The sequence below is a fragment of the Prunus persica genome, chromosome G5 (genome assembly GCF_000346465.2).
Source record: "Prunus persica cultivar Lovell chromosome G5, Prunus_persica_NCBIv2, whole genome shotgun sequence".
Lineage (NCBI taxonomy): Eukaryota > Viridiplantae > Streptophyta > Magnoliopsida > Rosales > Rosaceae > Prunus > Prunus persica.
Window position 1 is genome coordinate 4,802,825 of NC_034013.1, and position 71,384 is coordinate 4,874,208.

General features: G+C 36.2%; 6 protein-coding genes and 1 long non-coding RNA gene across 9 annotated transcripts; 1 reads left to right on the plus strand and 6 right to left on the minus strand.

The window, feature by feature from the left end:
- LOC18777366 (probable inactive 2-oxoglutarate-dependent dioxygenase AOP2) lies at positions 6,812–8,566 on the minus strand. Its single transcript, XM_007211195.2, has 3 exons — positions 8,139–8,566; positions 7,716–8,037; positions 6,812–7,320 (listed from the first exon to the last, which is right to left on the minus strand). The coding sequence occupies exons 1-3, from the start codon at positions 8,552–8,554 to the stop codon at positions 7,084–7,086; spliced, it is 975 nt and encodes a 324-aa protein (XP_007211257.2). The 5' UTR covers positions 8,555–8,566; the 3' UTR covers positions 6,812–7,083.
- LOC18778062 (transcription factor bHLH82) lies at positions 26,215–27,065 on the minus strand. Its single transcript, XM_007208939.2, has 2 exons — positions 26,816–27,065; positions 26,215–26,723 (listed from the first exon to the last, which is right to left on the minus strand). Exons 1-2 carry the CDS (start codon positions 27,063–27,065, stop codon positions 26,215–26,217), a joined length of 759 nt encoding a protein of 252 aa, XP_007209001.2.
- Positions 30,560–32,823, minus strand: LOC18776634 (S-norcoclaurine synthase 1). Its single transcript, XM_007209229.2, has 4 exons — positions 32,309–32,823; positions 31,912–32,159; positions 31,200–31,524; positions 30,560–31,008 (listed from the first exon to the last, which is right to left on the minus strand). The coding sequence occupies exons 1-4, from the start codon at positions 32,597–32,599 to the stop codon at positions 30,763–30,765; spliced, it is 1,110 nt and encodes a 369-aa protein (XP_007209291.2). The 5' UTR covers positions 32,600–32,823; the 3' UTR covers positions 30,560–30,762.
- LOC18776157 (peroxidase 20) lies at positions 33,237–35,038 on the minus strand. The gene is made up of 4 exons (XM_007209294.2): positions 34,638–35,038; positions 34,209–34,400; positions 33,903–34,068; positions 33,237–33,789 (listed from the first exon to the last, which is right to left on the minus strand). The coding sequence occupies exons 1-4, from the start codon at positions 34,857–34,859 to the stop codon at positions 33,359–33,361; spliced, it is 1,011 nt and encodes a 336-aa protein (XP_007209356.2). The 5' UTR covers positions 34,860–35,038; the 3' UTR covers positions 33,237–33,358.
- LOC18776220 (type I inositol polyphosphate 5-phosphatase 2) lies at positions 35,567–41,466 on the minus strand. Its single transcript, XM_020563584.1, has 11 exons — positions 40,920–41,466; positions 40,691–40,814; positions 40,510–40,596; positions 40,077–40,164; positions 39,874–39,978; positions 38,800–39,631; positions 38,192–38,376; positions 37,793–37,901; positions 37,270–37,418; positions 36,457–36,684; positions 35,567–35,938 (listed from the first exon to the last, which is right to left on the minus strand). The coding sequence occupies exons 1-10, from the start codon at positions 40,947–40,949 to the stop codon at positions 36,471–36,473; spliced, it is 1,923 nt and encodes a 640-aa protein (XP_020419173.1). The 5' UTR covers positions 40,950–41,466; the 3' UTR covers positions 35,567–35,938; positions 36,457–36,470.
- On the minus strand, positions 53,214–61,420 carry LOC18777453 (tobamovirus multiplication protein 2A). Of its 3 annotated transcripts, none has more exons than XM_007209385.2 (7): positions 61,246–61,420; positions 60,414–60,728; positions 55,833–55,932; positions 55,541–55,621; positions 55,348–55,452; positions 53,913–54,125; positions 53,214–53,681 (listed from the first exon to the last, which is right to left on the minus strand). In XM_007209385.2, the coding sequence occupies exons 2-7, from the start codon at positions 60,650–60,652 to the stop codon at positions 53,574–53,576; spliced, it is 846 nt and encodes a 281-aa protein (XP_007209447.1). In that variant the 5' UTR covers positions 60,653–60,728; positions 61,246–61,420; the 3' UTR covers positions 53,214–53,573. The 3 variants fall into 3 exon arrangements, with proteins under 3 accessions (XP_007209447.1, XP_020419663.1, XP_007209448.1); XM_020564074.1 differs by having other exon boundaries at positions 60,414–60,673; positions 61,246–61,388; XM_007209386.2 differs by having other exon boundaries at positions 60,414–60,732; positions 61,246–61,388.
- Positions 67,339–70,603, plus strand: LOC18777396. The gene is made up of 2 exons (XR_002271563.1): positions 67,339–68,710; positions 69,796–70,603. It is a non-coding gene; the product is annotated as an uncharacterized LOC18777396 (long non-coding RNA).

Below are 71,384 nucleotides of genomic sequence, written 5' to 3' on the forward strand. Positions count from 1 at the left end.
TGAGAATTTGATTTTCTAGTATTTTTATTTGAATCCAAATGGGGGGTACTTCCGTATTTACATTGTAAACTTAAGTAAATGGAGTAATATAAAAATAAATGAAAATAAAAGGACAAAGAAATAAGAAACTCTGTATCATTCCATAACTTTCTACATACAAACTAATATAAATCTTAAGTGGCACGACGTTGTTTTGACATCAGGAAAAATAAAATTGAGGCATTAGGGCATTTCAACAAACTGGGTTGTGGCAACTACCTCTTTGGGGCATTTCATCAAACACCTTATGGGGCAATTTGCAAGGGTCAAGTTCTTGGCCTCCTATGCTGGATGGATTTTGGGTTTGCAGTGGTCAATTGACCCCCCTTGCCCCTATGTGGATCCACCATTGCTTAGGGCATGTTTACTTACTAGGCTGTGTCTTGGGCATGAGAAATCATTTGATTTCCCATATTTAGTAAGTTCAAACATGGGAAGATTTCCTAACTTATCGAAAAATAGGCAGAAAATGAAACCTCCATCCAAGACAAGAACAAAATATATATTTTTATGACCAATTTGCCTCTATTAACAATTTAAAATACCAAGGTAATCATTAGTTACATGTTATTGGATGTTTCTAATTTAGGGGTGTGATTGAAAAATTAAATAAATTTTTTTTCCAATTTCTACATAAACTAAACACGGGAAAGAAAATAAAATGATATTTTCTACTTACTTTCTTAGCATTACCAAACATAGGAAATGAATTTTCAATTTCCCTTCTCCTAAGAAAATATGTGGGGAATGATTTCTCATCAATTCTTTTTTGTGAACTAAATGGGACCTTAGGACTTGTTTGGTTCATGGATTGAATTTCCTAAGAATGGAATTCCCATGTAAAATCCCACGAGATAGGAATGGAAGTTGTTCATGTTTGGGAACGTTAGGAACTGAGGACCAAAAAGGCTAAAATGCGGTTTTCCTGAACTGAACCATAATTGTCAATTTATTACCCCCTCACTTTTTTTTGTGTTGGTAAATTAAGAACTTCATCTATATGAAAATAGCCAATTTGGGACTCGCCGTCATCCAAAATTCTGTCATGTGACTTGCACATGGTCAGTTTTTTAGTTTAAAAAAGAGTTTAAAAGAAAACAAAAGGTCAAAAAATGGGAAACAAAAGTACCCTGCCCCGAGCTTTGTTCCTTTAACCCCGACCAGCAGCCCACCACAGCCACAACATCAGCCCCCCATCTCCACCAACCTCCTCCGTATACAGGGAATTATTTACTCCGCCTGTAACACCCCACACCTATCTCATCCAATTCTCTCAGCCCACCCATATTCTCCTATCCCCAGCTCCGAGTCATCGCACCCACTTTGCATGAGCCTCATGTTGATGATTTAGCTCAACTTAAAGATTCCAAAAGTCCCTACCCAAAAAAAATAGATCCCAAAAGCCTATATGGACAAAATCCAAAGTACCTAGATCCCCACCTCCTAGTCATCGCACCCTGATGCAGGAGCATAGGAGTGGATCAAGATAGATATTAGCATTTAATTAGTTATTTCATGATATATTGTTATTTTCTTATTTAGGTAGTTTTAGAATATCTTTTATTATTTATGTGTGATTTTATAAATTAATTAGTTTACTTTTGGACAAAGTAACCTTGGTGCCCAAGTCTTGTAAAGCCTATAAATAAGGCTAATGTAATAGTTGTAGGAAGATATGTTGATGATTAATAAAATCGTTTATTTGTGGCATGGATTTGCTACGATATATGTGAGTTTGCACTAGCCCTAGATTTCGGTGCTCGTGTATGTGGTTGGTGACCTGTGTCCGGATCCCGATCCCCATCAATTGGTATCAGAGCTATGGCTCAAGATCTGCTTTATCGGGGAGGTTTTTGGATGAAGGGTCGTGTTAACAACTATAACAACATGGAGGAACTTAGGGGGATGCTACGGCAACTTACAGAACGCATTGCTCGCATTGAAGCTCGAACCCAAATAGGTAAGAGTTTTGACGGGGAGGGATGTGTGAACCCTTATCTGAACCGAGTAGCTCGCATCGACACTCTAAGCCGTGGGAGTCTCGACGGGGAGTACGAGGGAGATAGCCTTTTTCATTATTGCGCTCCACTGTGTGAGTCAAGTGAAGAGGGGCACGGTTATTCTCATTGTGTCTTTGAAGGTATAAATGAATTTGGTAATTTTGGTGCATCTTGTTATTCATCAAAGTTATTAAATTTGGATTTACCTCCAATATTTGATCTTTGCAACTGTGAAAATTGCAATGAAAATTGTTTGGGTGTTCAAAGCAATTTTGATAAGCAATTTATTGACAAGAACAGTGAAGAGATGAGAATTGAGAAAACTTTCGAAGATATTATTGATTTTATGGGCATTAATATTTTCACTTGGAAGGTTTCCAAAACTCTGGTTGATTTTTTCAATCAGTTGAAGATTCTAGAGAGAAACATTTGCATTGTTAGAGGGGGCAAGAAGAAGCCAAGAAGAATGAAATATTCCAAATATCTTTTTATTTGGAAAGGAAGGTTTCAATTGGATGCTAAAAGATCCAGAATTAATATGAAGCAATTGAAGATTCTATTTGGATTTTCCTCAATCAAAGGCTTGAATTCGAAGACGAATTCTTTCCAACCATGTGAGTCTGATGCAGGAGCATAGGAGTGGATCAAGATAGATATTAGCATTTAATTAGTTATTTCATGATATATTGTTATTTTCTTATTTAGGTAGTTTTAGAATATCTTTTATTATTTATGTGTGATTTTATAAATTAATTAGTTTACTTTTGGACAAAGTAACCTTAGTGCCCAAGTCTTGTAAAGCCTATAAATAAGGCTAATGTAATAGTTGTAGGAAGATATGTTGATGATTAATAAAATCGTTTATTTGTGGCATGGATTTGCTACGATATATGTGAGTTTGCACTAGCCCTAGATTTCGGTGCTCGTGTATGTGGTTGGTGACCTGTGTCCGGATCCCGATCCCCATCACACCCACTGTGCAAGAGCCTCATTTTATTTTCTCTTTTAAAAAGAAAATTTCCAATTTACCTCTAATACTGACGGAATATTGGATGGAATTCAAAAAAGGCTAAACTGCTGAATACCCACTCTGAACCATCACGCTTGTTGAAATCTCGACCATGAATTAATTTTTCAGCCAATTTAGCCATTGTATTAAATTTATTCGCCAATTTCACCCTTACTGTTAGCCTTTTCACAATTCCATCCAAATGCCTATCAAATATAAGGGTAAATTTGACATTTTACAAGGTATTGCATTAAGAAAAATAAGGAAAATGTAGTATAATATATTTAAAAGGTATAGCCGCCCGGCTATACTGGCAATTTCGTTGTACAGAGCAAACCTTTAAAGAGTCCCAGACGTACCTCCTGGATGGCTTATGCCAACCCCTAAGATTTCTCTCAAGGATTTCAAATCCCTTTTAACCCGTCGCTATATAGCTCTCTCTCGCGTCCGCTCCACCCTTCTTGCCACCTCCGCTAACCCTAACCCTAACCTTCTTTTGTTCTAGAACATCTCAATGAAGCACCAAAGGTGCACACTTTGACACACTCCAAGACTAAATTCGAAGCATCGAAGAATGTTGTTGCTAATTGCGAAGCTGGGCCTTCTGGGGTCGACAAGGATGAGAAACAATCGGGCGGTGCTGATTTTATGGTGAAACCCGTTGATGGGTCCGATGCATCTCCTGCTTTTAAACCCGATTTGCCTAAGAAAGGTTCGGATGTTGTGGATGTCGGTGCAAATTCACTAGCTGTGAAGGTTGAGAAAGTGGATGAAGTGGGGGCTGCCGTTGGGTATGTAGGGGGTGGGGGAGGGATGTGGACGAAGAGAAAGAGAAGAGAGAAGAAGGATCAAGAGATTTGAGTTGCAGGGTTGGCATGTGCCATTCACGTGGTATTTTTAACAGAGATTTGGATGGAAATTGCCAAAAACTAATAGTGGGGGTAAATTGACTATAAAATTTAGTACAAGTGCTAAATTGGCTGAAAAATTAATTTCTGATGTAGATTTCAACTAGCGTGATAGTTCAGGAAGGTATTCGGCAGTTTACCCTTCAAAAAATTGACAGCAAGTCTCAAATTGGCCATTTTTATATAGTTCAAATTGGGCAAAAAAACAATGCATTTAATTTCTTAGGTGCCAGTGGGAGGTGGGAATTTCGAAGATGAGCCAAAAGTGATATTCCCCATATTATACGAAAACACTCTAAGACATTGTCGTTGATGGACTATGCAACATGCACACAAAAACCCAAAGAATAATAAACGCACACACTACAAAGAGAAGTAAAGCAAACAAATAAGACCACAAAAATTTATAGAGGTTTGGTCTCGCGCCTATGTCCTCTTGGTGATCCACTTGAGAAATTCACTAGAATGTAAGAATAACCTCGGTTACAATCAAGAACCACCTTAGCTCTCACAAGAACCTAGCTCTCTTTTCTCTCAACCTCGCTCAAATCCTTTGATGCCCTTGTAAACACCCAATAATTCACCCTTTTGAATTCTCTTGTGTCTCTCTTGAAAATTCTTACGCTTGGATTTTCTCCTCTCTTACAATTAACCTAATCCTAAAAGTCATATTTATAATGCACATGACTTAGGTTACAAATTAACTAGGAATAGGAAACCAAAACCCTATTAAATTAGAGAAGTCTGGAAGCTTCTTGAACTCTGGAAGATGTTTCTGTATTAAAAAGAAATTCACTTTGCTGAGCATTACCTGTTATCTTATTCATAGGTCAAGATGATCTGGGTAGGAGAAGTGGGAAAGACACAATGAAGGAGAAGAAGACACTTTGACTTCTTTTTTTTATTTTTTATCTTATGTTAACTTTTGTTAATTTTAATTATCAAAACATTAATTTAGGGTGAGGATAGAATAAGAAATAGCAAGAAATTTTTTTATATTAAAAAGTATTAAAAAGCAAAAGAGAGAAAATGGAAGTGGAAAAATCAGCTCCCTAAATTAATATATTATGCAATAAAACTAAAATAAAATGATAACATATTGATTTTTAAACTAGTTTTTTTTTCTTAACTATTAGATTAGATCTAATGATGGGTGACCACAACTCCCTTAGACCATAGGGTCTAGAAAACGAGACTGTATATATTAGGTGGAACAATTAGGTGATCCTGGGATTTTGTGTTTTTTTTTTTGTTACATTGGCGTTCAACAGGGTCGGAGCTGCATTGGGACAAGAGCAGTCCCAGGCCGCCACTCAGTTTTTATTATAAAAAAAGAAAGTTGTATGATATTATTGGATAATCCATATTAATTAACATATTTATTTTAACACATGGAGCCTTACCCAGCCAAACCTACATTTCCTTCAAGACCGCCTATTCACAATCGCTCTAAAGCGATTCTTGCGATACTTGTTAGACACGTGTACACGCGTTCCCAATGTATCCTCCTTTTTATTTTTTTTATTCTTCTCTCTTTCGTTCTCTCAGTTGGCTCGCTTGCTCTCTCTCTCTCTTCTTCTCTCCGTCTCTCCCCCTCTCTCTCTTTTTTTTTTTTTTAAATTTTCCTTCTCTTTCTTTTTCTTCTCTCCCTCTCTTTTATTCTTCTTCTTCTTCTTCTTTTTCTCAGTCTCCATATCTCTGTGTGTGTAAATTTGGTTAAATGCCAGATGCCAGATGCTGGAGGCAATGATTTGGGAGGGAGGGCTTATAGAAACCCCCAAAATTTCACAACCTAGAAAGGTTCACGACTCCCAAATTTTTTGCCAATAGTGCGACTTTAGCCAAAAATGGTAGAAGAAAACTGGCGGAGGGAAAGAAGGGGAAAACTAGGGAAGAAAAAGAGAACAGAGAGATAAGAGATAAGGAAATAAAGGGGAAGATTTGTGTTTAGTTGTTCTGTGGGCTTAAGCCCCTTTATTAGGAAGGAGAAGAAGCAAGAGGAGGAGAGAAAAGAGGGAGAGATAGAGACAGAAGTAGAAGAAGAAAGAGAAAGAATTTATTATTATTATTTTTTTTAAAGAGAGAGAGTGACAGAAGAAGAAGAGAGAGCGCGATGCAACCAAGAGAAAGAAAAAGAGAATAAAAAATAAAAATAAAAAGGAGAATACATTGGGAATGCGTGTACACATGTCTAGCAAGTATTGTGAGAGTCTCTTTAGAGCGATTGTGAATAGCATTCCTCAAGTTTTAATAAAACTATTATTATTATTATATTACCTTTTAACACAAATATTATCTTTTTACACAAATTGCTAAAAAGCAAAGAGATTTTAATTCATTTTTCTATTTTCTTGGCGAGAGCAAACTTTCTCATTGTTTGTGAGTTTTTCTCTCAAACTCAATATTATATTATCATTTTAAAATTAGGTTAATTCATAGATGAATGATTGCTTGGTAGCATATATTAGAAAAATATTTTTAATAGTATAGATGACGTGGTTGTTATGTAACTATTTAAAAATAAGAAAACTCGTCGAGGACAATTATGAATTGTAATGATTTTTTTTTTTGAGTCAAAATTATGATTATAATGAATAGAGAATATTATTTTTGCTGTTTTGGTATGTCTTGAGTTCAAATTTTTTATTCTTTATATTTTGTGACAGGCCCCTACATACATAAAATCCTAGCTTCGCCACTGGAGTTCAACTTTGGAGTTCAAACTGGGGTGTCATAGGGGGAAGGAGGAAGCCACCACCACGATGATAGCAACCCATTGGCTTTCTTTTTTTCAATAATAAAAAAATGATAGAATTTCAAGACTTGGTCAGTCGAAGCACGCGTAGCTCAGTATGAAAAGTTCAATTCAAACCTGTCTAATATTCAAAGCAAAATTTAAAACTAAAATTGCTATAATTTGAAATATGCTATTACATCGATGTGGGGTTACCCATTCTTACTTTGTAACTTTTCAAACTCTTATTTAATTGTTATTGGCTAAGAAAAGAAAAAACCCATAGAGATCATGTGTTTCTCCTTTAAAAGAAAAAAGAAAAAGAAAAAGAAGAAGCTACGTGGAAGAGAGGAATAAAACCAAACGATCTGTGGTGTGGACTAAAGAAAACGATCAAATGGCACAATATGCATGTGCAGCATACTCAGTTTCACCGACGTCTTTATATGCCATAAGAAATTCTAGATGATTCAAAGGCTTATACCGTAAGGGGTGCTCCTTGTCCACGAGCTCATCTGGTACTCGTATCATCCCTTTATTAACTGAAAGTAGTTCGGACGAGTATCTCGCCTCATTTTCTCTCAGTATCACTCTATGCCTACATGGTCGAATTCGATCGTTGCTCCAAACCTAGGCAAATCAAAGCATGCAAATATTGTTTTAGTCTGTTTCCCAGTGCTTCTGACGTGACTAAAACTGTTTTTGGACAACCACAAAGTACTTTTGGATCATAAAAACGTTTTTTTTTGCCGAATAAACACTTCTAAATGTTTTTCAGAAAGCATTTGGATTTTTAATATGAATTCTTTTTAGGGTTGTTCCAACAAAGGCCCTTACAGCTACTATATTATAGACACATACCCATCTACTTTTAAATCTTTACATGGCAACTTATTTTAAATTTTAGTTTCAAGTAAAGATTTAAAAGAACATGGATATGTATGCGTCTATGATATAGTTAGTTGTAAGGGCCTACATTGGAACAACCCATATATAAATAAAGCATGAACTATTTGGTGGCATACCTGAAATCCATCACCTGCTATGAATATCACGGATGAAGGCAGAGGATCAAAAACTACCCACTCATCATTCTTTGTATTGATCTCCAGACCATTGACATGATTTTGATGGAGTATGGTGGAAAAGTTCTTGTCCGTATGACTGCGTAAACCCACATCAACTTCAAATTTCTTGGGTTCTTCGTATTTTAAAAATCGGAGAGTGTGCGAAGTCGACTGAAAATGATCGTCATGGTACTTCTCTACACCATAGTTCTCAAATACCATTCTTGTCACAGCATGATCTATTTCTGCCATCACTCTTGCATACAAGTCAGCACTCTCACTGTCCAATAACAAAGAACAAATTAATTAATATTGTAAACAAGCCAATTAGCTATATAGTTGTAAATGGAAAGGCAAAAATACAGGTAGAATAAATTATACCGAAATTGGTCGTTTCCATCTGGCCAAAAATGATGTGTGAATTCCTGAGTTTCTTTAGGGTTTGTGCCATTAACAATTCCAAGGCCTTTCTGCCTAGAACTTGAAGTTATGTAGCCAGCACGGAAAGGCTTCTCAGGAGTATCGACGGGGAAATTAAACAACTCGCCAAATGCATCAAAGAAGGTTTTTTGAAGTTCCGGAGGAACTTTGCTGGGTAGGATTGCCATGAAACAGCCGAGCTCTTCGAGTGCCCGGCAAACGTCTTTCCGTGCTGAGAGCCAAGAGCTTGTCCCCGGCTTCAAGCAGTCCGCGTTTGAGAAATCTACCACTGGAATGCCGGCCACAGTTTGCGAATATGAAGTCATACTTTTTTCTTTTTCACTAGCTGTAAGTGAGGTTTTGAGGGCTCTAAGCATAAAGTAGTGCAAGATGCATATTTTCTAAGTTGATATTTGTAGCTAGAGTGGTTCACTACCCACACACACACACACACACACACACACAAAAAAAAAAAGCAATAGTCGCATTTTTTAAGTAACTAATTTATTTTGGTTATAATTATCGTTGGTCAACGCTCTTAATTAAATAAGTCCCTATTATTTATGTCTAATGATTTAAATATTATAAATTTTGTTGTAGCTGACACATGAATAGTAATAATGTAATAAAATGTAAGAGCATATTCTTTCCCATAATAAAATATTTACAATGGTAATTTAATAAAAATATATGGATTGAATCTTTCTCACTAGCCAAGCTCTTTTCCCTTTCCTCTATATAATTAGTAATAGTTATTCTAAATAATAAATATTATAATAAAAAATGTGAGAGCATGCATGTGCATCGAAAGATGCGCCCAAACCAACCCCTCTTTTTCTTTCTTTTGTAATTTTTATTCTCCCCATATCTCATCTCTCCCTACGCCTTTATTTTTTTATTTTTTTTATTTTTTTCCAATCTTCTTCTTCCTTCCGTCACTTTCCATCTCTTTCTCTCTTTCTATTTTTATTTTCCTTCTTTCTCTCTCTCTCTCTCTTTCTTTTTTTCCTACTTCTTCCTCTGTCACTTTGCAATTTTTTTCCTGCTTCTTCACTTGAAGTTTCTTGGTTTGAATTATTTGGTTAAAATTTTAACTTTTATGGAAGGATGATATACATAATATGGGTCTTGACTAAGATTTTTTCATCTTTGATTGTGATTTTAGCAAAGAATTGGGTGATGGGTATTTTGATTTGAGTGTTGTAATCTGGTTTTCGGTAAGGGATTTGGTTTTCAGTAAGGGATCTGGTTTTCGATAAGAGATGATTTTCGGTAAGGGATCTGGATTTCAGTTAAAAATAAAAATAAAAAAGAATTGGAAATTATTATAATTGTGAAAAATATAATACACAAATATAACACAAATAATAATTGAAAGGATTTCTTAAATAAATAAAAAGATAATGAAATGATGTTGGACAACGCAGTCCAATCAAATAAAATAATAAAATATGAATATAGGTTGATTAGACATGATGTGGGGCTCACTTTGGAGTAATTGGATGGTCAACACAATTTGTGACGAAATGGTGTTTTTAATTGTGAGAAAACCCAATAGTTACGGCCACAAAAGTCACAGGATCAAAACTTGTAACTGCACCGTTACTAATGGCTTTAGTCACAAATATTCGTGGCTAATACTGTCAAAAGTCACGAAAAAAAAAAAGTGACTGTTGTGTGTGTTTTATGTAGTGCAAGGAATCTGCTTTCGAGAAATCTACCACTGGAATTCCGGCCACAGTTTGGGAACTCATCTTTTTCTTCTTGGTTTCTCACTAGCTGCATATGAGATTTTGAGGTCTCCTAATCATATAAGTAGCGCAAGCTTGGTGCACAATTTATAAAATGATATTTTATAGCTAGAGTGCCAGTTAAGGAAAATGGAACCTTCCCCAATTCATTCATAATAAGACCTGCATGATCTGCATATAATTTGTGTGAATTATTATGATGGTTCTATTAACTAATCAATAAAAGAAAGAGTAATTGGAGTCAGACAGAGTAAGAACCACAACGTGTGAACAGTGAACATGAATTATATTTTGTTGAAAATCAATAAACAATAGGACGTTGTGAAGATCGATAAACAATAGGACCTGTAATATCCACTTCACATGGTTATGGTTTCATGAATTCAGAATCTCCTCCACAAAATGAAGACTTTGATCTGTCATTTGGCCATACAATAAGACGTTGAAATAACAAGTAGTCTATTAATGCCTGGTAGAGGGCAACAAGCATTATTTGTTGGCTAAGGCAAACAACCAATAATGGTAAGCTTTAAAGTCAACGTTCATTTGTGTGTACATCTAAAAGTCACCATTGTCAACTCGACTCAAAGCCTTATATTAATGATTGAAAAAAGAAAAGCTTAAGAATATGATAGTGCTGCTAAACGAATTTTAAAATTAATTGAGTACACCCTATTACGAAAGTATTTATTGAATTACTAATTTACTCTAATATAAAATGATAAAAAAGAATACATGGAATTGTGAAACAAATATAATTTTAATAAGTAGGATTACTTAAGTTTCCTCCTCTCTTTTTTGTCATTAATTGACGTAGGATTAGAAGGGGACGTTAGGAGGCTTCACGACAACATTTAGTTATTTTAATTATTTTAATAGTTCTTTCTTTTTCCTTTTAAGAGTTTCTTTCCTTTTCCTTTTCTATTATCTATTTCATTAAAATTTGTCGATGCTATTTAAACAACTTTCTAGGGTTGTATTTTGTCGACTTTCAGATTACTATTCCCTAGAAAATTGAGAGAGTGTTCCAGAATTTTATGAAGGGAAATTGTTCGTGAACCCTTTTACTTATAACTTCCGTTGTGTCATTAATTCTTACCAAAACATTCTCTGCAACATGGTGCTTTTGATTGATGTTCACAATTTTTATTAAAACTGGAATTAATAGGAGCATATTGCAAGTAATATGGCCCTGAGTGTTCTCACTTTTCAGTTTTGTCTTGTCTCTACTATCTTCTACAGGAACAACATTCTGAACTTGAAATGCATTGTAAGCATCACGCAGAAAGTGGAAGCCAAAGGAGTAATTTGTGCCGAATTTCCCATTTGTCCTTTTGTGTTTTTAACGACACAGGTGGTGATTCAAGAACTTGGTGACTATACCCAGTAGTCTCATAATTATAAGACTCGTATATCAATGAAAAGTAAAAACAAAAATTATGAATTTGTGACAACCCAGACGACAAAAACACAAATTTATGAAGTAAAAGCTTTGCAAACACAGAGTAGAAGCATAAATCCATATGAAAAGTCAATGATTTATAAACACTATTAAAAAAGTTAAACAAAGAATCAACTATTAAGTAATGCTATAAGTATTATGGTGTTGTGTGATAGAGTGTATTAGGGTGTCTTAGGAGTATATTTGGTAGTTCAATAGGGTATACTAAGTTAAATTTACATTTTGATTAAAATATTATGATGTACTTAAATCATAGAGTGTACTCAGGATTCATTTAGGAGCACTCAAGAATATGTATGTGCGTTCTTTTTTATGTTTTTATGTATATATCTTTGGCATCATCTGAATGACTAGCAAAACGAACAAGCAAGAGGAGATGAAATAATTTGTTCTTATTTAACATTTGTGACTCTTAGGGCCTGTGGCGGATCCAGGAATTTTCATTCATAGGGTCAATCTTTTCCTAGTCCTCGAGCAAAACTAAAACTAAAACAAGACTCAAAACAATCTTTCCTAACATTTTCCACACAACCATAGAGGAGGCCGACAACGGACTCGTGATGCAAGGGAATGACAACACCTAACAACGCGCAATGGTGTCGGTCTCCTCAAACCGAAAACTCGTGAAGTTTCCAATAGATTCATACACTTACGAGTATTTATAGTTGGGTAATTAGCACATTAATTTGTGTCATTAAAATAAAAATAAAAAAATGACAAAAAAATGACAAAAATATTTATAAAACTAGAGGGAGAAAATGTAGAGAGAAGTGATATGCTAAAGATAAAGCTTCACCATGTTTATTCTTTACTTAATCTTTGGTAGAACCACCTATTTATAGGCTTACAAGATAGAAGATTGAATACCATCATTTACAATATACCTATAGGTTACAAGTACTAATTACAAAAACTTAATGCATAGGTTACATAAAATCCAACGATGGAATATTAATAGGTATGGTGGTCATCCACCAACTCATGCATTTACAACACTCCCCCTTGGATGTCCACCATACAATGACATAGTTCCCTCATTAAAAAACTTGCTTGGAAAACCTAGTGGGACAAAACCAAAGCGAATGGAAAAAGAGTGAAACTTTCTTCTGAATCATTGATATGGTGTTGGATGAGCTTATATTGCCTCGTTAAAACCTTGCTAGGAAAAACCCAGTGGGACAAAAACCTAGTCGAAGGGAAAAAGAGTACAACGCGCATCTGCCTTGAATGTAGTAGAATTGGGATGCTCCCCCTGATTGATATCTCCCCCTGATTAATATCTCTCCTTCTCTGATTTGAGCAATACAAGCAACATTGTCTTCATACATGATCATCTATCACACTATTCAACCTGCTTTTCTCTTTTCAAATGATTGAAATCTTTAGGAGTATCAACAACTAATTTAGTAGTTAGAATATGTTACAACAATATCAAATTTGAATTCAAAATACTCAAACTCTTAGTGTTAACTCTTAATTAAGAATATTGTGGTACTTTATATCCTTCAAGAAGTTGCTTCATCCGATATATCTCAAATATTTCATGAGCTTTGAGGATTTCCATGTACCATATAGTCTTAATAAATATGCATTTAACACATACTATAAGTTTTGCGTTAAAGTAACAACCGCACTTATAGAAATGTGGATGCATTTACGATGAGATTGGAGACTAAAACCACATGTCTCTCCCAGGAAACCTTATGTCATATTAGTGATCTTATTTTACTTCACAAACACCAATTCGTAACCTTCATACTGAACATTTGTAATTTGGTGTTTGAGTTATAGGTTCAATATCCAACTCTTCTTATTTAGTGATAAATGGAATTGCCTATTTCCATTTTTGGCCAATCACTTAACTTGTCGACATTCATGAAACGTGATTTAATATAATCATAGCCCTTGATGATTGTAATAGCTACTAATAAACCAAATGTATCATCAATTTGTGATCCCACAATTCTTATGTGCATGCACATGCATAATTTATAATCATCTCATTGCTTTGGGGTACCAATGCCTCTTCAGGGGCTTATGTTGTCACTTATGGGACAAACATCTCTTTTACAATGAATTATTTAGAATATGTGGATCATAACCTCCTATAGAGCGTTATTTTTTATAGGGCTTGAATTTTTCAAATAATCTCCATTTCTGAGGAGTTAAGTCTTTAGAACCTATATTTCTGACATGCTTCAGGCATGCATTATATATATAGTCACCATGTTAATGGATTGTGATACGAGAATATCAATCCACGTTAGCATATGTACAACTTATATATGCATTTTCTTGATGAGACAAAAGTGGACCGATTCAACACTATTTCACGACATTCTTTAGGAATTGTCATTTCTCCCCCTAACGGCGGGAAAATTGTCTCAAAATGTAGGAAAATAAACTCACAGTCGTTATCAAATATGTGACCATTTTAGTAGGCACATTCAGTAAAACTGGTGAAGTGATCCATAATTAGATGTTGTATAGGCTCACAAATATCCCCTTGAATTATTTCAGGAAAGATGGCTCAAAGTCAATTTTTGACTGAGATGATCTTATGACAGCTTTTATTTGTGAGCGTTCTTTGTAATGATATTGTTGGACAAGACAATAATTTGAGTCTTTAAACGATGTTCTTACAAATTTATAAAAATCTTATGCATCATTGTGGGACATGGATTGCCAAGATAGTCATGTCACAACATAAAAGTTATTCGGTCAATGAACTTCTAGTTCATGACATCATAATCTTCAACTATAATAGTTGTGTAACATTGGGGCCTCAAGAACCTTTGGTTCATAACATCATAAACTTCCTACCCACAAAAGAAAGTAGGAAGTTTCTCCAATAGACGCCTCTGGCTATCAATATTGGGGCGGTAATACAAAACATTACCATTGTAAAACGAAATTAATTAATAACCTAACATAAATAAAATAAAATATAATAAAATAAGTAAAGTGGTATAAACAAGGAATAAAATAAATCAATTAAAGATTATGAAATTCCAAGATAATCCAATATTAATGTGGATTCAATATGTAGATAAAACTACAAGTTTAAGAATTGGATTTCCAACCAATTCAGGTTCATATAGGCACAAATAAGTAATGAACTTCAAGTTCATATATAGTATTAAGATCCATGAAAAACTATGAACTTCAGGTTCATATCAATATATATTCGAAACTTCAGGTACGAATACGTAGATCTAAATAAATTGAATTAATAGTTGTGCTTTGAACTTCATACTCAAATCGATGTATATGCACTCGAAACTTCTGGTTCAAGTTCTTGACATATGTAGGCCTCATGGAATTCTGATTTTGATTAATACAAAATCAAGGAGTTTTATGTCCTTATGTGCTCTTTAAATTCGCGGAACTTCACGCCCTCAATTATTTGGAATCAAAGAACTTCAGGTTCTGATTCAATCAAAAGGACTCTATATCCTAATCTAGTTATATGATGAGGATCACGGAACTTCAGGCCCCTGATCTTTTGTATAATTCAAACTCATCATAATAATTAAGATCATACTTAAAATTAAATAAACAAACAAATAAAAACAAAAATATGGCATTATATTCATGTGTAATAAGAATGAGAATTTTTTTTCTTAAACAAGCATGATGAAGTCTAATGGTGAGTACAAAGAAACTCTATACCATGTGATGACTCTAGCTCATATAAGAAGAAAGAAAATTCAGAGAAAGAAAACATACCAAGAGCAATGTCGTGCTGATAACGTGTTATAAAACTAGAGGGAGAAAATGTAGAGAGAAGTGATATGCTAAAGATAAAGTTTCACCATGTTTATTCTTTACTTAATCTTTGGTAGAACCACCTATTTATAGGCTTACAAGATAGAAGATTGAATACCATCATTTACAATATACCTATAGGTTACAAGTACTAATTACAAAAACTTAATGCATAGGTTACATAAAATCCAACGATGGAATATTAATAGGTATGGTGGTCATCCACCAACTCATGCATTTACAACATATTTCACATTAAAAAAAGAGGAAACAGGGGACTACATTAACTTTAAAATTTTTTTTTACAAAATAATATCATGGCGCACTTCCTGATTCCACAATAGGAGCCTTTAGTTTGGTCCTCTGGAGGACTTCTCTTGGGTTTCATGCACAGCTTCTTAGGACTCATCACTTGAGCTCCCAAAGATCACACCTATAGCTTGAGCATAACTTGTGTCGTGATCTCGTTGCTTGCGTTTACCCTGTCGATCTAGGGCCTCTAGCTGCTTTTGCATGTCTTGGGACTAAAAATCTACCATCTTTGATAGCTTTTGATTCTCTTTCTGCAGTATTTCAAGCTAATGTCGATTTGCCTCCTCCGTCATTGACCTCTCCCTCTTCAAACTCCTTATAACATGCTGACAATCTTCAACCAAATTCCGCTCTGCAACCAACTGGGCTCTTGAGACAGATGAGGCGATGCCCCACACTTGTGACAGATGTCGCACTTTGCACGCTTAGTGACATGGCATCACTCACCACCCGGTTATCATCCATCATTCCCAGTATGCGCACATCCTTGGGAGTCACCAAACTCCTCGCAACTCCAACAGCAACTCCGTTGTCAAGGAGTAAAGAGTCGTTTACGGTAAATGGCCTCATGAGGAAGCAAATTAGGGCATCTATACTGGTGCAGCCCCTTGCCCATGCCTATGTTAGTGAAGCTAGGTTTAGGTCGAGAGAAAATGAGAATGAAGAGGCCATTTTATTTCTGAGTTTGAGGAGATAGGTTTAGATTGAGAGAAATAGGAAGAAAGAAAATTGGTGGAGCTAGGTTTTTTTTTTTTTTTTTTTTTTAAGTTATGATTTTTTTCTCCCCTTGTTTCCCTTTATAGATGTCCAATATGACACTCGTAATTTCTAGCTTTCCGCCTCCTTGATTTCCGCTTCGTGTTTTCCGCTCTATGTTTTCTTGCTTTCCACCTCGACCCACTTAATAGGCTTTCCATCTTGACCCGCTTTATTAAACGAGTTATAATAAGCATCTTCCGCTCTAAAAATTTATTTTATGTAAAAATATTGTGCAGCATTTCGGAATCAAAGAGTCATGGTGCTTTAGTTGTGGGTTAGCAGGGATAAATTAATTAATTTAATTAATTGTGAAATTTCAATTTTGCCCTTGGGGGTAGGGGCATTTTGGTCATTTTTTAATCCATGAGGATTTGGGGAAAATGAATGGTGCCATTACGTAGATCGTACCTAGATGAATCCGTAGACACATAGTGGACTCGAATTAGAGTTGTAATAAAGAAGTTACTATCAAAACAAACTCAATGGCACAATCGTAATTATTTCAAAAATGATTTTTAAATACCTGAAAAAACACACACACACACACACTCTCTCTCCCCCCCCCCCCCCCTGGGGTAACTGGTAAAACAGCAGCGGTTGTTTTCTGTCGCCATTTTTTAAGGCATCGGTCCCAAAAGAACTGCCTCCGCTCCCTTTTCCAGCCCCACCCTTCAGCCGCCACGATCCGCTGTCGCTGTAGCCAGAAATTGCAAAAAAAGACCAGATTTTTACATAAAATTTCCGGAGCTCGTTCGGACGTTTTCGGCAACCAAATTCTTCGAACTTGGTACGTTTTCTTATCTTCTCAATGTGTTCTAGCTACTGGTTGGGTTGTTTAGGATTACTTTCTGCTTTTTGAAACGAATTTAAGCGATAGAAGTTTTGGCCTTCAGCCCTTGATTCCGGCCACTTCCGATCACTTTTTGGGGTAGGTCCAAGAACAAAATTGCTCCACTCAATGTCGTGATCCTGTAGATATAAGTCTTGACCATTAGTTTGGAGTTTTTCCGATCGCCGAAAATCGCTTTGGACACCCACACGCTTCCTGAGCTTGTGGCGGCACGTGGGCCTTCGTGGTTGTCTTTGGGTTCTAAAATGATCCCCATGTCGTCCCGAGCACGACGGTATGCTCGAATGTGAATTTGGTTATCGTTTGATTATCGATCGGATATTGCATATTACGCGTTATCCGGGTTCGACATGTTTGGACCGTTGGATTGACTTCAATTTCATATATGTTGATCTAGGCATCCCAAGGATTATATAGGATTTCACAGATCGTGAATCGAAGCCCCGGACATTCCGATTCAATAACTTAAATTTGCGATTAAATGATAACCGTCCAATCGTACGGTCACGAGCAATCCAACCGTTCGATAAGGACCAAACTTGCAGGATGTGTATTCTAAATCTTGTGGAACCCATATGAACTTCCAGCAGTTTGACCCAATTTGGAAAGTTTGACTGCCCGGTTGACCGAGCGTTTTTCGAGGCTATTCCATCATCTGAAACACGTAGTTGGACTTTAGGAACATCTCGTTCCTCGTACACTTACTTGAAACCCCGAAAACTAGGATTTTAATTTAAAGTTTCCGTTCGAGGTGTTTTATATTAATCTCGTACTCGTATTCTGAAATAGGTACTCCGACCACTCGTACGCAGCAATCAAGACCCTCTCAGGGTCAAGCAGTGTGGGAGTACTTGTGAGTGGACTTTGTTTTCAAATAACAGGCATTGTTTTATGATGGAAAAACTATGCATAATGATTTAATGGTTTATTGAATATATTATATATTCAATTGTGGAATTTGATATTTTTGTAAAGTAATTGCATTATATTCGAGTTTTGGCATATTGCAAGTATCTTGAGTTGATATATAATATTTTTGAGAATTGCTATCTATGATTGGTTAGGTGTGGGGTATGTGGGATATTGGTTTGAGATTGTGAAAAGAGAGTAGATTTTAGTTATGTCAGTTTGAAGTGCTATAAGCACTACCCTATGTACCTCCCCTGATTTGGAACCTTGGATTTGGATTGTTGAGATACTTGGATATGTTGGAACCCGGGCACCCTTAACGAGGCGTTTCGTAAACCCTTATCGGGTAATCTGCCCGCGCAGGACTTGTCACAGGCATACGAGTATTGAGGGCTTCTGTTGTACGTACTGGTAGAGTCAGTCCGCCGGTTGGATAGCTCGTTCCCTAGCCACATGATCAATTGAGGATTCTTCCATGTGCACTAGTCAAACAATCCCCTGTTTGGATTGTTTCCCCGATACAAACTAGGTGATGCCATACCTATATATTTATTTATATATATATATTACGCATTATATACATATATATAACTATTTGTTCTTTATTATTTATGGTGAGGATACTTCCTCGCCGGCTGTGCCAATGGGCACGCTTCTCGAGTGAATGGTGTGGGATTAGTATGGAAGTTTTGATTGGGTTGAGAAGCAAATTATCTTTTTGGGACTTCGGATTTCGTTATGATTTTGACCAAATTATGTATACATATATATATCCTTGATGGTTTGATTGCATATGATTGCATATATATCCTTGATCGTTATATATCCTAAACGGAGGAGTTATATTGTGTTGATTTCATCTGTGAACTAAACTTTGGTGATCCACTTGAGAAATTCACTAGAATGTAATAACAACTTTGGTTACAATCAAGAACCGCCTTAGCTCTCACAAGAACCTTGCTCTCTTTTCTCTCAACCTTGCTCAAATCCTTTGATGCCCTTGTAAACACCCAATAATTCACCCTCTTAAACAATTCTCACGCCTGAACTTTCTCCTCTCTTACAATTAGCCTAGCTCTAAAAGTCATATTTATAATGCACATGACTTAGGTTACAAATTAACTAGGAATAGGAAACCAAAACCCTATTAAATTAGAGAAGTCTGGAAGCTTCTTGAACTATAGAAGATATTTCTATATTAAAAAGAAATTCACTTTTCTGAGCATTACCTATTATCTTATTCATAGGTCAAGATGATATGAGTAGGAGAAGTGGGAAAGACATGATGAAGGAGAAGAAGACACTCTGACTTCTTCTGTTATTTTTTTGGTTTTATTTTCTATTAACTTTTGTTAATTTTAGTTATCAAAACATTAATTTAGGGTAAGGATAGAATAGGAAAGAGAAAGAAAAAAAATTGATTAAAAAGTATTAAAAAGCAAAAGAGAGTATAAGTGGAGAAAATGGGAGTGGAAAGATCAGCTCCCTAAATTAATATATTATGCAAAAAAAACTAAAATAAAATGATAACATATTGATTTTTAAACTATTTTTTTTCTGAACTCTTAGATTAGATCCAATGGTGGGTGACCACAACTCCCCTTAGAACATAGGGTCAGAAAACGGGACTGTATATATTAGGTGGAACAATTAGGTAATCTTGGGATTTTGTATTTTTTTTTTTTTTGTTGTTACATTGGAGTTCAACGGGATCAGAGCTGTGTTGGGACCAAAGCAGTCCTAGGCCCCCACTCAGTTTTTATTATTAAAAAAAAAAGTAGTAGGCTATTATTGGATAATCCATATTAATTAACATATTTATTTTACAACATGGAGCCCTACCCAGCCAAAACTACGTTTCCTCTAAGACTACGCCTTCTTTTGCAAACCCATTCCCAAAAGTTTTAAGAGGAATGCTAGTCATAATCACTCTAAAGCGATTCTCGCGATCGGTTGGCTTGCTCTCTCTCTCTCTCTCTCTCTCTCTCTCTCTCTCTCTCTCTCTCTCTCTCTCTCTCTCTCTCTCTCTCTCTCTTTCTTCTTCTTCTTTTTCTCAGTCTCTATATCTCTCTTTGTGTAAATTTGGTTAAATGTCAGATGCCAGATACTAGAGGCAGAGATTTGGGAGGGAAGGATTATAGAAACCCCCAAAATTTCACAACTCAAAAAGGTTCACAACCCCCAAATTTTTTGCCGATAGTGCGACTATAGCCAAAAATGGTATAAGGAAACTGGCGGAGGGAAAGAAGGGAAAAAAAAAAGAGAGAGAGAGAGAGAGAGAGGAGAGAGAATAAGGGGGAAACTCGGAAGAAAAAGAGAACAGAGAGATAAGAGATAAGGAAATAAAGAGGAAGATTTGTTTTTAGTTGTTATCTCGGCTTAAGCCCTTTTGTTAAGAAGGAGAAGAAGCAAGAGAAGCAAGAGGAGAAGAGGAAAGAGGGAGAGATAGAGACAGAAGTAGAAGAAGAAAGAAAAAGAAAATTAAAAAAGAAAGAGAGAGATAGAGACAGAGAGAAGAAGAAGAGAGAGCGCGAGGCAACTGAGAGAGAAAGATAGAAGAATAAAAAAAATAAAAAGGGGAATACATTGGAAGCGCATGTACACGTGTTTAGCAAGTATCGTGAGAGTCACTTTAGAGCGATTGTGAATAGCATTCCTCAAGTTTTAATAAAACTATTATAATTATTATATTGTTATAAAACCAAAGAATTGAGGAGAGAATTTAGGAGCAGAGAATTGTTGTTCTCTCTTCAGTATTATCTGTATGTTTACAAAGGAAGGGTGTGAACCCTTTTGTAGGCAAAGCCTTCCAACATGTGGGCTCCACCTTATAATTTACAACACTCCCCCTTGGAGACCACAAATGATACGGAATATGTCTCGTTAAAAACCTTGCCAGTAAAAACCCAGTGGGACAAAAAAACTGGTCGAAGGGAAAAAGAGTACATAACCATGTGTAACATAAAATTCTGTGTATAGTGACACGCGTGCGACACTGCCTCATTAAAACCTTGCCAGAAAAAATCCAGTGGGATAAAAACCTGGACGAAGGAAAAAGAGTACAATGTGTAAAGTTCTTTCTTGACAGCACGCTCCCCCTGATGCTTGGCAAAATATCTTTAAGCCATTCTGTTGATCATCTTTCTGAATATCATAGTTGACACTGCTTCTGTGAGTCAATCTTGAGCGACACTGCCTCGTTAAAACCTTACCAGGAAAAACCCAGTAGGATAAAAACCTGGATGAAGGAAAAAGAGTACAGTGTATGAAGGTCTTTATTAATACCACGCTCCCCCTGATGAATATCTCCCCCTGAAAACTTCGTGACTAGCTTTTTCCAGTAAGCGACCATAGAGATTTCCAGAGTCCGCATATCTAATAACACTTGGGTTATTTGTAAGTTCACTCAAAAATATGCCCGTATATGGTGTTATGCTGAGATAGCATCAAATATGCCTCACATCATCCCAAAATGATGGTGATGGAGTTGAGCTCTATCTGGAAAATACGATGTACGGTCCAATATACTTCCGGAAAATCCTTAAAGTGTCCAACGGATAATCCTCATAAAAATGCTTCAATACTTTCTTAGTATAAGCAAGAATCTTGTTGGCATAATGCTCGATCTTTAAGTCGAGACAAATATTTCTTGTACTCACTGAGGCAATTTATGCACATTAGTATTGAGTACAGATTTTGTGCTTCAGGCACATGTCCTTCAGGGACTTGCTTCATGCAATTTCAATCCTTTCAAGGATTTTGTTTAAAGGGATTAAACTTTATGACACATTATATAGCTTTAACCCAGCTATTTATACATCTTTAGGGAATCGCTTCTGGCAATATGCTCCGTGCATTTAATAACCCTTAAAGATAACATGTTGTTCTCCGTAAATGTGCAATAAAGGGGCACAATTGAATCTATAAATATGGAGAAAACCCAACATTCCTTGTTTATGCCAAAAACATTGTGTCATACAAAGTAGGTATATTCCCTTCTATTCTGAACACCCAAGTATAAATTTCAGTATTAACATCTTTTGGGGTTCGTACTGTGGGTTTGTTCTTTCACGTTCATTCTCATCTATAATGGAATTACCTCATTCCATTTTGGCCAATGATATTGTCGACATTTAATAATTGAACGTGGTTCCAATTAACACAGCCCATTGATGATTTGAGTAGCTACTCCAAAACCAAAAATTGTCATTCATCAATTCATGATCCCATCATTCTCATTTGCACGTGCATGCATCAATTATAAGCATTTCTTTGCTTTTGGGTACCCAAGCCACTTCAGGGGGCTTTTATTATGTGAGAATGTGGATTATAACCTCCAATGGAGCGTTATTTTACATAGGGCGTGGAAAATCTCCATTTAGGGAGTTGGAACATTTAGAACCCATATATCTGTCTTGCTGCAGGCATGCCACTGATTAGTACATACATGTCAATTAATTTATGGGACTTTAACCCATATAATTTGCTATGCATTAGGCGTGCACAATATCAATATTGACATGTTAAAGGATTGTCCTTTCGGGACTTCAATCCACATCATTTGCTACGCAACAGGTGTGCATCATATTGATCACTGCTATACCCATATTCTGTTCTTATGGGACTTTAATCTGTGCAGTGTATTATCAATGTATCCAACTTGCAATCTGTAAAATTTGCGTTAATAATTCATGGATACATACAAGCCATTCTTTTGGAACGGACTTATCTCCCCATTTGGTTACCTTTCAAGATAAAATATCAAATAAGTATATAAGCATAAAACAACACAAGTATTGCTTACATCCTTAAGTGGGAGAAACTTTTCTCAAGTATCATTCAAGCTCGTATCGGCCCAGTAAATATAATGTAGCGCTTGATGATCTAGTTATATCCTGCAAGAGCAAAATCACAACTCTTTTCTCTGTCAAAAATAAATAACCCTCAGAGTTAGGATCACTCCATGGATTCTTTCTTCAGATGTTCATTCTAAAGAAATAAAATCTCTTATGAACAGAGAGTTACAAAAAGAGAAAAAATGCAAAAAAATTGTGATATTGATTGCAAGATAAGGTAAGCAATCAGGGAAGGAAGCTGGTGGGAGCAGACAACAAGCTCAGCAATCAAGGAAGGAAGCTGGTGGGAGCAAACAACAAACTCTCATTTCTTCTAGTCTAGAAGAACTTCCGGAGATTAGAGCATAAGGTTGCCTTCACAGTTCCCTGATGTGGCGGAAACGTGATCAGTGATAGTCTCGCTTCCTGAATGGATGATCAGAGATAGTCTTGCTTCTCGGGCATATTAAGTGCTCACTGATAAGAAAAACAAGTAGATATCGCATCACTAGGTATGGAGAAAACTGGATGTCTTCTGCAAAGAAAATTTCGTTAGTAACACATTTATACACAAATAAGAGGAATAGGTAGAACCGGTGAATTTCAAATTAACCATAAGAAAATTGCGAGATTCTCGGGGTGCTTTTGAAAAAATAGCTCCGTGAAATCCGCAAAGCAAGATCGGCTTTTGACGAAAATAATACTTTGAAAACGCCGAAAGTGCCGACAAACATTAATGGAGGCCACGTGAAGTTTTGGAATCTGGAAAAGAAAAAGAGAATATGGGGATCCGAAAAGATATTGGGATCCTAAAAAACTATAGCCATATTTCCTCCTATAGATATTGCCTAAAACTGTAGCCATATTTCCTCCTATAGATATTGCCTTTGCAAAACTTGATTGGAGCAACTGCGTTTCAACTTAACTTCCTTCATTTTCTGAAACTTTAGTTTTTTTAAGACTTTCTTCGAAACCTTCTTAAAAAATGGCTTCCTCTTCTTCCTGCCCAAATTATTTTAATTTAAATGATACTCCCACAACAACCAGTGACGCCAAAGTTTGGCGTCCATCCTTTGTATCCCAAAATCGTCATCTCACAGTTAATGATTCTGTGATGATGAATGATGCTACTGCTGTCATAGTAGCTAGGAATTTCATTACTCCAATGGATGAAATGCTGTTAACAGGGAGGTCTGAGGAAGAGGCTATTGATGACTCAATGGCTTTTAGCATTTAGAGTGCTGCTTCTGTTTCTAACATGGCTGATCGTTTGCGTGCTAGAGCAAACGAGGTTGAGAGGCTAACAACTGAAAATTCGTCTCTCCAAAGAATGCTTCATGAGTCTCAACAGGAGGTTGAGAAACTTAAAGGAGAGAATAATGCCTTATTGAAACTGGTGAGTTCGTACTCTGTTGATACACTGAGAAGGCTAGACATGCTGCAGGTCTCCAATGAAAGAATTTTGGGAGACCACGAGAGGCTCATGGCTAAGCTTAAGAGGCGTCGTCCTCTTCCTTCAGAGGCTTCCTGAACATAATGTATTTTTATAGATTTTACAGGGCCTGCACCTTCATTGCAGGTGGAAAAATCTATCTGTTGTATGTTCCTTTCATGTTATAATAATTGCGCACATTCTTAAACTTGCACTTGTGGTTTTTTATGCCTTTTCAAAATGACGGTTTGGAACCTTGTGCCTTATAGGTTCAAATAACCACATCGACTCTCCCAAATTTCATATTTCAATGTATGGAACTTTTGGCCTGGGCTAAACACAAACTCAGAATTTATTCGCCCTTTTCAAATGGACATGAAATATGAATGGAGTAAAAGCCACGCTAATATCTCATATATTTTTTACAATTTTCTGTACATATTTCTGGACTTCAAGCCCTTACATAATTGTCCATATTTTGAGGAACTTCTGGCATCTCATTTAATTGCTAATCCATGAGTTTAAGGAACTGCAGGTTCCCTTTTGAATATAGTGACGGTTTACCCAAAATGGTTAATATTTATGTATACGTCACTATTCATATATCCGGTACTATTCATCAAGTCATGAATACGTATCTATTCATGTGGACAGTACATTTGCCAGTACAGTTATCATCCATGTGTACGGCATTATGAAACAATACGGTACTGTTACATCATTAAGGAACCCCAGGTCCTTATTTACATGTTAGGGATCAAGGACCCTCAAGTCCAATCACATGTTTACAAATATAGTATCGGAGAGACTGCTAGCTCTCATATTAACATCATCATCAAGGATCTTCAAGTCCTGATGTAATTGTATGATGAGGATCAATGAACTTCTGGTTCTGATCTGCATACTGTAAAAACTCATCATACAGCACAATTAATCCATAAAATAAATTGCAGATAAATAAATTACTGGTATGGACGATAAACCCGCACCATACTTTAAATAAAATTAAATGTGCGGTAAATTAAATTCATAAAGTAAACGTGCTTGTATGGGCACTAATTCTGCTCCATACTTTTAAATAAAAGTAAAGGCGTGGACGATAAACCCGCACCACCCTTTTAAATAGATACTGTTATATGGGTAATAAACCTACACCATACAGTAAATAATGTATAGTAAAGTAATTTCATAAAGTATGAGGGTCAATTCCACATCATACTTTAAGTAAAAGTAAATTTGCGGTAAAGCAAACGTGCTTGTAAGGGCACTAATTCTGCTCCATACATTTAAATAAAAGTAAAGGCGTGGACGATAAACCCGCACCACCCTTTTAAATAGATACTGTTGTATGGGTAATAAACCTACACCATACAGTAAATAAAATAAATGTGTGGAAAAAGTAAAGACAATTATTTGTGGGTTCTTATCAACACCACGATCAAATAACATAGTAGATAATATTATTATCGTTTGTGGAAGGCATCATGCTTGTCTCTCAAATCAAATGCTTTCCACCTGTAATCTGCACACCTGCACCAATTGGTTTATTAAATACTGTAGAGAAATAATAAAGTAATAGAGAGCATAAGGGGCATAGAGCTTATTGGATTTTTCTAAGGACAGGTGGGTGGGGGCTCGTGTGCCTGTGCTACTGTGCTTCTATGGAGCTCCACGTGAGTGACCTTTTTTTTTTTTTTTTTTAAATTTATAATTTTTCTTTCTTTCGGTGGGTTTGCTGTTGGATCTTCTTTTGCTTTCATCATTGCTGCGTGATATTCCTTTTGTTGAGCACTGAGAATAAAGAAAGTGACAGTGCTTGAAAATGGACTCAACCATGGCAGTGACCTCATCTTCCCTAATGGGTCTGAGAGCCTCGATCCTCTTGGGAGAGAAAAGCTCCAGAGTGCACACCTTCCTCACTGCAAGAGGGATCTGATTTGCAAGAGGGATCGAACAAATCTATGAGCAAACTTGGTTCTTGTTCGCATTGGGAACCAGCTCCTGCAGAGCCTTCATTCTCTCTGCGATTCTCTTTCTCCGTAATCTTTCAGCGATGTTGTGTGGGTCAGTGGCTTGGCCTCTCCTCGCCCTGACTCTGGGTCTGGCTTGTGCGGGTGCACCCCCGCCCCCACCCGAGCCACTCGCCGGACCTTGGTTCATCGCCGCCCCTGGACCTCCATAGTTCTGTGCCTGCAGCGAGCCTCCCTGAGGTTGGTGAAAATGCTGATTGGGAGACTGAGTAGTAGCCCCCCCATGCAGTGATCCAGAGAACCAATTGAACAGGGTTTGAACAGAAGAAGCCCCCTCACCTCCCACAGGATTGGGAGATTTAAAGGAGGAGGAACCCTGGACGACGTCGTTGTTGGAGCGGTCAAAGTCTCCGTTGCCCAAAGACAAGGCCATGGGAACGAAGCCAGAGTTGGCGGACGTTGATCTGGACATCATGAGCTGGTGCTGGAGTGGCACAGCTGAGACAGGATTGGTGCAGTGATGAAAATTGATGGGCTTCCAGAGTGGCACCAGTTTGGGTCGTTTGCACACTAGATTTCAAAGCAGGCACTGCAGCTGAGGCCATTGTTGAAGAGGGCAGTGCTCAGCGCAGCTGTGCTCACGCCATAGCCTTGGCTGTAGAGATTTCCATATCCACAAGCCCCACCCATGGTGCCAGAGGCATCAGAGCCTCCGTAGAAGGTGGCATGAGCTGCTTCCCATGCACCCCCACTGTACACCCCTGGGATTCTTGCTTCAGCTACCCACATTAGTGAGATGAGTAGAGAGGCAAGGCAAGCAGAAACACTCACCACACCCATTTTTCTTTTCTGAAGTTTCCCTGATTTATAATAACGTGAAAGGTGAAAACTTTGTTGGGTTTTCGATGCAGATGAAGAAGAAAGGCAGACAGAGAGTCAAAGGCTACTGGTTCACGGAGAGTTTTGGAAGAAGGCATGAGTGTTTTGATCAAATTTCCCGGCTGGTATTTTAGAGATAATCGTGCTGATAACGTGTTATAAAACCAAAGAATTGAGGAGAGAATTTAGGAGTAGAGAATTGTTGTTCTCTCTTCAGTATTATCTGTATGTTTACAAAGGAAGGATGTGAACCCTTTTGTAGGCAAAACCTTCCAACATGTGGGCTCCACCTTATAATTTACAACATATATTACCTTTTAACACAAATATTATCTTTTTACACTAATTGCTAAAAAGCAAATAGATTTAATTCATTTTTCTATTCAAATGAAAGAACCTTCATTTAAGAAGAATATGCTTGGGTAGTAACTAGTGAGCACCTTCTCATTCGTACCGTGCATAATACTGTTAAATGTTTTGACAGTCGTTCGCTATATACAAGCAATAATATATAAATTCTACCTCGGAGACATACAATTACTGTACAGTTCAAATATAGGTGGTCCGTCCACTACTAATTGTATTGATGTCTTCTATATTTCTTAAATCTAGGTGGTTAAAGTGGGGAAAATATCAATATATGCTTGGATTTTAGTAGTTGGCACGCATGTATGAAAAAGAATATTCTTTGATAAAACAAAATATTTATAATTTTTATTGTACATGTCATGCTCTTATTAGTCGATCTAGGATTATGTTGAAAAAGAAATAAGAAAAATTGTATTTCAAATTCAAAAACCAAAATTTGGCTTTAATCTCGAGATTGAAAGCAATAAAAAAGTAATTTAAAAATAGGTGTGGAATAAAAACTTATAATGAATCAATTCAGACTCAGAATCTCATTAAATTAAACGGACCTAAACTGGTTAGTTATTGGTGTGGTCAATTTGGTTTAAGATCTAAGATCTCGAATCAAACTAAACGGTGCCCACCCTACATTTTAGTGAATTTACGGTTGTCATTTGGGATATAGTTCGTTGGTTGAGTTCTTCTACTTCTATCTATGTGGGTAAAGATTTAAGACACCTAGGCATCCAATGAAAACTTGTGTATACCCTCCTCCCACTGTCTCTTGTACTAAATAACAGTGAGTCGAACTAGTGGGCTTTGTAAGACGATGTGAAAACTATTTGTAGATGTCCACACCCAACATCTGAAGCTTTGCTGGTGTACGGTCTCACTGTCATGTTGTGGGCTGATTGCTACTCTAGTCTAGCGAGGATCTGGGCCAGGGGCACTTGATCTCAGCCCACAAAGGAAAAGTAAATCTAGGGTTTTGCTCTCTCTCTCTCTCTCTCAGTGTCTATAAGTTGTCTGTTTCAGCCTCGTCTACTCCCTCGAGTCTCTCACTCGCTAAATCTCTGTGTTCTCTCTTCAGCACGCACACTCTGCCTTTTTTCTTTATCTTTCATTTTCATGGTTTGGTGACATGTTTTTGTTGTTGTTGTTGTTGTTAACTTGGATTTTTAGGAATGATAGATGAACGAAAGCGAGGTGACGAAAGAAATTCATGTATGTCAGTACACTGATAACAGTGTGATGTTACTGTGAATCCCGACAGGTTCTGATCGCTTTCACTCACACGTTTGTCTGAATTGCGTCAAATTCTTTTTGTTGGATGATTGGAGTGCTTCTTTTGTTGTTTGGGCAGCTGATGATTCTTATTGATATTAATGGGTAATTTGCGTCTGAAATATTCATTGATGTTTTATCTATCACCTTGGAGAACTGATGCCCTTGTTCTTTTCCATTTTCTCCTTAGCATATGTTTGTGGGTTTCTAGAATGCTACTTTCCTTTTGAATTACTTTTTTGCTGCCACTGTCAGCACTAAAACCATTTTTCATTGTTTAATTTGCTCTTAAATGGTTACTATTTTTGTTTGAGGCCATGGTGATCCTACCGACCCCTTTGGTTGCTTTCATACCGAGCATATGATGAATCTTTTTATTTTTGTAGTGTGGTTAAAGATATCTGTGGAGATAATACGTAATGGGTTTGATGTATAGCTCTTTGGCCGGTAGGGATTGCAAATCTATTTACCTGTACTCTTAATATCAGAAGGAGGGATTGAATGAGGTTCGGGTTGAAGAGAAAATAAAAATGTTTTCTTTTCTTTTGTATTGTGATCTTCATTGAAGAATATCTTAGAGTGGGATAAAATTCTTTGGAAGATGAGAAATGGGTCATCTTCAAATTTGTACTCCATTGGGGATGCTCTTAGAACATCTCTAAGAGCATCTTCAATGGTAGTCCAAATTTCGAGAGGGTCTATTTTTACACTCCAAATGCTCTTCAAATTGTGTATTGCAAGGAGAAGAATTCATGTATGTCAGTACCCTGATAACAGTGTAATGTTACTGTGAATCCCGACAGGGTTTGATTGCTTTCTAGCTAACTTCCTTCCTTTTCCCTTGGATGGTTGGAATGCTTCTTTGCTTTGGGCAGCTGATGATTCTCATTGATATAATGGGTAATTTGCATCTGAAATATTCATTGATGTTTTATCATCTTGGAGAACTGATGCCCTTGTTCTTTTCCATATTCACCTTGGCATATCTGTGTGTTTCTAGATTGTTTCTGTCCGTTTGAATTACTTTTTTATTGCCATTCTCATTACCAAAATCACTTTTCATTATTTATTGTGGTCTTAAAATGGTGGCTATTTTGTTTGAGACAATGGTGTGCTTAACCTTGATCCTACCAACCCCTTTGGGTGCTTTAATAGCGAGCATACGCTGAATTTTCATTTTTTTAGTGTGGTTCAATATGTCTGTGGAGATGTTGTGGAATGGGGTTTATGTATAACTCTGTGGCTAGTAGGGACTGTAAATCTACTTACCTGTATTGTTGACATCAGAAGTAAGGATTGAGTGAGGTTAGAGATCATTATTTTGGCGAGAAGTTGCCGGTATTGTGGTATTGTTCATTTAATTGTTGCCAAATTTTAGCTAAAACAGTTGGTTATTAGGGCATTCCAACAAAGCCATTTGAGCATTCAAATGCATTATTTTCACTTTTTTCATAGCAAATGGCAATGCTATTATTTGAAATAGTGAATGGCATATTGGGGGAGGTCGTTCAATGTGAAAATTTGGCATTGTTGTCCATCCTAAATTGTGGCAAGAGGATTGCTAGGTACCTTCCCTTGCTATCTTATTCTTCTTACCTTTCTCATTCGCCTGCAGTCTTGTGTATCATGCAAATACATATGCTAAACCTTTAATTTTTTCAAAACATATTATTTCTGACATGCTTACCCTTAATGAATGCTTTAGCTAACTCTCATATAAGGGTAAGTAAGGGTGATTGAAATTTATGTTTTGAAAGAGTTGGAGACTTCAGTGTTAAGTGCTTAAGTAATACACAGCACGAGAATGGGTAGGCTAGATTGAATAAGATAAGAGGGGAAGGTAGCTAGCATTCCTCTAATTTTATATGAAAGGTGTACAAAATCCAATTTGGTATCATCACCTTTTTCCAAATTATTAGTTCTTGTCTTTGTTTAAATTTTTGAGCTCAATAGTCACGAAAGTCAATATTTCAGACAAACAAATAAGCAGATGAATGTTTTTGTAAATGTTGTTGCCTTGAGTTTCTCACTGCTTCAATTTCATATGGTCGAGTAGGTGTTTGCCGTCAAGTTTGCTGGTTACAACAAGTCTAATGTACTCCTCATTGCTTATAGCCTTGTAGTTTGCTGCCTTCTCCTTGACAAGATCGGGCAGAGGACCAATCATGCTCATCATATTTGGGCTGTGAAATCCTGCAATTGAAAGCCGTTCCCTTTCTGTGTTCACCACAGCCCTGTGCTCAATGCTCTTATATTCTCCATTACTCAATATCTGCAACAACATAGTGATTAGATGGAAAGCGTCAAGTACTGTTGGAGAGACTACATTTGTTTGACAGTATTATGTTCCAAATGGAGTATACATTATCACATTGATTGTTCATAGGCACATTACTTCTATACAATGTGGTCAAAAAATGTGGTTTATCAATCTTATAAACTATTGAGTATTCATTGTGGTACCTCAATGATGTCGCCGATGTTGACGATTAATGCACCGGGTACTGGCTTTATAGGTACCCATTTGCCATTGTTCTTGATTTGTAACCCTTGAACATCATTAACTTGAATTAGTAGAGTCAAACCCACAGCATCGGAGTGTGGAGTGAGACCCATAACCCTGCTAGCCTGCGGACAAGGTGGATAATAATTCATTCTTAGACCTTGAGTTCCATCCTCAAACATGCTTGCTAGCTTCTCTGAATTGAGCCCCAGGTTCTTACATATTAACTTCCATAGGTACTTTGTCACTTCCTGTAGTTCCACCGAGTACTTATCCAGGGTCTCCCTGGTAGCAAAGTGACCAATAATTAGTACATCAATATAGCAACGTGACTAATGCTAATGGCTCGTGTTCAATGCCGAGCCATTTTTTCTGTGTCAGAATACGAGTTAAAGGAGTTTGTTGTGTCAAAATCGAGTTACTTGTGTTGACACTAATCCGACTCTTGTTAATTATTTAAGTTAACATGTCCTTTTATATTCATGTTAGGCTATGTTAGGTTCGAGTTCGGTTGTCATGTCAAAAATTGCCACACCTAAATTGAATGACAAAAATAAAACAACGAAAGAAAAACCCAAGGCTTAGAACTTGATCGGATCTTAAAGAATTATAGTTATTGCTAATCGCATGTTTGATTTGATTTAGAATATTGATCATAGACTGCATAAGTACCTGAAAGAAGTGGGAAGGGTAGGCCAGAATGTAAGATTTCTTAGGGAGACTGGTTGAGAGAGAAGGAAGAGCATGTCCCCCCAGTCAAGTTTTTGCTCTTCAGAAACAACGAAGGCTTGGCCATAGCCTTCAATATGATTCGGCAGCTGAGCATAAGCCTTCTTTTCTTCTAATGGCAGCTGGAAGAACTCCTTTGTGTCACTCTTGATTTTCTCAATCACTTCTTCTGATACCCCATGATTGATCAACTGCACCAACACCACAATTCATATCAAGACATCTAACTATTAATGTAAATCTTATAGCGGATAATATCCGGAACAGGACCTCGGATGAAGGAGTAAATGCTTTTAAACTTTCAACTATACGTTTATATTTAAAAGACAGCAACTAATACCTGAAAGAAACCCCAGTCCTTACAAGCCAAGTGAAGCTTTGCCAATTCCTCACCATGGCCTAATGGATCCCCTATTAGCTTGCTCATATCAACTACCGGAATTTGAAGCGAGTCCTCCATGGAAACTTCCTCATGTTCAATTTCAGGCCGGATGTATCGGGGCGGGATTTCCTTCAAGTTGTTGGAAGCAAGAGCTTGAACATTCTCAACTGGGAGAGAACCACCCAGGTCCTTTCTGCTGAGTACCTCAGTCTCCATTCTCACACTGAGGATTGAAATTCTTTCTGCCATATATTATAGACATTCTGCTATATAGATATGTACTTTGGTGAACACAACTCTAATCAATGCCACGTGGAGTGCTAAGCATCTGTTTGCATCTACCCTTTTTGGACGGCATTGGATCTTAATTATTTGTTTAGGGAAAGCTTGTCTTTCGAAGAAACAAAGATGCTTAGCTTGTTATTTATGTTCTCAAACAAAAACAAGAGTAAATTCTTAAATTTGCTCATCCGGCATTTTTTGTTGTTATTGAAAGTGCAATTGTTCTTTATTTTAAGTTTAACCTAAAAATTAAAGGGTCAAATTACATTTTTGGACATACAAGTCTAACATTGTTAAGAAATCAAGTCCTACAAGTCTAACATTATTTAAAAAATCAAGTCCCTATAAGTAACATTGTTTTGGGTGATTGTAAATATTCCAGGGAGACAAAAGTGTCCTCACATGTGACGGTTTCATATTGCCATGTCGTATTCCATCTATTATTTTGATAATATTTATAATTTAAATATTGTCATGTCGTATTGATTCATCATTGATCTTTTAAATCTTTTATGTTTTTATTTTTCGTCAATGAAAAAGGCGCTTCGAACTCATAAGATCTTTCAACTCTAAAAATGAAAAATACCAACTAACCATTAGAAGATATTAGAAGATCGGGTGAAGTCTATTTAAAGTGCTATCAGTAATTTCTAAAGCATGTATTGCAGATAATAAGAAACCCATAAAATGAACTTCGAGTTCAATATCATACATGCACTACCTAGGCTAGGCATTGACAAACCTACAATGCTTCCTGATCTCTCCTTGGTTTCCAGTCAATGTATTGATATTTCCCATCTTGATCACTGATTTTACAAATGAAGCAAAGAAAAGCTTTTGATCAGAGGCATAAGCCCACACCTGCTTTAGTATCTCCCCGTCATGATCTTGTGTGACCAACACATTATCAGACCCCAATAAACCTTTCCCTTGGAGTATGTTAAGGTAGTAATGGTTGTCAAATCTGGCTGGTGTCTGAAAATCAAGCGGTGCTAATTCATCGTCCCTCCCTGATTTCGGGCATATGGACCGTAGCATTCTTCGAAAGGTCGTATATCTCTTGTATTTATCGTATAATTCGTATTTTCCTCTGAAGTTTACATCATACACCCTCTGTCTGAAACTTAAACATCTTGCCCTTCCCATTGTGTGGCTACCTGCAGATCTACCCTTTGTAAGTCCTATCATTTAATAGTAATTTCATTGAGAAAGAAAGAAAGAAAGAAAAAAGGCATATTTTTCACATGATATTGATTCTTGAATAACTTACCTGACAAGGCAACCAAGTCTCCTACATCAAGGCCCTGTTGTTTGAAATTGGCAATGAGAGTTTCTAGAGAGGAATTTGGAGCGGGGATGAACTGGTTGGCACCACTGAAGCTTGCTTCCAGTGAGTCTCTCCTGCCTAGCCACACATTCCAGCTTGGTCCACCTCTCTTTTCACCAACAGAAGAAAAACGAAAAATGTTACAAAATACTTACAATTTTTGAGAGAGTGATGCTACATGTATCAAATTTAGTGAGGACATTATTTCTGATCACATCTCTTATGGACAACATCGAGACAGAGATGTACCAATGCAACAGCATCGCGAGCAGCCAAGGCTAGAATATCAGCACATGAAACTGTTGTTGGACAAGCCTCTTCCAGGTGATACTTTATCTCATCGACAACCTCAAATCCTCGTAAAGAATCTAGGTTTGGGCCGGCTTGCTTTTCACTGACTATGCCTCCATAGCTGTCCAAAAGAACAGATGCATCGCACCCCTAACTCCAAAGAAACAAAAACTGTTAACAACAAAACAAGAAGATCGAAGTATAGTATTGATTCTTGTTTCATATTTATGATATTGCTGTGTCTCTCCCCTGCAGTATGCATGCACTGACTGGTACAAGGGAAGACAAACTTGCAAAACCAAAGTCAGCAAATTTGGCTCCGTGTGTGTTTGTGTGTGTGCGCGTGTGCGGAAGGGGGAGAGGGTGAGAGAGAGAGAGAGGCTCAACCATAACAAAACAATCATGAAAATGCAAGCGAAGGAGTGAAGCCGCCATTCGAGGATCTTTAGCCACCGCAATTGCAACACTACGCCTCACAATCTCTTCTGCCAAAGGGCACTTTTCTTTGTAATAGTCAAGAAATAGAGGTCCATCATCCTCAACAGAAGTTCCAGTGCCATGAAAAACCATTGTTAGTACTATCAAGAACATCCTCCTCATGTTCTCCATTGTAGAAAATGAAATAATGGATTTATAGTGTTGATTGGATTAATTTCTGAGACCGGAATGTTGAAGTAACATCTCCATCTATACTAGTTTGATCTATATAGGCGTTACTGTGACGTTTTTACTGTACTTTGCTTCAAAATGTTGCCTTCCATGTTTTCAAACCAACTTAGCATAACCACATTCCTTTTTGATATTTTGTTGAAAGTTGATGCAACTACTCTTACCTAATTGTCTTCTCATTATCTCAAAAGCTAACTACTTAGGTTCAAGGGCATGGGGACTATTTCATGGGTCCACAAATTACGGTTAAGCCCGTTATTAGCAAATGGTACAGGTTGAAAACCAGAAAGCAGCCATTTTGTGCCGGATTGAATATGCCCGATTCTGTTGGGGCTTATATTAGCTCCGGTGGTAGAGAGTATCACTTCTACACCCCCGGCAGAAGTTCGAACCCCCTCTCTCTATTTAAAAAAAAAATACTTCTACCCCACCCTTATTCTGTCACTTAGCAAGATAGTGTATAGTGCATTTGTAGACTGCATTATTTGGTACAGTGTTTGGGTATTTTGTATTTCCTATACATTGACTTTGGAAAATCCATTTCGTTTTTTTTAGTTCCTTTTTGTTGTTCTCCAAGTCAGAAAACCATTAATTTTTCCTAGTTCTTTTTTACTTACTTCATCCATACAAAGCCAAGATCCAAAGTCAGAAACACAAGGCAACTTTCATGTTCTATTCAATTGTCAGATGATTCCTATCCTGTTCCACAGACACAACCCAGAAGTTCTAACTACAGAAGAGAGAGAAGAAAAAGATAATACACAGACAAAGAAACCAATATACAAACGAAAATCGCAACTGTTTTAAGTTTAAGATCTGTTAAAGAAAGATGATTTTTTCCCCTTTGATATATACTATTAATACCTTGACTTGTATAATATATATATAAACTTCTTGTTATCCTAGCTACTGTTTTCCATACTGGTATGTCAGTTATGGTGTTTGAGAGCAGCATCTTGAATCCCATCTGTCAAAAACGATACCAGCGTTCAACACTTGTCAGCATGGCCTGCAATTTCCTGTGTAAAAGATAATCAGTCCATGTTAGTATAGGTATGCAAAAACATCATTATGTTGTTTAAGGGCAAAAGAAGCAATAGGCGAATTACCACATAGCAGCAGCAAGTGTAAACAGGAAGGCAACAAACACAGAATTACTAATACAACTTCATATCAAATTCTTCTCAGGAACTCACTGTAAAAAAATACTTGAACATGGCATGAATTTTTATACATTTATTTTTTGTTCATAACAACTCCTGAACAATTTCATTGTTGTTTAATGATGCAGTCAGGTAGAGTGACAGGAAAAGGTAACACAAGCAAAGGCTCATTTAACAGCATTTCCAAAACCACTGAATTAAAAGTTAGATTTGTACCACACAGTTCTTTAGAGGTTTACACAACAAAAGATTTCAGGTGTTGCCTTGGTGTTGCTTATGCTATTTAGAGAAATAATAACTCTAAATTGCAGTGGGCTCATATTGACAGAGTTCCAAATACTGTTCAGAAGGAAAAAAAATCTCATGATTGTTACCTGATCTCTTCTAATTAATAGTCCAAATCCTCATCTTCATCCAGGAAGATCTCAGGATGAACGGCTACACTAGTGCAATTGAGCGCTCGTTGCAGCTTCCAATGATCTAGGACTTCAACTTCAACCATGAAGACTGAACTAACTGGTCGATGATCTGAAAGCTTTATTTCTGCCCGCTCGTAAGAAAGTTGTCTGATGCCTTTTCCTAGCCATAGTATACGATCACACCTATTACAGGAATACCAAGTACATAAAGAGGAAATACTCATCAATTGACTGAATCATGGTAATAACTTCACCACTATATTGACTGGAAAAAGTACAAAGAGTCGTGAAGCTGAAGATTATTCTATGGTGTGGTCTCTTATAGAATTCCCCCCTACCCAACAAAAGGAAAAACAATCGTGAGTGAAGGCGCAGTTTCTAAAAATTAAATACACTGTCAATTCAACATTATCAAGTTACCTACTCAAATTGACTAGTTTTGATGTTCTACAACAAATGAGAAAGTTAACTAATACTGTCCAAGTTCTTGACAACTGTCTAGTTGCACTGAAATACAAATTGGAAACATAGTCCACAGAAGCTTGAACAACCATATTTAGTACAGTTTCTAAGCATCGGTGAAATATTCAATCAGAATTTTAAAAAAATGTAGAAATATCATAAAAATATCAATACCTTGAGTGCTCATGAGTTTTCTGTTTCCTTTTCTTCTAAGCAACTCAAAGGGCAATGAACTATTCTATGCTTGGTGAAAAAAGTGATGTTGTAACAATTACAATCATCTGGTCCCACAAAAGTTGTACTTACCATGCTGGTGATCTCTTCTTCTCTCCTTCTTTTATGTTCTCTCCAAAATATCTGTCAGAGTTTATCTCATACTTATATGTAGGTGGAAAGTTTATCACTCCCTCTTTCCATCCTTCGAATACATGCCCACTGCGGAGTTCTTTGTTTAGCTGCATATGGAGTGATTGCATTAAACGGCAGTTCAGTTCACAAAATATTTATGCTGTTTCCTGAACTATTCATGAAGAACATTGTAGGATTTCAGAAAAAATAATAATAATAATAATAATTTGAATGAATAATGTCTATTCTTAGTAGTGTCCTCAGCAACCCTAAGAATTAAAATCAAATGTGAACAACTTAAGACCATAAGCTTGGACTCAAAGTTAGATCCAATATTTAGTTGCATAAGGTATCATTGAGATTTGGAAGCAGAATTCGTGTATCATTGCCCGGTAAAGTGAATTCGGGTCATAAAAGTTTCATACTGAGAATAAAAATTAAATATATTGGAATGGTTGTGCAAAAAGTTCGATGATCTCACCTGATCATTGCTGACAAGTTCATCCCACCGTTTGAGAGCAATGAGCTTCCTTACATCTGCGTCTTCCATATTGAGACGATAGTTTAAATCCCCAAACCAGAAAATCTGGCTGTTCATAGAAGCACCCCAATCACATCAAATCACAGTTCACATTGGTATATTATAGATATGAAAAAGAAGAGAGAGGTTCAACCATAAAATGACAAATTGGGCAGTTCGTTTCTTATTTTAATTGTCTACAGATAAACATAATTTATTTTTCTCTCTGTCCTCCACAATATTAAGTCATAACAAAGATAGATGATGGCAAAAATAAAAATAAAAATAGATGGCTTATAGTCTTATGAAGCGGCCAACTTAAACACATATAATTAAAAAGCATGTCAACTGTATGCTTACTCATGAGAGGGAATTGTCAGCGGTTGATCTGTATCAAAGACAGACGAGAAACAGGTACGTCGTATAATTTCATACACATCTGAGTTCCGCCTTTGATCAGCCCCCTCCTTCTGACCAGAGGACAGATGAGAACAAACAAAGCACATTCGCGATTGGAAAAGGGACATACTAACGGAAACTGATCCCTGCTTGAACAACCATGAATTACGAAGATGGTCAATAGCATTAAGGCAAGAACATTCAACAATTGATCAGCACATTATAACATGTTGTCTCCTCTACAATTAATGCAATCTCCAGCCTGCAGTTGATCACATTTTAATGCATCAGTATGTTGAGGGACACTGTTTTTTTTTTTTCATTTGAAATCAAAACAAGTGAACTCATAGAACATGGCTCACTATCATCGTGAAATAAACACAGCACCCTACATTAGCTTGATGCAATACAATGTAACCTACTCCAGATTGTAGATTGTGATTGAGAAAAAAACACCCCTTTCAATTCCAAATTCATATTGTCTTAACTTTCTTAAGGTTGGGGAACACCAACATCTTTTCCACATAAGATGATGCACTTCAAGCATGAAAAAAAAAAACAGGAAGTACCTTGTTTCCCATGAAGCCCATTAGACCAACCCCAACTGGAGATACTTTCAGATTGTTAATGTGTCTCCTCAACTTCTTACGCACCCAGACGGATATATATATCCCTACCATTTGCTTGCTGACAATTCGGACATATGTAGAAGGTAACTTCGCTCCATCGTCGATAACTTCATTTTTCAGTTGTTCATTTGGTAATTCATCAAAGATATTATCTTCCCCTTCCAAAAAACTGTCAGACACATTAGAGAGAGTGTCAAAAACTCGAGGCATCTCTTGCTGCTCCACAGAGATTGATCTCCTCAGGTTCCCAGAGCTATGGTGTGATCTTTTCAATCCACCATCTTTTTGGGAAATTTGAGGATTGAATATTAAAGGATTATCCGACGTATTAAAGCTCATTCTTGCAGAACTGCTCAGCACCCGCCGCAATTTGGAACTGGTGAAGACAACTTGAGGGGTTGCATCTAATGAAAGTTCAGGCCAATCTAACCTACTATCGCAATCAATGCCATAAATTCTCCTCCATTGCAAATTTCTCCCAATGCTGAGTACTTTATTCAATTGACCATGTTCCAAGTCACAACCATTAGTAGCTCCAACATATTCCTTGCCCAGAAAATCTAACGGATGAGCATTAGTTTCTGCAAGTACATCAGCAACAGAAGAAGTCCTTTGTACTGGTGAAGGTGGAGCACTGTAGCATATGTGTTTGCTTTCAGGTTCCAAGGATTTGTTCAGAGTTTTTCGAATGATTGCCTCCCATTTTGGTATTGATTTGTTATCCTCTGCTCCCAGTACATTCCCAGCATTCAAAGGGACAACCTCTTGAAAACTGAACGATAATTAGTACCAATCAAATGAAAATGAAATGGAAACTAGATAAGATGTTGATAAAATACTTCTGGGTGAGCTCCTGCCACCAGAATATACCAGGCTAACCAGTTATCAAATGCAGTTTTTGAGGCAGGGGAGGAAAGATCCCGTATGCAACAAATCGTTGGAAGTGTGTGCCGAGGTGGATTATGTCAAGGAAGAAAGAATTATATAGGACCAACAACTGGAGGAGTAACTTACCCAAGAATGTAAACATCTGCTGGTTCTTCGGTACAAAGCCAATCGTCAATATCAAGATCTTCATACGGAAGTCTTCCACCAACATTCCAACTGCCTACTGTCACCCTACATACAACCATGTGCCCCAAGGTACATTCGAGTAAGAACCATACTGGTACTACTTCTAGGCTAACATTGAAAGTGTACGAGAATAATAGCCAAACCTCACATCCTTTGTGTTTATGTACTGAGCACGTACAGTTTCTGATTTCCCTCTCCGGTGTTTTAACTGGTAGCCCTTAGATGGAATATCTGAGGCAAATTAAACAAACACATCATGTATATTAATAGGGAACATGGATATAAACACTTATGAGATACCTGAGAATGATCAAAAGTTGTTAAAGTATTCTTTAGATTTAGTTATGAAGCAGAAACAGCTATATGATTAAGATACCCAGAAATGGTTTCCTATTCAAGAAATTTCACCATTTACCTTTCCACTCTCTCATATCAAAACTTGACATCAAAGCTAAAGGTCCAGAAATGATTTTAGTGATAAGAATTACAAGATTAAATAGGTAAGATGAGCTTAATTTGGAACAAGTAAATACTCATAACGGAATTTACTGATATGAGCTGTGAAAAAAGAATTGCCTGAAAGTTGACTTCGGAAATCAGAATGGTTTTCTCTAAGGCCATGATCATCACGCATGTGCTTTCTTGCATCTTTGAGAGAGTAACCTGGAAGACAAAAATTGCAGAAAACTTGATTAAGCGCAGGATACTCGAGAAACATAATGTTGAAGAGTACAAAGCTGAGACCATGAAACCATACCGTCATCTTCACTTTCCGTTTCAGTTTCAGTTTCAGTTTCAGTATCAACCTCATCTGCACTGAAATCATATTCCTTTGGCTTTATGTTTAGCCATTTCTTCATCATAAGGGAAGGCCAGAAAGCCTGCAATAAAATGCAACATGAGCAGATCAATAGCTGAAAACCATGTGCTGAAAACCATGAGCTGAATCTTGAGATTCATAATAGTGGTTGACAGAAAAAGCGTACCTCAGAGGGCTTTCCTCTTCTGCTTTTCATACTGTTGAGCTGAAAAATTTACTAGTGAATACAGTGAGTGCTTATATACTTAGACTTTGAAGGCACAAGCTCTAAATATGGAAGCAACTTAAAACAGGTAGACTTTGAATCCTGGTGCCACCATTCTTGGAGGTATAAATAAAAGCTTTTCAAAGCAACACCAGAATAGGTAGGCTATAAATAAGCTTCTTTGATTGCCAGCACAAGAAATTTCATGCTAGGACAGAGAAGATGAGTGAGAACACATTTAGCAGACATCCATAATCACAACTTGCAAAAGAAAAATACTCAATGGTCCTTCCACTCAAATCATAATTTTTCTGGTTCATAAAACAACAGCATAAATAGTATTGAAAAATCATAAATTCCCAAAAAGATTTCCACAAGAAAATTGATGTCACTTTCATGATAGCAGACTTGAACTCATTTGACCAACAGATATATCCACTGCAGCTCTTATTTTCAGGTAGTTAAATGCTAAGATAACCAAGGCAAACAGAACAGTAAAAGACAAACATCAATAATCCAACATCCATCCAGAAATAAAAAATAAATTTTTTTATTGATTAAATACCTCATTTTACAAAAAGCAACTGATAGAATAGTTTATTACAATTCAATTAAACAAACTGCCAATACACCTAAGGAAAACTCAATTCCACCAATAAGGTATCAAACATTTAAGCAAACAGGTGGCGCTCATCACACCTCAATGCCAAATTCCAGCGAGGGCAGTTATGATGGGCTATTTACCACTCTAAATCTTTGCTCGAAATAGAAACCAACCAAAGTCAGGTCACGATGCCTCAACCAAAACAGAACATTGACTACGACTACACAACTATAAAATAAATTAGGCCCAACCAACTTTGAAAACCAGTAGAGCACAAGGGGAAATGAGGATTCGAATCAACGGAATTCCCGTAACTTAGGGCTTCGATATTATGTTAGACAATTAATGTATTATAAAATTTAATTTATTAGATAATAGCAAACAATGTATAACAAGTTTACGATATTTACAGTAATTCTTAATGGTTAGCACTTAGATTATGTGAATCAAAGTCGAATAATTTTTATCAAAGTGTGTGGTTTAGATTTATTGAAAATATAATTATTATTTTTTTTAAAGAGAAAATACCCTTGAGAAAAATATAGCGTAGGACGGCCGACATCGGTTATTTATTTCTGCAACTTTTCTGCAAAAGCAACAAGAAAGAATGTATATAATATGATATGTAAAAACGACCTATTGATTCATATTTAAAGGGACCACAGTTCGATGGCCTCGACGCACTATATGTGAAGGCCATGCACTCTTGAGTTTTCATTTCTATCCATTACCCTTTTTTTATTTTTTTAAATTATTTTAGAAAATTAAAATCACAATATGTTAAAAGAGAAAGAAAAATTGCAATTATTGCGTTCTGCATATGAGGAGTATGATGATACACCGCGCATTGAAAATTTAGAAATAGACTTTAGCCGTCAACTAAGAAAAAGAACAAATTGGGGGAGATAGTGAAAATGGAAATGTGAACATGTGTTTGGGTGTACTTTATTATTTTGGAAAGTACATTATACCTATTCGACGATACAAGCTAATTTAATTAATAAATATAAAAAATTATACATAGAGAGGAATAAAATAAATAAATAAAAGAATTATTACCAAAGATTCTTGTTGAATAAGTAGCAAATTAATCAATACATATGCATGCCTATAATTTACATATCATATTTCCCTTTGAGTTTTTTTTTTCTCTTTAGTGTTTTGTGTTTCTAGTTCTCATTTGTTGTGATTTTTTTTTCTTGTATTTGTTTTTTCTTTAAAAAAATAATAATAATATGACCATCAAATTATTCATATTGGAAAAAGAAAATCTCAAGAAGAGAAAAAAAAAATTCAATTAAAACTCGTCGTAATGCACAGAGAGTAATTATGTAAAAGTGGAAACTATAAGAAGACTATTGTATTTTGTCTTCATAAGCAATAGTATTTTGTTTTACAGTTTTTGTGTAAAGATTTTTCTTCATTGTACTAAGAATGAGGAAAAGAACATATGCTCAAAGGGTAAAAAAGAAATAACAGCACAATTACATGTTCATGGAAGAAAAAAGAAAAAAAAAAAGAACAATACCTAATGAGGGGTAAAAATGGCAACTAAAAGAGTGAGTAGCTATATTATTTAATGAGGAGCATTAAAAAATATGCAGTCTCTCCCAGCCAAAAGGAGAAGAGGAGAAGCTGTGCGCTAGGACTTGAGTGGGCAGTGTATGAGTGCAGGCTAACATATGTAGCTATTTGTTTATTTGGAAAAATTTAGGCACCCTGCCCTTGACATAGATCTGCCCTTGGCACTTTTAGGATATAGTTTTAATAAATATTCACTTATATTAGAATACGTAAACGAGTTATACCATGCAGTCATATTTTAGTATTACGTTATAATCAGTTAAATCGACTATTTTTGTTTTAATAGTTTATAAAAAATGATGTTTTCGTTTTTTTTTTTTTCAATCACAATTATATTACTAAACTCTTTTCAATTTGGCTGATTGGTTTTCTAAGAAAATGAATAGTTCAGGTTATGATATCATTTTGTGTAGTAGACATATAAATAAACACACATGAGTATATATTAAGAGAACAATTCTCATTCGAATAGTGTAGAAGATGATAATAGCATGGAGGAACAAGAAAGTAAAAATTGGAGCAGTGCCCTGTAGATTGGTATATCTTGTAGTCAGTTTTGCAAACACTAGTTGCAGTGCTTTGGATCCATATAATTCCCTTCCATCCTCTCTACTTTTATAAAATTCTTACCTTTTGCTGGCTAGTTATCTTCCTTTTTGGTGGTAGGTACCCACATGGACAGGAGTAAAGGGCAAAAACAGAAGCAAAGAGCAAGGGAAAATAATGAAGATTGAGATGGGCAGACTGACATGGTAAAAGCAACAGTATCAATAATGTTAAGATACTCAAACGACGTTGTATTGTATCGTAATAGTATCTGGCAACAACATTATCTAATCCACGTATCTCGGCAAGTAAGATTTCAGCCACAACTTTAACAAGCATTGTTCATTAACTAAGTAAGAGGGTAGATTGAAAAGGAAAGGAAACAAATGGTCGTTCCTCCTCCATGATGGTTCAATAGTAGAAAATGATAGTGTGAAATTAGTTGACAACTTAGACTTTAAGTTTGAATTTAAATCTCTGCGATGATAAGACGCAAACGTTGTTTATATGATATAGACGTAACGTGTGCTGTTCAGAGTTTATCTTAAGGATCACGTTAGGAAACTCACTAATATAATGAATTCCACCTTTATTAAATAAATAGTACACAAGTTAGTATCTAAAATTGATCTCCCTAATAAGAACATAAAGAAAAAATCAATTGGCATGCGCATGTGTCAAGAAACTAGCACCCGATAAAGGAATGAGTAGTGGGAGTTTTTCTATTTAAAAAAAAACAACGACTTTATTTGATGAGATAACGTAATGATATTTTAACACTCTTTTTCACCGCCACCGAGTCGGCCAACCGTCCTAAGAAAAGGAAAGGGCGATGAGTTTAAGCATATATAATATTATTTGACGATCGCATGCAGTTACTTTATGCCAGATCAGTTCCAACTTCTAAAGTTCATGTTAAAATAAAGCAAACATAATTTACATAAATAGCAATTTTACGTGTTGAGATTGAGAACACCACATTCTTAGTTTATTGGTTGTTTCGATGAAATCAAAGGTAGATACTAGGAAGCATTATTATACCAATTAGCTAATGTTTAGGAATACCTTTCTTCAGTAGTAAAAGATGTTCTGAGTTTGAATTCACACTTCTAATATTTTTTAAATAACATTATTAAATGTTCCGAATGAAAGATGTTTCGATTTTAAATTCTCACTATTCTTATTATAAAAAGACGATAACACTACTAGATGGTGAATTGAGATGGTACAAATAGCAATGTTAACTTCAATCATTCAATGTTGATGGTAAAATGAAAAATATATATTCTTTGTTTTCAAAATGGTTACCAAACCTGTTGTTTTGATTAACACTGAATAATCACCGTATTAATCAAATTACTGAATAATTTCTACTTAAGGTAATTTTTTGCATGAATGATCCTGGAAGAAGAACTTAAATTAAAAATGAACAGTCTAGTTTCTATAATCATCCATCACTGCAAAACAAAAAAGAAGAATGAAGAATTAATGTCTAACGACGGAGAGATATGAAAGAACTGTTGCTTTCATTCCCTCCCAATAACAAATGCTTTAACAAAGAATAGGATTTGGTCAAACTCTCTGCATCAATGGCAACTTGGCGCACCAGGCATAGAGACAGAGAGCAGTCGCTAGCCCTGCAGCTGTGCCTCACTTGGTGAACTGTAAGCCAGCCAGCCAGCCATTGAGAGAGTCAGCCTTGACTTTTTTGGCGCACACATGACAAGAACATAGGGCACATGACGACACCAGTTGAATAATAATGGCGGTGCTCTCCTTCCTTCCTCCTACTTGTACGTATTGTTTTTGTTATCCTTCTCTGGTTCTTGACAAATTGAATGACTGGACAAAATAGGACATCTTTCTGTTTCGTGGTCCAAAGTGCGTATGGCTTCTCTTTTTATATTTATAACTTAAAGTTAGAATTGAATGGGAATTTTCCATTCCATACACTGCTAGTATTGTATATGATTCCTTATTGGAAAACTATATATTTTCTTCTTGGCTAACTTTATTAAATTAAAAGGAGATCTCCCTGTACAAATCATACCATACTGGTGATGAAGACAAAATAATATCTAGGGAGCTAACGGGATTCTTGAAGCAGTTGTGATATTATATGTTGTGCGTGTGGGTACATGAAGTATTGTTAGTCATTGATATGAATGAGACTCGAGTTGTTAGTAAACAGTATGTGTGAGCCTCATCATTGGTCTCATATATATCAATGACTAACAACACTTCATGCGCACAAGTGTTTGTGACTGATTATGATCATTCTTAAAAATTGAAATACAAGTTCATATTTGATTGTGTTAGGATCAATTTATAATAGAATATATGAGAATGATCAAATTTAAACCAATCAACAATATAAGCGTAAAAAAAAAAAAAAAAAAAAGAGTAAAGGCAACCAAGATATATAACGAGGTTCGGTAATGTGAGCCTATGTCCTGAGACAACGATATTGTTGGCTTTTTTTTTTCTTCTATGGGAATGACTATGAGAGGATGATAGATTGTTTTAAGGCACTATCTTTCATACTTTATATGACCTACTTATAACTTATGTACAAATGGGATATGCAAATAACTCACGTTGTTCTTGAAGTAGTTGTGCTATTATTAGTCATGTGTGTGTCCGTACGAAGCATTGTTAGTCATTGATCTGAGGGGACTCGAGTTATTAGTAAACGGTATGTGTGAGCCCCATATTGATCTCTTATATATTGATGGCTAATATCACTTGTATCAACGGTCTTCTCTCACCAGGACTTCTGCATGGTAATAACGTGCTGCTGCCATTGTAAACATGGAGGAAAGTAGAGAATAAAAAATACATGATGTCCGCACGATAATAACGTCCGAAAGTCTGCATAAGAGAATATATATATATATATATATATCTTAATGGCTAACAATGTTTCATGCGCATAAGTGTGACTGATCATCTTGATTCTTGAAAATTGAAATACAAGTTTGTGGGAGCAAATAATCGCACACCAATAAAGAGGCGGCACCTGGGCTTAAAGCTATTGTTTGGACCAAATTACCCCAGGTAAAAGGAGCGTTGTCACACCTCAAATCAAAGTTAACAGAATCCTTGAATTCAGACGAGTTTCACACCTTAATTATAGAAACTAACCAACTATAACCAAAATGTGAAGAATAATAAACAAAAGAATATTCACATAGAAACCTTTAAACGGAAACAACCAAAGTATTCCAAGTCTTACACCACTCTTTTTACATGTAGATCTACTCCTCTCAAAAATAAAGGACGACCACCACTCATTGGATAAGGTAGTAGCAATGTTATTGCTTTCATCTTTCGTTTGGATGTTGTGTTGCTTTTGTTCTCTCTTTCGGAATGGCAAGTCACCTTCACATGGGATTCTTTGCCACAAAGGTACCCCAATTGCCATAGTAAGAACTATTAAAGGCGGAGTTATAGTCATCACAAAGGTACCCCAATTGCCTGACAGTTCATTGTCTATATTCATCTTTATATATAGTGGCTAAAAGATTGATCATGTTTTGGAAAATGATTGATAAGCTCTTTGATTAAGAACGCTAGGGCAGCGGTCTTCTTCTCGAATAAAGATTTAAGCTTCACCCAAATATGGTGAGTATTGTTCTCATTAGACATCATGGAAAACACTGTCATCCACTTGGTGAGTATTATTCATCTTGGTATAATCAACACTCGACATATTTTGTGGCTTGGCCTTAATATCTTCCACGAGTACTTATGTAAATCCTCACAATAGAAAATGTCCTCCAACCTTGGTTTTCATGTCTCACTCAAGTTGTTGGGTTCGATCATGGTGCTATCATATCTTTCTATTTTGTAACACTAAGTCAACCGTGACTCTGAATTCAATTGTTAGGATCAATTAATAATAATAGAATAGAAGTTATTAAACTCAAACCGATTAACAACATAAGTAAGAAATAAAATAAAGGGACAAAAAAATTTAACGAGATTCGGTAATGTGTGCCTATGCCATATCAACTCTTCCACTATATTAAACAGAAGAACGATCTTATAAAGCCAATGCCCAAGACGTGATGTATACAAGAACGAAGGCTCAACTTACTTATCATTCTCTCACACACTAATGAACTCTATTGCTTGAACGCACTCTCACTCTCACTCTCTCTATTTGGAGTGGAAGATTGACTTGATGCGAAATGGTAAATAATTCTCTTTATATAGGCACGACAATGACTAATTTGGGTGGACCCCATGGTACGCCAACAGCTTGATCCCACACATATAAATGGCTCACAACATATGAACGGTTGACAACACTTCTAGTGATTGATGTGATGCTAGCATATTTTTTCTCGATAATTGAAATGCAAATTCATCTTTGACTATGGGACGTGGTGTAGATGCAAGAAATTATAGTTTTGAAGGCCAAGTGCAGCTGTGCAGTGGTTAAAAATAATTATGTATGCGTCGAATTTTAGGTTCAATAATTTTTCCCTCTCTGATTATTCAACAACAACAACAAAAATGACAGATTTGTTAGAAAATTATCAAAACGATTGATTATGGCAGAGACGAAGCAAGCCGTACCTACCACCAACCAAAACGCGCAACTATGATGAGAACGTCTCGTCACGATCCACCGACCAAACCCAAAAAATAAAAATAAAAGATCCTCGAAAACAAGACGCAAAATCACAAAGAAATGTCGGCCTCAGATTGAAAAGAAAGTAAACAGAACAAGTCAATTTTGATATCACTTTCCATATTTTTTTTTGGACCAGAACAAACCCACAGACAAGCAGGCACTAGAACAACTGTGTGTCTCGGTGTGAGGGAAGGTGCTTGTGTGTAATCTGACAGAACGTCATGTCGTATATGATTAGGAGCGACCTCGGATCACGCCACACGACAACTAGGTAAACTAGCTTGGCCATTCATTAGGCCACGTCATGTCCTGTGCTAAGACCCAAATCCTAGAGTAGAATACAGGCTTTTACATTTGACCAGAAACCCAAACCCTAAATTTGATTTTTTATTCAAAACCTTTGGGTGTTTTTTTATTTTTTATGCAACCGATATTTAAGAAGTGGGGATTCGAACACAGGAATTCAAGTTTGAATATAACCTAGAATATTCCATATCTATGTTTGAATGTGCATTGGAACAAAAAGAGATTATTAAGTCTTAGGTCCCATCATTTTTGAACCAAAATATTAGAATTTGGGGATGAGAAATTGGATTGAATTTTTTCGACCCAAAGAATATAAATGAAAAATGGAATTATTAGCTAAATCTAAAGCAGACATGCTAATCACTGAAACGGCTATGTCATACTAACTTTAAGAAAACATTCTGCCAAAATGCCTCACCTTTTCCCTCATGCGTATACTCCAAGCAAAAAACAGTCAAATCGATTATTTTTGTTTTGTTTTAATGGTTACAAAAAAACAAAGTGTCCGCCTAATTTAATCACAATTAGATTATTAATTGATTTTTGATTGGACTAAATGTTTTTTTATAGGGATGATCTTGAATGAGAACAATAAAGGAAAAATAGTTCGTATTATGAGATCACATTATATACGAAGTAGTGATTAGCATTGTACTAACTTAGAAAATTCATTTGTATATATTATATATGAACACACAGGAGTATTCTCATGGGCGGAACTAGCAACAAGGATACCATGGGCTCTAGAGTATTTACGTGATTTCATTCTATAAAAGATTAGTAGTCCACCCAAATATAGCCTAATAACTCATTGTCCACTCAACTTATAGGCCTATAATCATCTTATATTTAATTTGTTTACTTAGTTAAGAGTACTCCAATGGAGATGTGTCAAATAATATGTATCAAAAATGGAATTGATGGTTGGTAACTTTAGTCAATGGAGTTATGAACTAGCGAATTGAACCTGGGTGCACTTAGGGGAGAGGGGGAGAGTTTGGCCCACTTTTTGATTGTGGTGTCACCCTATGTGCGTGGTTTATATAATTTAATGTTTACTTTTATTTCTAGAAAACTATAGAAATTGTAAGTACAACAAAAATAAGAAAACATTATATTTGAAGCTAATAACTTTAGCTAATCCACCCGTTGAAAAATTCATGATTCCGCCCTTGAATATTCTCATCATAGGAGTATCCTATTAATTTTATGGTTGAGTCTAGATGATAATAATATGGAGGAGTGAGATAGGAAACATAAAGTAAAAATTGGAGAGATGCCCTACAGATTACCGTATATCATGTATCTATATATTCCATCCTCTTTATAAATTCTGACCTTTTGGAGGCTACTTATCCTCCTTTTTGGTGGAACCCGCATGGATAGGGGTAAAGGAGAAAAGAAGCAAAGAACAAACCAAAAAAAATTGAAGACTGAGATGTGCAGGAATTTGACATGGTAAAAGCGACAGTTTAATTATCAATAAAGTTAAAGGATATATCGCATGGTAAAGGCAACATATCTAATCCACTCATCTCAACAAGTAAGATTTTCAACCACAACTTTAACAAACATTGCTTAAATATATTTTAAGTTTAAATATATTTTCGTTTTGACCGAAAAATAAAAAGATATTTTACAGATAATTGTACATATTCAGAGTTTACTTTAAAAAATTATAAAACACAATAGATGAATACGTAGTCATAGTTTTCCTCCATTAAAAAAAATTTATAAACTTTATTTGATGAGATAAATTAATGATTCTTGAAACATTGTTTCACATGCATGGAGTCTTCCAACTGTCCTTAAAAAAGGAAGGGTGATGCGTTTAGAGGTGCTAATTAGTATTATTATAAGTATATTATTAGACGATCGCATGCAGTTTCTTTCTGCCAGATCAGTTCTAATTTTTAACTTCTAAAGTTCATGTTAAAATAAAGGAAGCATAATTAAAAATTATTTATGTTCAGAACACCACATCCTTAGTTTATTGGTTGTTTCTCTCTTTATTCTTGTAGAAATCGAAGGTAGGAACTAGGAAACATCTGTTTGGAAGAACTCCCAGATTGGAATCTCACCGCCCCTTGATTTAAAAAAAAAAACCAAAGAATACTCTTTATTTAAAAAAAAAAACCAAAGAATACTCTTTCTTTTCACTTCTTCCATTTTATTTTTTTTTGTACGAAGTCTAACATATTACTCTTTCCATTCATATTGTCATTCTCTTTCTCATTCAATTTCACACCAACCAAACACCACTTAAAGGAATTGATTATCACAAAACGTCTTTGAAGTTCATGAAATTATCAAGTCGAGTCTTTTATGTTTTTTTGTGTCATTAGTAATCCTTAAGATTAACACCCGTGCTTACAGATTGAAAAAGGAAAAAAGAAAAACATTAAACGAACAATCTGGGAACATCTCCGATTCTAAGTACTGCTAGCCAGGAAGAAAATATACAGCGGGTGAAATTCAACAGGACCAAAATGGAAAAATACAAAGAAACGGTAGCTATCAGTCCCTTCTAATAACAAATGTTTCAACGAAGTTTGTCAAATCTCAATTTGGTGCATTAGACATAGATACAAACAGAAAGTCGCTAGCCCTGCAACTGTGCCTCACTCACCTAATGAACCCTAACTCTGTAAAATAATAGTGTCCAATTGAATTGAGAATCAGCATTGACTTTTTTGACACATACATGACGACACAAGACCTCAGAGTAATGGCAGTGCTCCTCGTCCTTCCTACTTGTGTATTGTTTTTGTTATCCTTCTCTTTCTTCTTCACAACTTGAATGACTGGACAATATTCGACATCTCAGACCAAAAAAAAGAAGACAATATTCGACATCTTTCCCTTTCGTTGTCCAATGTGCATAATGGCTTCTCTTTTTATATTTGTAACTTCAAATTGGAATCGGATTGGAATTTTCCATGTCATTCCACACCACTTGTCTCTTAACTCTACGGATATTTCTTCTTGGCGGCCAACTTTATAAAAAATTAAAAGGAGATCTAGGGAGCATTACCCTATACAAGTGACACTAGCTCTTTGTATCATAGTGGCGATGAAGACAAAAACATGGATAACTGTAATTCTTGAAAGAGTTGTGCTACCACCAGTCGCGTGTATATATATGCATGATGGTTTGATTAATGGTATGTGCTTTTCATTGTTCATCTCGTACACATAGATAGTTGACGAGTGAACAAATGTGACTAATGCTAGTATCTTCTTGAAAATTGAAATATAAATCCATCTTTGATTATCAAACTAAAACCAATTAACTATATAAGTAAAAATTAAAGTAAAATAAATAAGATCAAGAAACTTAACGAGGTTCGGCAATGTGTGTGTACGTCCCGAGATACCAATTGGTACACGAACAAGTTGGTCCCGCAATAACCAATGGCTGATAATATTTCATGTATCCACAGGTGACTCATGCTAGCATATTTCTTCTTGATGATTGATATAGAAATTCATCTTGACTTTGGGCCAAGGTTTTGGAGGCCGAGGGAAGCTGTCAACGGAAAAATAAAAAATAAAAAATTATGACAGTCTTAATAGGACAGGTTTGCTGCAAAATTGTCAAAACGATTGATTAAGGGCAGCCCCTACCACCAAAAAGCACTATGAAAAGTGACAATCCAATCCACCAACAAACCCAAACAAAAAAGACCCCGCAAAACAAGAAGCAAAACCCCAATGAAATGTCGGTCTCAAAGTCAGATTGAGAGAAGAAAGTAGAAGAAGAACAAGTCAAGTTTGCCATCGCTTTCCATATTTTTGGGACCACAGAGAAAGCAAAGAAAGCTACAATACAAATTAAGCACTTAACAACTGTGTGCCCTTTTTACTTCTAGACGTAAAAATTGTCTCGGTATGGGGGAAGGTGCTTGTTTGTACCATGCGTAATCTGGCAGAACTTCGACCCCCCAAAAAAAATTAAAAAATCTGGCAGAACGACATGTCGTATATGATAAGACTCGATAAACAAGCTTGGCCCATCATTAGGCCATATCCAATGGACCAGAAAGCCCAAGCCCAAACTTTGATTTTTATCCCAAACCTCTGGGTTTAAATTTGGTTTTGTATTGGAGATTGGAGAAGGCCTGAGGGAATCAAGAACAAGAACGTTCAAAGTTAGAAAAAATTTAAATTAAAAAAAATTATTAATGCATAGGATACATACGCTAAAAGATAAGAAGAAATTCGACCACCCCAATAAAAGCTTTTTCTATTCTTTTATTAACTGATTTACGTATAGGATTCCATTCGCCGCACGGTTGGGAACTAATGATCGATTAAGGAGAGGGTCAATCTCATTTCAGCTCATCATGGTTGCTTGCAGCAGAACCCCAAGTTCCAGCATCACCAGATTTCATGGGCCTGCTAGGTTGGGAAGCTTTAGGAACTAGAGCAATCAGACTGAAAGTTCTCGCAGGCCTGGCGATTTTCAGTATATTTTACTGTTTAAACTTGGGATTTTTGTATCCTTCAAAGAAAAACAGTACAAATGTAAGGAAAAAGAAATTGGAAAACCATTGCGCTTGGTCCGAACACATAGAACCAGAAATTTGCTGATCAATTAGGTAAAAGAAATTATAACCAATAGAACAAACACATCATTGCAACTGCCAGAAGGTCTCAAGTGACTCGGTTCATAAAAATACACTCCATAACAAGCCCTAACTAGCAGTACAATTTACACACCAACTGATAATACATTTTAAGAGAAGACGCTTTCCGCCGGGAATAAGTAAAGCTCCTGAAACAAAAAAGTAAAGGAAAAGAATTGTTGTACACAAACTCAACAAAAAGGAAACGACGATCCTCTGAAAAGCTTGAAGTTCTAACGCGGTCCAAGAAGTGGTCTTCAGAAACCAAACCCAAGTTTAAATTTTAGTTAAATCCACATCTTTTATCACATGATGCTGCATCGGCTCCTTTCTTCTTGTGGCTGAGCTGGTACCGGCTGGAACCTGTTTGACTCAGATGGGTTGTATGTAAACTCAGCTGTATCAAGCCCGTACTGATTTTGGTTATATATGCAGTGTGACCAAAGTCACCAGACAAAAAAGATAACAGGCATTAGAACCATAAACTATGGAAGAGATTGTAGCATAAAAATATAAATGAAAAATGGAATTATCTAAAGCAAACCTGCTAACATGCAGATCATAACTCTACACTATCACTAAAATGGCTGTCTATGCATCATGTCATACTAACTTTAAGAAAACTTTTTGCCAGAATGCCTCACCTTTTCCCTCATGCGTGTACTCCAAGCATCATTTCTGTTCGGTCGTTGATCACTCGCCCCAGCAACAGGTACACCAGTTGCCGGAACTGCTGGCCTGTTATTGATCAATGGCTGTCTAATTTGTTGCCTTGGAGCAATGAGCTCATCATCACTGTCATACTCTGCTGGTCTGTTTGCTGCCCTAACCACAAGAGCTAGCAAGAAAAGTAGAGCCTGAAATTCCATGGAGAAACATTATAAAATAAACTTTTAGGCCAAGAAAACACCAAACAATTTTTTTCACTGCACTAGATTCAAGAATCACAACAGAAGAACACTCTCGTCTTAGCAATGATTTTGTGCAGCTAAAAAGCAAATAATGTACAAAACTTTTCAGACCACAAGGAAATCTTAACCAATATCAGATAAAGATGTACAAGTCTACGAAAAATTTTTAACTACAACCAGAAGACTAGCAGCAGCTGGCTGGCAATATCTGATATAACACCATTTCTAGAACTAACATTTCAATGGTTTTGTTCTTATGCAAACAGTTTTGTCAATGTTTTTCAATAAGAGCTGTAATTTTACTATAAGAAAAGAAGAACGTTACAGAACAGATAACTAAATATCCACTGATCTATCTAGAGTAGCAGCAAACGCCATTGAAAAATTGATTCATATCAGTTTCATGCAATGAAAGAATTCCCCAACAGGAACAATATCACGAAGAAATTGTATTTAGAAATACATAAGATCCTTGCTCATGCTATTGCACATACACTTTTAAGTCATATAATGAATCATAATTACTACTAATCAAACTCATGCAAACATTTCAATCACTGTCATTATGATGTAGACACAAAATAAGACCATGAAGAAAATGCATTCAGAAATACAGCAAGATCCCGGTTCATGCAATTGAGCATATACTTGAAGATCATAAAATCAATCATGATTACTGTCAATCCAGCCGCATGAAATAGATAACTGGAAAATATGGATTCATTCAACAAAATAAAATTCAACTTAGAAGCAAACCAGTACAAGCTGACATCAAAAGCATAAAATGTTTCTTCCGATGCTACATGTTCATTAGGCCATGCAAGAACCAACCCCATGGTAGCACCCATTTCAAGTATTCTAGCCAATGAGAAACAACCGTGAGGTAAAGTTCCACAGAAGCATCAGGTTTGATAATGTTTGGCAGTTTCCTTTCAGTGATGCATTGCTAGCTAAAAGATGGCCACCCCCTTATATATCTATATGGGAATTTTAAAAATATATATTAAAAATATAATTCCAACCCAGGGAAAAGAGATGGTCATGCCAAAGCAATCTTCCTTTAGTTGACTGAAGGATATAATTGTAATTCCACCAAAGGAACAAAAACTCAAACCAAAATATGTCGAAACTGAAGAGACCCTGACAAGATTTTGGATACTTTAGTTACCTCGAAGACAACGGCTCCAAGAGCAACCCATCTAACAATGTCCCAGTGAGCTTTCAGAAATGCATATATCATCTCAAAATCTCCACTTTTATCTGTTGGGATTTCCTGGAAAACAAATTATGACACTGATTAGATGGCCAATCATACCACTACCATCTAAAATTTCAAAACATCAGTTAATAACAGAACTTACAGCTTCCCAGCTTTTGTCAAAGAATATAAAGGCTGCACCCCCCAGCTCTACCAATATCAAAAGGATCAGCAAAACTGAGTACTATGATGACTTAAGGAAATCAATTTTTGAAAATAAAAGAGTATAACTCACATGCACTGTACATCAAGTATATTTATCAGCTACCATGTACTATGAATGTAATTCAGCATTATTTTAGTATGACGCCATTGTAGGCATATCACATAGCTGAAAGACCATGACATTATTATCTGATATACCATTTAGACAAAATATTGAGTAATTAGGATACACAACTCAAGCAGCAGCCATTCCGTGTCATGGCGGCCACGCAACCAAAACAAGAGATGACAAATATAATTGCTCCAATTCCAATAAACAAGTAGATGAACCTGAAAAAGCATGTGACATTTAATGGAGGGAAAAAAATTAAGAATTAGTAGCTTGAATTCAACAGGTATGACTCTTCAATATCTATATAAAAGTAAAAATGCAAGAATATGCATAGATCTAGGATGGGTAAGTTACAGGTTCATTTATTTTACAAAAGGAGATGTGAACCACAGATTGATGCGGACATCATTAGTTAGTTTCCTGATTTATTAGTTTCCTAGATTCTCTAGTTTTCCAGATTTCACTAGGATTTTAGTTTCCAGAGTTTTAGTAGGATTTGATTTAAGTTTCCTAGTTTATTCCTTGGTGGATTAGGATTTCTGTTTTAGTGAGGGATTTTTATCCTATTGTCCCTAGGTTTTAGTTTGCTATAAATACCCCCCATGTGGTTCTTTAAAATGGAGATTTGAGATATTAAGAAAAGTTTACTTTCCAGAGATTGGAGACTCCTTGGTGTGAAGCCAAAACTCTTTTGGCGTGAAACCAAGGCGTCTTTTACCACCTATATTCTGTTTTTCCATTGTTTTTGCTTACGCTAAACTAATTCACCCGTGTCCTACATCAAATTTGGTATCAGAGCCAGGTTTTCGTTTTCTTTGGGTTCAAAATTTTTGAGTATTTCTTGTTCTTCACGCCGCGTGTCAAGTGATGGCTCCGACTAAGCCTGGAAAGACAGACGAGCCAGAGATGGACTTTGAACGTCTTTTTCAGATGATGGAAAACCTATCAAAGCAAGTGGCAGATTCGGACACTAGATCCAGACTCGTGGAAAGTCGCCTTGCAGACTTAGAAGCAGCTAACCAACATGATGAAGCAAGTGTGAATGGAGAAGAGAGGAATCGTGAGCGACAACATCATGATAGAAGGAATGATCGAGACGCAGAGAGACACAATTTTCATCGTGGCTATGACCAAGACCCTGATGAAAGGGTCATGAGATCAGTGAAAGTTGACGCTCCTAATTTTGATGGTGAGCTAAATCCTAAAGCACTCCTCGACTGGTTAGCTACCATAGATCACTATTTTGAGTGGCACGACATGTCTGAAGCTCGAAGGGTGAGATTTGCTAAGATAAAATTGGTGGGTCAAGCTGGATTGTTTTGGACCAATGTTGAAACACAGCTAGAGAGAGCTGGTGAAGAACCAATCATCCATTGGGGTGAGATGAAAGAAAGGTTGAAGCAGAAATATCTACCATTATCCTATCAACAGAGTTTGTTAGATGAGTGGCAAACTCTTCGTAAGACAACATGCCAGTTGCTGAATATATTGCAAAATTTGAGGAATTCATGTTGCGATGTGACATAAGGGAAGATCGAAGGATGACTATTTCTCGGTTTAGATCAGGACTTCGTCCAGAGCTTCAAAGGGAATTAATTCCTCGTACTGTGAATACTTTAGAGAGGGTTTTTCAGAGGGTACAAGAATTAGAGAAGTATTTAAAGTCGTCCAATGTAGTCAAGCAAACTGATTCTCAAAGATCTGATTTTCATGTTGACACATCTGTGACTCCAAGTTCTACGACTTCAACATCTATGACTAATTTAGTAAAAAATGCCAAGGGAAAAGGAGTGCTAGTTGATACACGTGGTGGTGGAACGCAAAGATGTTACAGATGCCAAGGTTTTGGACACTTTGCTGTCCAATGCCCAACGAAGGAGGCAACAAGAAATCTGCGTGCACACATCAACGAACAAGCTGACAATCAAGGCGAATTCGAGGAAGATATTTATGAACCCCAACAACCTGATGAAGATTGTAGAATCGACTTTGAAGTCCCTCATCCAACATTAGCAGTAGTAAGGTGTACTTTGGCTCAACCTAGGAAGGAAACTGTGGATTGGCGTAGGACTTCCATTTTCCACACTTACATCAAGTCTGGAGATAAAGAGTGTAAGGTGGTCATGGATAATGGGAGTTGTATCAATGTGGTGTCAACGCTAACCGTTTCACATCTTGGTTTGTCACCCGAGAAGCATCTTGTGCCATACAGAGTAGCATGGATTGACAATACATCTTCTATCCCCGTTACCCAACGATGTCACGTTCCTATACAGTTTTCAACTTACAAAGATCATGTTTGGTGTGATGTGGTGGATATGGATGTGAGTCATATTCTCTTGGGAAGACCATGGATCTATGATTACAATGTTACCATCTTGGGTCAAGAAAATATATGTTCATTCATCCATAAAGGAAAGAAGATCACGATGAAGCCACTTCAACCCAAGCTCGTGAATCAATCTATACCAAACAAAGAGGAGCAAGACAAAGCAGGTAAAACCAAAGCTCTACATATCATTATGCTTAAAGAATGTAAGGAAGATGCAGAAGTTCCCAGTCAAGTGGAAGTTAAACCAGATTCTCGTAGTACTCGGATTACAAAGGAGGACCTGCCGCACATTGATCCCAACGTTTTGGAATGTTATTACAGCTTTATCTCACCAGATTTGAGATCTTTTCAGCTTGGGGGAATTGATGCGGACATCATTAGTTAGTTTCCTGATTTATTAGTTTTCCAGATTTCACTAGGATTTTAGTTTCCAGAGTTTTAGTAGGATTTGATTTAAGTTTCCTAGTTTATTTTACTTAGTTCCTTGGTGGATTAGGATTTCTGTTTTAGTGAGGGATTTTTATCCTATTGTCTCTAGGTTTTAGCTTGCTATAAATACCCCCCATGTAGTTCTTTAAAATGGAGATTTGATATATTAAGAAAAGTTTACTTTCCAGAGATTGGTGACTCCTGGGTGTGAAGCCAAAATTCTTTTGGCGTGAAGCCAAGGCGTCTTTTACCACCTATTTTCTGTTTTTCCATTGTTTTCGCTTCCGCTAAACTACATAAATACTCAATTCACCCATGTCCTACATCACAGATGCTCATCACTATAAATGAATCACAACCAGTGAAGAGAGTGAAGACATTATTTGTGAAAATTTCAGTACAACTGGCCTATATGACAGACTAGTCTTCAGACTAAAAAGAAAAAATAGACTAGTGATCTCAACCAATTAAGTACAGGACTTCCTATCAATAACTAGTGCAAGACTGTCTATTAATGTACTCTCATTACAGAAATAGTCTCTTAATCGTGAGAGAGAGACTCCCATTTGACCACTGAGTAAGTCCTTTCAAGATCATTACCTCAATAATTTGGTTAGCTAGGGAAGGGTTACGACAACATAACTTCTCAAGATAGAATCTGTCCTTTATAATGAGAGATGAGATAGGAGGGATCCACTATGTGTCTTGACGCCTAGAGTAGGCACCTCTTCATCACATGGTGATCAACCCTATTGGGATTTCAAATCCTCTACATGAAGACTTATGTGCCTAGATTCTTGGCACGGTATCCTATGATATCTTACATTAGATTCCAGGAGCAAAATTGAAGTAGGAAGCTCTACCTCTGCATGATATCTAGGCACAGGGATCACATGATCATACTTGCGCCTAGACTTTGGGTGCAGGCTGCAACACAGAAAAGGGCTATTAGGCTTTCTTATGCCCACAAAATATTTACAGATAACTTCTCCTGTACACTTCATGAAGGGCATATGAGCAAAAATTCACTTGGAGGAGCACACAGGCACATCCATTGTAGCCATTCGGATCCAGCAAAATAGGGATACCTTGGAGGGGTTCCACAAAATCTTCCCCGGTCAGACAATGCATTAGATATTTACCTAAAGAGGTAAGTCCTTGAGCAGGTCTTACGTTAGCCCCAAGACATTAGCCTCTAACCAAAAAAGTAAATGCTTGAGTTTGAGAAGCGTCTAGTCCAGTGGGTCCATAAACGCACTAGGATAGGCAATATTACTCAACCAAACAAAGAAACAAACAATAAAACTGAACTCCGGCCTATGAATTTGTTACTGAGGAATATCTGCAGCAGAAGATCCTGAATTTGGGACTTTCTACGCCAAAAATATTCTTATAAATCACGGCACTTGTGCTTGGATGGCGACTCAAAATGTCCAAGTCTTTGGATGGAACCATATTGTATTTCATTTTGACCTACAATTCTTGATATGCATTTGAATAAATCGCTCAAAACAGAGAAACAAAAATTTCCGCAACAACCAAAGTCAAGCTAAGTTTCTAAATTATAGACGCATTTCACATCCAAACTGTTAACTAAGATAACAGACTAGTTAATTAAGAGAAATCTCCAGTTGGATTAAAAAAAAATAGGGAGGAAAATGATTTCATTCCTAAGGTTTTCAATCATGTTATATCATCTTTCTATGTCTCTAAACTTACATACAGTCTACGATATCTAATTTGAAATAAATAATAACAACTATGTGATATCAACTGTAAGAAGATAAGTCTGTCATAATCATCGTTGTCATCTTGTTTAAACCATATCTAAAATCAAAATAAACAACAGATACCCCCAATTGTAATAAAACAAAAGATTAACTAGCTATAACTCAAAAAACTGAAAAAGAAGTTTAATCAATTAGGTAGTAGGCATACCAAGCTTTTGGCAAATTATCCACGATATTAGATGAAAGAGACACAGTCATGAGCATAGGTCGGCTGAGCTGTATCAAAGCTTGATTGTCACCCACAAGCGAAGACATGGCAACTGTGTCAGCAGCTTTCAGGTATTCAACCAGCAGGTAGATCCCATAACCCACCATGGCCAGCCCCACAAGGGTCAGAACAAAGTTCAATAGCTTCAATACGCACTCCCAGCACCCTCTGCAGGCCATCTTCAACAAAGTTCTTGGACCCTTCAATTTCCAAATTCAAATCAAATGGGTCTCTTCTATTTCATCAATTAGCCCACTACCTTCAACAAAAGACCCACATTTAGCCCCCAAGATCAATAACACAAACATACAATTCTGGCTACTAACTTTCAGAAGTTTGCAACTAATCTGGTAATTGACGTATTAAGCTCTGTTTGGTTGCTGGGAAGTGTACTCAAACCTTTTATTCGACATCAATAATTGTCGAAGATCAGGGTCGTAAATAAAGGATTTTTATTTTTTTTTTATCTATAAAAACCAACCCCCGCCCTGAATTCAGCTGAAGCTTATGGAAAATTTTGGCTTGGTTGACTTCTAATTCTTTTTTACCAATAGCAAATCTGAAATGAGACCCATATTTCAATTTTCCCTCAACTTTCTCAGCAATCATTCAAGTCTCCTAGAAAACTCAACTACCTCAATTTCCTAACCTAATCAACTATGATTTTCCAAACAACACACACTGAAAATACAATCGATGAAGCTAAATGCAATATCAGATTTATAAAATCTAGCATAGATCGGAAGATTAGCAAAATTCGAATTAGGCTTACAGATTAGCGCGGATGATTACGAGAGCTAATCGGATTTTCGAGCTTTCTCGGATTCTAAATTCGGATAGAGGAAGAGGAACAGAGACGAAGCGAAAAGGAGAGGAGCACCTGTATTTTTTGCCTTTTGTCTAATTGCCAGCTTGGCATTTTTGATTTGTCCCCCTCCCCGTTTTTGCTTTGTCACCGTTTACTATTTTGGAATGACGTTAATGACCTTGTTTATGCATTTCTATTTATGCATATACTTGCGATATGCTTAAGGATAGTCTGGTCAAATCTAGTAGCTATGAGTTTTCAGAGAGAAAATGCCGTGCTGCATACGACATCGTTTAACCGGTCTCTGTCCACAATCGTTCTGATTTGCCATGTCTGTTCACTTTTGGGAAAAGAAAAAAACAAAAAAGAGAAAAACAGTTTAGACTTACAAGTCAACAGAACAAAAAAATTTATAATGCAAAAATTAAACTGTAATTTTACAATTGATAATTTTAAAGTCTTCTTTAATAATACGTTTGTTTAATAAGACTTGTTATGTAATTTTAATCTCGACTTCTGTAATGTAGTTAAGGACTAAATTCGTGTTCTTATAGTTGAATTCAAACAAACTTGATTGTCTCAATTCAGTACTTCTTAAAATTATGATCAAATTTTATATTACCTTTTAAAATTTAAAGTGATTTTATCTTTAAATTCAATATTTTACATCGCACTTTATTCCACATCATCCACATCATCAAATATATTGATATGTCGGTTGAAAATGCTTAAATGACTTAAATAGAACCCGATATTTTAATCAAATGTATGCAGGGAAAGTGTAATGTGTGCGAAAAAGTTGTGGCCTCCAATGCTTTCGCTGTATTAAAATTAAATATGTTCATGTCTCACAACACATTCCGACTTAGAAGTTAAAAAAACTTGTAGAAGAATCTGTGGAGTTGCACTACAAACTCAACAATAATATCTAACGGTCGTGGATCAAGACATCAACTACAAGTCAAAACAATATTGGTCAAGTTTTTTTATTCGATTTGGTTCGTACCTACCACTATACACTTGCTTGTTATTTCTTATAAATAAAATACCTGTTTTTTATTTTATTTTCAGTACCAACGTGGTATTCTGTACGCTGCACATTATTTATCAACTTAATTACTGTTTTGTCCCTTTGCTTTCAATCAAATTTCACACCTTATGCTGTTTCATAAGTTCTGTCAAGAAATTCTTTATGGATACTAGCGTGGCAATGGCAAGAGTTTTTTTTTTTATTAATAGATTTTTTTTCCACAATCCAAACCAACTATTTTCAAATCTCCATTTATAGATTAGAATTATAAAAAATCATGCAAATTAAAAATCATTAAGGCATCTAATTGAGAGCAACAAAATAGACGAATATAGTGCTTTAAGAAAAGACTATAATAACAACCATCTAATTGAGTTGTCAAATGGTTTCATATTCAAGTAATTTTTTATAGAGATGATCTTTGAGGGAATATCCAAAAAATAGACTGTTCAAATTATTAAAATACAATGCGTGGGGTGGGCTTGGATTATGCAAAGGCTTGGATTGAATATATTTTTTTAAGTAGGGGCAAGAATTGGGCAAAAATTCAAAGGGGGTGGATTGTAAGACCTGTGAGCTTGGAAAGCAAAACTAATGAGCAATCTCACATTACTCGGGGAGGGAAAGGTAAAGTGCCTTATATGTGTGAACACTTCTCTTCCTAGCAAGAGGCCTTTTGGGCAAGATAACATTATCTTGAGCCCAAGAACAAAACCTTGAAAGGAGGACCAAAGCGGACAATATGTTGCTAATAGAGTCAGGTACATCTTGGAGAAGCTACAAAATACTCCACGGGCAGAGCATTTCTTGTTGACATCATCAATGACCAGTTCAGAGTCATATTCAATTATGGTATTGCGCCAACCATGATGAAGTACATGAGCTAAACCATCCCTCAAAGCAAGGCACTCATAGTAGATATGTTGAAACCCCAAGTACCTACCTATAATAGATATGTTGAACTTGGAGGACATTACTAATATTAGTAACTCGAGGAGAAAAGTAAAGGGTGGACTTATGGAAATTAATTTGTAGGCCAGAGGCATATCATTAGCAAAACCCATTTTTTGTAAGCAAGCTTGAATATAATTCTGGTCAAGCATATCATATGCTTTCTCAAGATCAATCTCAAGAGCCATAGTTCCAATGGAATCTTTCTTACGTTTAAAGTCATTAAATAACTCATAAGCTATAAGGATGTTATCAAAATTTGATCTGCCATGAGCAAAAGAACCATGATTTTTAGAGATTTATTTATATAATAAAGGTTTAATATGATTGATGATGATTTTTGCAATTATTTTATAGGAAACATTGCACAAACTACTAGGTCTAAATTGGTGGACCCACTCATGAGAGTTAACTTTAGGAATAAGAACAATATTTGTATGGTTTAAAGGCTTGAGAGACTGTTGATTGGCAAAGAAATCTTGGATTAAGGCTTTAATGACAGGCTTAGTTTCTTCCCAACAGTTTTGATGGAAAGTAGCATGTATGCCATCAGGGTCAAGAGCTTTCAGAGGACCTATATGCCTCAGAGTTTGGTCAATCTCCAAGTCAAAGATAGGACTTGAGAGGGTATCATTATCTTCATGTGAGATACAAGGGTCCAAAAGTTTAAAAACCTTGAAGAAACCACAACATAGTTAAGATTATGGCTTTTTTTTTAAAGTGTGGGAGCTACCCACACTAGTCATTAGCTTGGTCCGCCCCTGCCTGCAAGGGTGTTCTTCAAATAAGTATTTGAGGAATCACTTAATTGAAGTTCTTTGTGTATATATATAATTTATTTCTATTGAGTGATTCTTCAAATAATTTTATTGGCTAAAATGTAGCAATGGTCCTTGAACTAAGACCCGACTTTACTTTTCATTCCTCAACTCCAAAAATTATTATGGTCATCGTTCAATTAGATATCGTGTTACCACACTCGTCCTTTTCGTCAACTCTGTTTGTTTTTTTGTAAAAATTGATCACATGTGATGCTGGTGATATTTTTTAACCCTCACTACTTCTCAGCCTAGACTCACGCCACCCCCTCCTCTTACCTTACCAACCTGGGCTTTGAATATGAAAACTAAACACTAATGTCCAAAACACAGCCAAACAAAAAACATTCAAAGATGCAAAAGAGAAATTCACATAGTAAGAACGCATCCAAACAACAACAATTTGTAGGGGTCTTTTTGTTCTAGCAGCCTGACGAATGGGCTTGGGCTGCTGTAAGAGGAAGACAAACAAAATTCCTCAAGTATCTGAGTTCAAGAACCAGGCTCCCAAAAGAGTTTTTGAAAAATTTGCATAAACTTTAGAAAAACACTCTTAGGCTCTTTTCACTGAAAGCCACATGAACATAACGAATTGATAAGTGACTTGGCTTGAGGAGCTTGTGGCATGGGAGCTAAGCTTTCACAAGTTTAGCAATTTGAGAGAGAGCAGAAGTAACTTGGCAGTAGCGTAACTCTTCTCCAAGTCAAAAATTACAAGTCCTTCACAGTCTCTATCTCTGAAGTCCTAGTTCAATTGTGATTGGTTTTTGATAAACCAAATGAGCACAGACCATCAATAAAAAATATATATATGTTAAAGGGCTCATAGTCAGATTATTAGGTTATATACCCTTTAATTCTTAAAAGCCCAATATATTTAGTGGGTGGCCAAATAATTACCCATTAAATTTACAGAGGCCTAGATTTCCGATTTCCTATCATATGGTTAATGGATTAATTCAACAATCCTCATAGCCATATTTGGGCCCAATTACAAATAATGTCAATTTTAGAAAATTAGTGGGTTAATCAAAATTGCTCATTATTTTTCTTGGTCATTGACAAAAAGGAAAAATGGTACAAAACCATCCAATTGTTCCCATGGGTCATCTACCCATGAAAATTCGAATGAGATTAAATTCAAATATCTCAAACACAAATTCTGAATTAGTAGGCCACACTTACCCATTAATTTTCAATTTTTCTCATAGGTCATCTACCTATGAAAATCCCCAAATTGTCTAAAAGACACAAATTCTAAATTATTGGGCCACATTTACCCATTAATTTCTAATTTTTTTCATAGGTCATCTACCTATGAAAATCTCCAAATTGTCTTAAAGACACATATTCTCAATTAGTGGGCCACACTTACCCATTAATTTTCAAACTTTGGAATTACGTCGGTTTGATTCCATTAAGGGTACGTAGGCAGTCTAGCATCTCAATAGATGCAACCGCAACCAAATTTGAATCACTAGTTACATCAACCAAGTTCCCATAAATCAAATGTCTACCTTTATGCAAATCAATTCCGAACTACGTTGGTTTGATCCCTTTAAGAGGATACGTAGGCAATCTAGAGATTCTATCTAGATGCAACCATCCCAAACACAATTCCATATCAAATCCCTAGTTCAATCAGCCAAATTCACTCAAACACTACTCACTCAAATTTGTTCAAATTCCTCTTTTTGCGATGAATCATTTATTCATTGTGAATCTTTGAACTACGAGTGGCTTGAGGTTCGACTTAGGGGATACGTAGGCACCCTGAGATTAGACTTAGGGGCAACTGCAAAACCAAAGACACACGTTCTGTTTCTTTGTGATGGAATCAAAGGGTGTTCTCTTGAAGTAAGGGATTGTAATTAAGAGACACTACGTCTCGAATGGGTCGAACCTAAAATAATAAAATCTCATTATTTAATTAGTGGTGGTGAAATTATGTTGGGAGGATCATATTTTTCTTCAACATTGTGTAACTATGATCTCATTGCGATGTGACTCGTATTAAATGAAAATTAAGTTTCAATTATTTTAACTTATCATATGATTTTTTGTTTCCGCAATGTTTTCAACAAATTGTTTATTAACTAAAACGCCTTACTTTCTATTGAAAACGTAGTGTTCTGATGTTTGGTTTTAACATTGTAACATTGTGTTGTCAATATGGCATGGTGTTGCGAAATTCAAGTTTACCAAATTAATCAAACTTTAATGCTCGCAAGTATATGAATCAAAAGATAGTATAGCTAAGTAAGCACCATAGAGATTGATTTAATTCTTAATATTCCTACCAATTAAACTAAAACTAATTGTAAATTGAGAAACTTTAATGGGTGAAATTGTTTTAAATTTGTAATTGAGAAATTAAAGAAACTAATTGTAAATTGAGAAACTAAAATTAAAGAAATCAATTAAAAATTAAAGAAAAAAAGGCACAACACAAGAGAAATAAGAAAACCAAGAGAGAAAGACACTAGACCATTCAATTTCACCTTAACCAACACTACCCCATCAATAAGCATACCAATTCCAAGTAATTTCCCTTATTGATGATCAATTTCCCTAAACTATTCAATGGCCATGGCATTTGGTTTTTACATGCAATCCTCTAGGACATCTAGATGAATTCTACACATAAATACCCATTAAGTTCTATGAAAATTATGTAGCGATCACACAAAACCTAATTGCATGGCATCTACAATTAGTCATTCATGGTATCAATTGCAATAAGCAAAACTCAAGTTAAGTATGGCATCTATTCTAACTTGCATCACACTAATTCAACGTAGATGGTGATCAGGCATCCAAGCTAAATTAAACATTAAACACAACAAAAAATACTCAATAAAAAGAAAAAAAAATCTTATAATTAATATTAATTAATTGAATATCCATGATTATGCTATATCGTGTCTCTAACTAAGGAATATATTATTAAAAACATATATAAATATAAACATATTACGTGCTTAATTTCAGGGCGTGACAAAAAATATAACTGCTATGAGGATAGAATCAACTATGCTAGTGAAAGTAGAATTGAGGGACCAAAACAATTATTGCTAATTATCTTCTAAGATATCAAACGGTTGGTAGGGTTGACCTCTACTATTTAGAAAAATGGTGTGAAATAAAATAAAATATGAGGTGGATCCAACTTCCAAGTAATTGGATTATCCCAAATCCTAATTATCTTCTAAAATATCAAACGGGTCCACACCCCAATAACAACTTGGTCCTCCTCAATCACCCACACCCATGATCCTTCCTTAAATTGATGAGTGCAGCAGAACCTTTCAAAAGAGCAAAAAAGAAAAGCAACTGGCACAGTACAAATGGGTCACTGTTCATCAGCAGCTCTGTTAGCGATGGTGGCGTTGACCCTGTTGACCACAACTCACGGCATCAACAACAACAGCAGCGGCGGCAGGGACACGTGGTGCGACGGCCTCAGCGACCCATCATGCCTCATTGCAAACAGCGACTTGGACGGCATGGAGTTCCTGATGGACTCGGAAATCAGCAGAAGGATCTTGGCCGGACATCCAAGTGTAACCAGACCGGCACTAGATCCCAGCAAAGCGGCGTCGTGTGATCGGAGGGGTTTCCCTCCTTGCCATCCCGGCTCCAACAGAAATCCCCCGGCGCCCAATTGCGATCAGACAAGGTACAATCGCGAGTGCTACCGCAATTGACGACCCAAACGACGTAATTTCATCTTGTGCCAAATTTGGGTGCAACTTGTGTGTGCTAGGTTTGGTGGTTGCAAGTAGTAAGTACAGAATAAAGGTTCAATTGATATGGTGTGTTAACTGTATCAATGAAATTGTTGTAAGTGTGTATTGAGATTATCTTGTCTTGTGTTCATGTTTATGATTTGGAGATTCAATTGTTTTTACTTTTCTGTGTAACAAAGGATTTGTGAAGAAGACCAAATAATTTCTCAATGATTTAAGATTAAAAAAATGGCCACTGGTGGTGTGTGTCTGTGTTTAGTGGGTATGCATTGCAATTTGCAAGGATATTGAAATCCTAACTAGACTTCATTAAATTGTGGGTTAAATACTAAACTCTGTTTTGTCCATTCCATCAAATTACTATTAAAAAATGTTTCCTTAATAGCAATGTGGACCGTAGGAAGACCCAGCGGAGGAGGGGGACGAGCAGGGGAAATCGAGGGTGGTGGGCCGATCTCCATGGCCTCATGGTGGCAGCTCGGACAGCTATGGTGGTTGGGGTGGTGACTGTAACAGGAGATGGGACAGGTCACTTGTGAGTTTTTGAAGTCAAGTCAATTAGGATTTTAGATGATTTTAAAAGACTTTAAAAATTCTGGTGTGGTTCTAAAATACATACACTACCGGACAAGTAAGCTACAGCTTTTGTTCTCCATGGGGTCCACTGGGTTTCACTAGCTTCAATCAACTCCATACAGTTGTGAACTTGGTTGCAAATGCTCTGGCCGGGCTTGGCCTTTTGGAGCCCTCTCCCCCACCAAACTTTTAAGCCCAGCTCCTCCATTACCGACTTCAGAACCCCAAAAATAAAAAAAATAAAAAATTGAACTTTTACACTATGATGCTATGAGATAAGATTTCTAGATCCGTCCCTTTTCAAGGTACTCATTCTTTTTCACTTCAAATCAATTGTACTTGTTGGATTTTCTTTTTCTTTTTCCATGATTTTATTGTTTCTTGATGATAATTTTCTTGTGATTAGTATACGAGTTTTGCTTGTTATTAGGGTTTAGGTTGGGTTCAGGATTTATACTTGGTAAAATTCCTACACCAGTTTTTGTAGACTTCTAATTTTCCTGAGAAAAAGTGCTAAGAGAAGTTAAAGAATTTTCTTTATCAACACATAACATTGTTTATACTAGTTTTTGTACATTGTTTGCTTCATAGAAAAGATTATCCTCTAAAATCCTAATTGGCTACACAACCCCTAAGTTTTTATATTTTATTGTATAACCATTTTTATTATTTCTTAACATAAATGTAATATTTTAAACAAATAGAGTATTCTAATTAATTATAATAGCGATTAAATTGCCAATGTGGTCTATCTAACTAAAAGAACCTTGACTTGCGGACCATGATCTCATGTTAAGAAAAAGCGTTTAAATTAAAAATACACATACTAAATTAGCTAAATGAGTACAACAAAGAGATCATTTCGGTATTTAAACACTAAATTATTATAGATGGAGTTATATAGACCACACCAAACTCCCCCCCACCCTAAAAAAAAACTGCTAAAGTCACTCCACCATCTATTTTTTTTTTTGTTGGAACCCTCTAGTTTGTGATAATTTACAAATATATATACATACACACCCCACTCAAATGAAATTTACAAATTACTTGGAATCCTCCATAATTTGTTGTACATAAAATGTTTATCCTAATTAATTATCAATGTTTATCCTAATTAATTATCACTAGATAAGATTGATGCCGTAATCATCAGCAATAATTGTAAGTCCTTTGGAAAGATCTAAAATTTATAAACAAATAAAAAGCAAATTAATAAAAAACAAAAAGAAAAATGAAGTTAGTAATTTTTCTTTAGAAAAACACAAACGAAGGGACCGCAGGTGTAGCTAGTGCACCACTATTGGTCTTGTATTGAATCGATACTGACTAGTCGAGAATCTTGTGCTGATCTATACAAACAATAACTGTTTTGGCTCTTTCTGCACAGGAATTTATATTTTTCTTCCACCAGTACGTAAATAATGTTATACACGTGTCAACCTGTAATTTGTGTGTTAGAAAGAGATGTGCAGCACAAGAAGAAGAAAAAAAAACAGGAGTGACTCAGGAACAGCTCTGTCAGCTATGAAGGTGATGATGGTCATGACCCTGCTGACCACCACAAGTCATTGCATTAACATCAACGGTAGCATTGTCAGCCGCGGCGGCTACTTCTCTTCTTCGAGGTGTAACGGTCTCACCGGCACGGCATGTCGTATTGCATACTCCGAGTTGGACTTTGACTTGGAGTTCATGTTGGGCTCGGAATTCAGCATAAGGCTCCTCGCGGATGGCGGTTCCTACCACCCCACCGATACATCAAGAGAAAGGGGAAGCTCTGCGTCCTGCAACCGATTTGGTAAGGACGATCCCTGCCATGGTCGGGAAAACAAAAACATCCCACCAGGTTGCAAGGACCTCACCGATAGGTCTTGCAACCGCCATAATTAGTAAGCCAATCACTACTGGATGGATGGATCCATGCGTTAGATCGTGTGCAAGCTTATAAGTTATATAAGTGGTGTCTTTTTTTTCTTTCTGTGTACGTAGAGAGTTTGTGTTGGTACGTCTCTGCATTTGGTTTCTCTTTTTTGTTTTCTTTTTAAATATTAATGGAGGAAGAGAGATTCGACTTCCACAGTTAAGAAGATGGAGTTGGTTGGTTCTTCAAGTATGGATATTTTGTGTTATATTAACCATTTGTGATAGAAACTCACATCTTGACTTAATAGACATTTTGGGGAAATTGGATGGACATTTTTTTTTTTCTCGTTTCGTTCTTGAAAACTTTTTTGAATTAAATTAACTGACGCATTCTCGGATCTTAGAAGTATAAATTCGTTTTTATTTTTCAAAAATATTTTGTGAAAATGATTTAAAAACAGTTTACCAGACGGACCCTTAGAGGAGTGAAATTATGGGCATCTTATAAACACCAGAAAATAAGTGATACTTGGCGATGATTAGTCTTGTTTAATATATGAATCAAAGATTCATTTGACAAATTTAAATTCTCCCCCAATTATTTCATAGTCTATGCTCTAGGATTTCCACGTTACTTTGGCATTCCTTTCTCACCTAACTTGTTCACTCTGAGCACAAAAAGATTAAAAAGCAAAACCTATCTTTATACTTTGCCAATATATGTACACTTGTACAATTTTATACAAATAAAACGCACCCAAGAACTGCATTTGCAAAATTATTGTCATTTCTATATTCATGTAAAATATAAAATTGTGACGTACGTCAACAACTGTATATACGTTACTAAAACTTATATATAATTAGACGTACGTATGTCAAAATACATAGCCATATTATTACTTTATGAGTCAGCGAAGGTATTTGGAGATTCAATTGTTTTTACTTTTCTGTGTAACAAAGGATTTGAGAAGAAGAGCAAAAAATTTGTCAATGATTTAGGGTTGAGATTCTGTGCAGAAAAAAATGGCCAGTGGTGGTGTGTGTCTGTGTTTAGTGGGTGTCCATTGCAATTTGCAAGGATAGTGAAATCCTAACCAGACTTTATTAAAT

Excerpts from the sequence above, each read along its gene's own strand:
- LOC18777366 (XM_007211195.2), bottom strand. The coding sequence starts at position 8,554 with ATGCTTAGAGCCCTCAAAACCTCACTTACAGCTAGTGAAAAAGAAAAA. Across the intron at positions 8,038-8,138 it reads GATGGAAACGACCAATTTCG|TGAGAGTGCTGACTTGTATG; the intron begins GTATAATTTATT and ends GTTATTGGACAG. Across the intron at positions 7,321-7,715 it reads TAGCAGGTGATGGATTTCAG|GTTTGGAGCAACGATCGAAT; the intron begins GTATGCCACCAA and ends TGATTTGCCTAG.
- LOC18778062 (XM_007208939.2), bottom strand. The coding sequence starts at position 27,065 with ATGGGTGTGGTGAGTGTTTCTGCTTGCCTTGCCTCTCTACTCATCTCA. Across the intron at positions 26,724-26,815 it reads CAACAATGGCCTCAGCTGCA|CTGTGCCACTCCAGCACCAG; the intron begins GTGCCTGCTTTG and ends ATCCTGTCTCAG.
- LOC18776634 (XM_007209229.2), bottom strand. The coding sequence starts at position 32,599 with ATGGCAGAAAGAATTTCAATCCTCAGTGTGAGAATGGAGACTGAGGTA. Across the intron at positions 32,160-32,308 it reads AGGACTGGGGTTTCTTTCAG|TTGATCAATCATGGGGTATC; the intron begins GTATTAGTTGCT and ends GTGTTGGTGCAG. Across the intron at positions 31,009-31,199 it reads ACATCGGCGACATCATTGAG|ATATTGAGTAATGGAGAATA; the intron begins GTACCACAATGA and ends ATGTTGTTGCAG.
- LOC18776157 (XM_007209294.2), bottom strand. The coding sequence starts at position 34,859 with ATGGAGAACATGAGGAGGATGTTCTTGATAGTACTAACAATGGTTTTT. Across the intron at positions 34,401-34,637 it reads TTCATGATTGTTTTGTTATG|GGGTGCGATGCATCTGTTCT; the intron begins GTTGAGCCTCTC and ends CTTTGGAGTTAG. Across the intron at positions 34,069-34,208 it reads CTCGCGATGCTGTTGCATTG|AGAGGTGGACCAAGCTGGAA; the intron begins GTACATCTCTGT and ends GTTGGTGAAAAG.
- LOC18776220 (XM_020563584.1), bottom strand. The coding sequence starts at position 40,949 with ATGAAAAGCAGAAGAGGAAAGCCCTCTGAG. Across the intron at positions 40,165-40,509 it reads TTTCCGAAGTCAACTTTCAG|ATATTCCATCTAAGGGCTAC; the intron begins GCAATTCTTTTT and ends AATTTGCCTCAG. Across the intron at positions 39,632-39,873 it reads GCAGATGTTTACATTCTTGG|TTTTCAAGAGGTTGTCCCTT; the intron begins GTAAGTTACTCC and ends ATTATCGTTCAG.
- LOC18777453 (XM_007209385.2), bottom strand. The coding sequence starts at position 60,652 with ATGGCCTGCAGAGGGTGCTGGGAGTGCGTATTGAAGCTATTGAACTTT. Across the intron at positions 55,453-55,540 it reads TTGACAAAAGCTGGGAAGCT|GAAATCCCAACAGATAAAAG; the intron begins GTAAGTTCTGTT and ends TTTGTTTTCCAG. Across the intron at positions 53,682-53,912 it reads GTACACGCATGAGGGAAAAG|TACGGGCTTGATACAGCTGA; the intron begins GTGAGGCATTCT and ends AACCAAAATCAG.